The sequence below is a fragment of the Haemaphysalis longicornis genome, unplaced genomic scaffold (genome assembly GCF_048455015.1).
Source record: "Haemaphysalis longicornis isolate Haplotype H1 unplaced genomic scaffold, Haemaphysalis longicornis Haplotype H1 scaffold_1, whole genome shotgun sequence".
Lineage (NCBI taxonomy): Eukaryota > Metazoa > Arthropoda > Arachnida > Ixodida > Ixodidae > Haemaphysalis > Haemaphysalis longicornis.
The window spans coordinates 297,938,845-298,002,933 of NW_027526203.1; the positions used below are offsets into that span (position 1 = coordinate 297,938,845).

Sequence of the window (64,089 nt, forward strand, 5' to 3'; positions counted from 1 at the left end):
AGCTGGCCCCGTTTGTCGATTACCAGCGCAAGGTCATACGGAATTTCTACAGATTTTGTGAACCGATAACCGGAACCGCACCGAACCGATAACAGGAACCGAACCCGAGCCCGAACCGTTATTTTTTGAGTCCGCTCAACCCAAAGCGGTACTGACCCGAAAAAATAAATTACAGTTACCGGTTCACGACGGAACGGTTCGACCACTTATTGTTGGTAATACGAGGTCAATGTCATTCGGGGATTTTCTCTTTCTCACGAGATCACCTTCGTAACCTTCAACGCACCGTTCCCCTTTAGAGCAATCGCAACATAATCCACTCTATACGAGGTCGGAACATGCGGAATCATAAGACCGCCAGCGTTGCAATGGTATACGTTGCTGTTATTCGCGCGTACACAGTGGAAGGCTGAGAAAAAGAAATGAACCACTTTCGCCATCCTGCTGGCGATATGGAACATCGCATTTGCCCTTCCGTCGTTGCAACTGTAGAGGAGCAATCAGGCCACAAGATTGTTGCACTGCGCAAAGACGAAGGGCCGCACCCTTAACCGCGCATCCTTATTGTATTTCATAATTGCCTTGAAAAGTTCGCACACCTGCAAAGTGTTAATACTTGACTATGTTATCCGCAGGAGTGATTCAATGGCTGAGTCGCTGGCGAGGATGCACGTTCAATCACCGCCCCCGGAGGCCATTTTTATGATGCAGAGGAAAACAAAAAAATGTGTGTTAATAAAAGTGTATTACGTGTGTTAATTTTAGAACGCTGGTCATAGATTACCAGGTGGCCAAAATGTTTCTGTCGCCCTGCAATATACGCTGAGCCTTATTGACCCGACATAGCTTCGGAGCATCAAACACAGCAATATTTTTTACAGGCGTGTGTGCGCGGGAAAACAAAAATTTCACCATCTTCCCGTAGGGGAACCCTCAGTAGTATGCGAAGCAGCCATGGGGTCGACTCAAGTTCCCATTAGTTCAGCTGCGCGAGCCCTCGCTGCATCAATAGCAGCTTCTTGGCGGCGTTGACGTTTCCTTTGGGCTTCGCGAGCTCGAAGTTCGGGATCGGCCTGCCGCCGCTGCCGTTTCGTGGCAGCGGCTCGAGCCCTCTTCTCCGCTGCGCTGTCCGCGGCGCTGACACTGGAGTTGACGCTGACTCACTGCGGCGTTGCGGGAGAAGAATGAGGGGAGCGGAATGAGTCATTCATACCGCGGAGCTACAGTGGCGCCCCCAGTGGAGTATGCAGCGGCTACCGCAGGTGTCGCCATTCGTTGCGCAATCCCAGAGTGGAGAGGAGCTTCGGAGAGGAGAGGAGGAATGCCGGAGAGGAGAGGAGCGTCGGAGAGGAGAGGAGGAATGCCTCGCATACTACTCAGGGTTCCCCTACGGGAAGATGACGATGGTGGTTGAACGCGAAGCTATCTCGGGATGGGTTCTTTGGTTGGCCAACCCCTAGGGGCATCCTGGCACAGTCATCATCAACGAGAATTACTCAGGGTTCCCCTACGGAAGATGACGACGGTGGTTGAACGCGAAGCTATCTCGTGATGGATTCTTTGGTTGGCCAATCCCTAGGGGCATCCTGCCACAATCATCATCATCAGTGCCTGGCCAGGCATTCCCAGTGGGGGTGTGGTACTCAGGGTTCCCCTACGGGAAGATGACGACGGTGGTTGAACGCGAAGCTATCTCGTGATGGATTCTTTGGTTGGCCAATCCCTAGGGGCATCCTGCCACAATCATCATCAGCGGGGCCTGGCCAGGCATGCGCAGTGGGGGTGTGGACGCCGCGTGGTGGAGGGAGGGACATAGCCCCGACCATAAGATGCTCCGCATCTAAAAGAAAACGTCAATCACTTAGTTTTTAAATTATTCCGCGCAGATTTTAGACACGCATAATTTCTGCTCTTTTCTTGCTGTGTCCAGGCATCAAATAAGCCCCAAAAGCAAGTGATAGATTTCTCCCTATGCGTCCCTTCCTTTGTCAGATCGTTGAGATAACTAAACTTGTCATCACTGCGAGGGCGCCGTGTGCCGTGGTGCCTGGTATAATCGTTAGTTTCTTAGGACGCATATAGCGGACAAGTTTGTACCGGCCATTTGTCCTCTTATGATGACGTCAGAAGATTGTTACAAGACACTCCAGTATGTCATAGTCATACAGCTAATAAGATCATATTTCGTGCTTTGCAGCTGCAAAAGTGCATAGATAATGCAACATATTTTTGAGTTATGTGATAAAAACAACCTTCGCGATTTGTGAAAGTGAAAAATCCAAGATGGCCTTTTTCATCTTGGTTTTAAAATGAAAGCGAAATTTTCCACTTACATATAATGCAGTGAATATTTCAATTTAGCCCATTTATATTACATCCACAAAAATAAAATATGCTGGTGAATAAAACCAAAAAAATTGAACAGCCTGCTTTAAGGTGCAGAAAAATCGGAACGGACATTTTGGCAATTTCTGAAAATGAACCATGTTTGTAATTTTAATTGTGAAGAATTCTTTTTTAATTAGAAACAAATACGTTAACTCATTTAAAAGAAGGCGTAGCCTCGACACAAGAAAAAACTTGCGGTGATAGCTGCAACAAACTTTGTGTTTTACACAGGTAGAAGTTTCAAATCTTGAGCGAATCGGCGAACTCTCTGTGAACCTAAGCCGTCTTTTGGTTTTTCTTTGAAAGGGAAAGCTCTTTTTCCGGCAGACTAACTTGAAATATCTTATACCCTGTGCCAAGGAATTATATATAAATTTTTCATCCGAATCAACAATGTTGAGCGGACACAACCGTCGAATCTCTCCAGAAAACACTCCATAGTCCCTAGGACGACATAAGGGCTGGTCGGGAAAAGAGCTGGTGAATTGTCACTGCTTCATTTCTTTTCCCTAATATCTGGCGCAATATTTTTTTTGCACCATGATTATTGGAAAAAATCAGTAATTTGAATTTCTGTTTGTATTTTGTGTTTATGGTCACTTTAAAGTAACGAACATTATTTCTTCACTGATAATTCAATGCATCTACTCGGTTCGGGAACCTGTCGGGTCCGTGATTTAGTCGATCCGGAACTGAGCCGGAACGAAACCAATTCACCCTAGCGCGATCCTTATGCTTAACCGAACCACTATTTGTTTCCGCTCGACACCCTGGTTTACAAAATATAAAAAAGGTTTAGCTTCATATGTTCGAGAATTTATATGCGGTACAAGAGAGTGTGTGTTGGCGGTAATTAGCCGGATTTATAGATATCAGGCTTTTGAAATCGGATAAAATTTTCCTAATTTCCACACTTCAGGCCCATCTCCCGTTTCTGGAGGTGGAGTAGGAATATACGTCTGTAAAGGGCGGTCGATCAGCTCTGGGTAAGAGTCCTTACTCTAGGTCCTGTCGAGGCTGTCCGGCTTCCTGAGCTCTCTTCAGCAGCCGAAGCGGGTCGTTATGGTTCGAGCTGGACAGTGCCCTCTCTCCTAGTGCTCAGATGAGGAGAAGGGCAGAAGAAGGGGTGGGGTTCCTTATCACAGCTCCACATGACGTGTTAGAGGGTGTCTTGAGCCTCGCAGTAGCGGCATTGCAAAGAGTAGAGGGCGGGGGTCAGAATGTGGGCACTAGTGGGATGGGAAAGGTATTTGTTTGAATGGCTCGAGGTGACGTTCTGTTTTCACGACATTTTTTGTGTGGAGGTGGATATATTGTTCCCTCCAGGCTATATTACCTGCGCGATTTATTTGAAGCTCAAGAGGGCACATATCTGCCACTGCTAGCCGAACGCCCGGCTTGCGCAATGTGTCAGCTGGTGGGCAGCTTCTGTGCTGATACTCCGCAATCTGACTGAGCCCACATAACCCTTACGGGATGTCGTGGGGGATTTTGTAGAAGAATTTGTTTGACGGTTCGTGATATGAAACCGCTGGAAAAGGTTCTAGAGATTGCTGACTGTCCGTGATGATTATTTCCGCAGGGGTTCGTGCAATGGCTAGGGAGATGGCCGCTTATTCCGCCTGTCGGGCGTGCGTTGTATAGAATTGATGCAGATATGTGGAGGGTTGAGCGGTCGTAGCTATTCCAGGATACGAGGCGGCGTCTGTACAGATCCGGGCGGACTTTTGAAAAACCAGTATGTTTGTGCATCGCTTTCGCTCGGAACTATTTCTCTACGAGGTTTGTGGTGTATCGGATGCATTTGTGCTATGCAGTGATGCCAAGTCAATGAACTGGCGAACATTATTCTGACAAAGAGTTACATCGGTCTCGGGATGTAGAAGCGGAGAGCACAGGCACAGTTGGCAGGAAACGGCTCTACCAGTGGAGGTGGGCCCTTGTCGCGGAGGGAAACTGGATCTGATTTCAGGTCGTCCACTTTGGTAATAGCTTTTCGGCCGCTGGTAATTGTGGTAAATCATCAGCAAATACTTCGAAACCATTCTAGGCATGTTCCTAAGGGTATATCGCGAAGTTCGCCTGATTTCAAAGACAATAGTCTTTCTTAGGCTACTTAAACGCAGAAATTTTGGTCTGTCAGTACGTGTGTCTGTCTGTCTGTGACTCGATTCAGCCACACGGATAAAGTGAAACTGAAGCTTCACAATAGTCTTCTATACCCACAGCCAAATCTAAACGTCTAAGTCCGGTATGAATGTTCATACTTGTCAACATTGTTGAACAAAAACAGGGAATTACGCAAATGCGAGGCAGAAAATCAATACATAAGTGATATTTGCAGTGCTGATTTGTAAAAAATCATTGATTTCATTTGGGATAGCAAATGAAATACTACATCCACTGCAGAAAAAACATTCACTCCATCACCTGCTGTCGCCCGCGCCACTATAGCGTCTGGCGGAAGGAAGGAAGGAAGGAAGGATGTAGAAGGAAGGCAGGAAAGTTAACCTGGCTAAAGTCTAGTTTGCTATCCTGCACGTGGGAAAGGGAAAATAGGCAAAAAAGAGAAAAGAAAGGATGAAGAAAAGTTGGAGCAGACACGTATGCCCAGCGCTGAAGCACAAAACGTTCAGGTTCCGTGATTGCCACTGGAGGCTTTCAGTCTATAGTCTGCAGCTTAAGTTCGTCACCTGTAGAAAGAGTAAGACTTCCTTAATCGCCTTCTGAGCGGAGGACAGAGGAGGCCAGTGACACAGAATCTTCTCCTCCGAAAATGGCTGCCGAGAGTCCAGGTTCCTCAGTGCTGACGACACTTTTTTTTTTCTTTCAGGCGAGTAGCGTGGGAACTCGCAAAAAACGTGGCGTATCATCTCCGGCGTTCCGGACGTTTCGCACTCCTCACTTGCTGCCATCCCCATCAAGTATGAGTAAGCATTTGTGAATGACACCCCCAGCCAGAGATGGCAAAGAATAAGTTCGTCAAACCATGGAAGGCTTAGTTGAAGGGGACGCTGCAGGTGCGGGTCAAGGGCACCAATACGTGCACATGTGAACTCATCTATTGACCATTGAGAGATTGCTTTTTTCCGGCCAAGTATGCGGAGGGTCCTAGCTGTGTCCGTCCTAGACAATAGAATGAGTACAGTCGTCGCTGTTTGATGAGCCCACTGGGCGGCAACGTTTGCACTTTCGCTGTTGACAATGCCGCAGTGACTGGGAAGCCACAGCAGGGTCACATCATGGCCCGCCTGGGCAGCACGGTCGTACAACATTCCTATTTCTGTCACTAGCTGTTCGTGAGGTCCCAGGCACAGGGCTGACTGGAGGGACTGAAGTGCCGGCTTCGAATCACAGAAGACAGCCCATCTCCGGCATGAATTTGGCTCGATGGTGCGAATAGCGCTACGGATGGCCGTAAATTCTGTAGCCGTGGAGGTTGTAGGATTGGCTATCTTGAATGTGCTGTACAGTGACATTCGTGGTATAATAACAGCACCGACAGAACCCGACGATGTTACCGAGCAATCGGTGTAATTATGGGTTCGGTCACTGTATGTCTCATGCAGGTACGTCAAAGTTAGCTGCTACAGGGCCGGTATTGGAACATCACGTTTTTTCTTTGCTCCAAGAATATTTAGGCACACTCGTGGCTGCATCACAGAGCACAGCGGAAGGAGCGGTCGCATCGCCGGTGTATAGTTCGATGTCATGATGGTGTTGCGGGCAGCTACTACCCTTGCGAACGACGCCCGGGGACGGGTCGCTGGTATACCCGCAAGGTGATGATCAGGCAGGCGGGTGAGGTGCCTGATATGTGTCCTCAGTATTTCAACTTCTACGAAGGGGCGCAAAGGGTGATTCCGAGCCAAGGCAATGGTCGCTGCTGTGGACGTACACCATGGTAGGGCAAGACAGGTTTGCAGGGCGTGATCCTGTATACCCTGAAGTGACCGAGTAGTTGTGCGGCACGCTCGACATGAGCACTGTACTGCAGACAGCCCAAGAGCAGTGCGTTGTAGACCTGTAACATCGACTTTATTGGCATTCCCCCGGTCTTGCCACCGATGAGTTTAAGTACATGTACCACTGCAGAGGGCCTCTTCTTTATAAAATTTACGCGGGCGCTCCAAGAAAGGCCTCTGTCGACAACTATGCCGAGAAACTTATAATTTCTCGCATAAGACACCCTTTCGCCATTGATATACAAAGGCTATGCATACATAGGCTTTTGTGTAAATTCAAGCACTGCGCATCTGCTGCTGGATATTCAAACCCTTGTCCGTGTAGGTAGGAGGTCGTCAAGTCCGGCATTTTGCGGTCGGGCGCGCACATGCCGACGAGTAACGCCATCTTCCCAAACACATATATCGTCGGCGTATATCGACACGTGAACCGTCCTTGGAAGGCACAAGGGCAGGCCAATTAGTGTAAGGTTGAACAGTGGTGGGCTCAAGACGCTTCCTTGGGGAACACCACGGTGAGTATAGTGAGCTGATGTCGGCCCATCTGCAGTCATTACAAAGAATGACCTCCCCGTGAGCTAGTTCCGTATCCACTGGTAGACCCGGCCACCGAGCCCAACAGCCTGTAGTACTTTAAGAATCACATCATGCTCCACGTTATCATAGGCCCCTTTAACGTCGCGGAACAACGCAGCACATATGCGCTTCACGCTTTTCCGCTGATGCACAAAAGTCACCAAATCAATAACACAGTCAATGGATGAGCGCCCACGACGGAATCTAGCCATGACATCATGGTAGATGTAATGCTCCAGGAACAACGGCAGACGTGCGAGAATGATTCGCTCCATCAGCTTACCAACGTAACTCGCAAGCGCAATTGGTAGGTATGCCATTGGATCCAGCATAGATTTTCCGGGGTTCAAAACGGGAACGAGGTGGCTGGACTTCCACTTTTTAGGGACGGAACCATCACAGCATAGTTTGTTGATTTATTCCAACAGGCTTGTCAGGCATCCTTGCCAAGGTGACAGAGAGCAGCATATGTGACTCCATCAGGCCTAGGAGACGAAGATCGCTTGCATGCATCCAATGCCGCCTCCAGTTCTTCCATGCAAAATGGGACGTACATCCTTGAATACCGCGATGCACGGATGTCACTGGCGAGCAATAGTCCAGAAGGGCCTGCGTGACTGGCTATCCTCACGCAGAAGTCCGCGGCCTTTTCGAGCTCTCGGCGGTTCTGGTGAATAGCCAGAGCTTTGAATTGGGAGCGCTGTTGTACGGGAGTAGTTAGCCCTTTCACAGTATTCCATATCTTCGACAAAGGCTTGCGAGGGTCGAGCGATTCGCAAAAAGATTTCCAACGTTGTGCTTGCACTTGGGCAATGATTCGTCGGATTTTCTTTTGCGTTGGTCTGGAAATTCTCAAATCTTCAAGACATTTCTTTCACCGGTATCTGCGTTCGGCGCGGCGACAAACAGCACGAAGGCGCTCCGGCTCCACGTCAAACTTGGTAACTTTTGGAGACAGCCGAACGGAACGCTGGCAGGCTTGGAGTGTGCTTCCAATGGCAGACTCTAGATTTTCAAGCTCATCGCTCCCGCAAATGTCTTCCATTCTTGATTTGAATTTAGACCAATTAGTTACCCGAATAATACTAGCATCGAAGGAACTTCGTAATCCATTTAGCTTTAAATAGGTCGGAATATGGCCGCTTCCATGAGTTCCTATGTCACGGAACCATTGTGTTCGACACAATAGGCATCGTGGCACAAACGTTAAGTCTAAACAACTGCCGTAGGCCGTTCCATGTAAATAAGTGGGGCTTCCGTCGTTTAGTAAGCACAGCACATGGTCTGAGGCAATAGCTACTTGGCTCCGACCTCGCCTGTTGGTGTTTAAGCTTCCCCAAAGCATGTGGTGCGCATTAAAATCACCGGTTATTGCACATGGACCCGTGGTTGTGTTTAATATGTATTCCAGCCTCTTGCGTTGAAAGCGAGATGTCGGGTGGATGGAGGCACCCACAAGAGTGAAAGTGAGCTGGCGTTTTCTGATGGGGAGACAGACGTATTCATTACCCCTGTAAGGTTGCACAAAATAGTGAACGTAGGAGAGTTCACGTCTGATGAAGACAGCGACTTTGCTGGGCTCCCCGAGTGTGGCTGGTAAAAGAAGTTCATAGCCAGATATCCGAATAGGTTTGGATACTTTCGGTTCGCAGGTGACTAGTATAGGGATACATTTCATAAAGACAAACTGGCGAAGATTAGAAATACGTAACATTAGTCCTGTGGCGTTCCACTGAAAAATTGAGGCATCTTTGATATCTGCACTCAATGAAGAACGTACGTCCGCCATGGCTCTTGCTTATCCGAGGCTTGCAAGTACTGGCTCCAGGGCCACCAGTATCTGAAGTGCGCTCAACGCAGATGGTGCATTCAGACTGGTGAGCAATGTGCGAATGGCATTCAGAGGTACCTCAGGACCGCGATGACTTGCTGATCTGGAGACGCAACCGGGGCGGGAGATCTTGTGACTGTCTTTAGCCCTGAGCGTTGGTGCTCAGACGGAGGTACAATAGGGGACAGTGGAGGCCACGCGTCAACCGGCGAGGTTTTTTGTACCTCGTTGTGACACCTCGGCGAATTCTGCTGGGCCAGAGGCGGCGGGGGTGGCGGAGGTGGTGGCGACCGCGGGGGTAGCGGTGGTGGAAGTAGTAGTTGCACTAGTGGCGGAGCCGCTTGCGTAGAGGCGCTCGTTAGAGAATGGCCAGCCTTCTTTGAAGACCTCCGGCGTCGAGACCGGTGATGCCGCCGCTGTCGTACCATCGCGGCAGCCTCCTTGTGCGTGGAGGGGTCCCTCACCATCTGCTTCAAGACAGCGACCTCCCTCTTCATACGGGGACACTTCTTCGATGAGACATCGTGAGGTCCCTCACAGTTTGCGCACTTCAAGGTATCTTCACTGCAGTCGCTAGCCTTGTGGGGCCCAGTGCATTTGGGACATACAGTGACGCTGCCGCAGACTGCAGCGACATGGGCATCTTCATGCACTTGTAGCACTGGAGGGGTTTCGGCACATAAGGTCGGACAGGCTGACGGTAATGACCCACCTTAACATGGGCAGGAAGGCTCTCGCCCTTGAAAACAATCTTCGGGCACCTTGACGTAGCGATGCGGCTTACTTGTGTAATGACAATACCTTCATCCGCAGGTTCGATCAGTATTGGCAGGTCCTTCTCAGGGATAGACGTATCGACGCCATAAATGACGCCTACCGTCGTGTCTCTATACGTAGTGGCATGGGCTCGAACTTTTATGTCGTGCCGTAACGTAATCTTCCGCAAAACCCCCAGTGCCCTCCGATGCTCCACGTCGATTGCCAAGATGTTCCACCGGGAATTTATCCTCACGTCCTTGACCTCACCTGGCACAGCAGCTTCGAGGAACGCGGAGACTGCTTGCTTGTTGAACAGTCTCAAGTTGTCTGTCTTGGCGTCTGGCAAGAACAGTATCGTGTGGACAGGCTGTTTAGGCACGGGCTTCACAGTCGAGGTGCTCGATCGCGAAGAAGCAGTGCGGAGCCTTCTTTTCGCCTTTTTTTTAGGTACAGTTGAAACCCATCGTCGGAGTCCTCTTAACTGGGCGCAAAGTAGAGCTCGGTGTTGTCGCTGTCCGCGTCAGCTGGAGGAGGTTCCCGCCGGTGGATCGACGTCGCATGGTTCATCCTGGGGGTCCCCGTGCATCACCCCTCGAACAAAAGCGGTGTCCGGTAGGTTGAGCGTGAAAAAAAAAACGCAGAATATCGCAGACAAAACAAGCAGAGTCCCAGAAGAGGCACTTCGTCGTCGTCATCCTAGCTTCTGGCGGCATTTCAAGACATCAAATGGCAACAGTTACGAAAGGTTCTACTAGATATGTTCCACGTTCCGCTTGAAACGCACGTGGAGAAGAGCAACATGGTTCTTCTATAAACGTTGAAGTGCGGCGCCTCGATTCACGCGCGTCTCCGCCGTATGGCAGCGCTGGCATCGATGCACCAGGCCTGGAGCAGTGGAACGCGGTAAATTAAAATTGACTTGAGCAAACATCTAGTGTGTTATCCTGTGAGGAACGAGACGGGAGAGGAACAGCATGAAAGGTGAGCGTGAAAGAGAAGGGAGGCATTTATTGGCAGGGGAGCTAGTCGGCTATCGTCTTTGCAATGAAAGGAGCAGACACGCAGCCAAATTTTAAATGCGAATGCATTTATTAGTCGGGGGTTGTCTTGCGTCCATCGAGCGGCGTGCGCCTGCATTCCTCCAGCGCGAGCGCACGTGAGCGCGCGCCTCGTAGTTCTGCCTTCGTCGTCGTCGTCGTCGTAAATGCGAATGCATTTCTTAGTCGGGGGTTGTCGTGCTCCGTCGGCGTGCGCCCGCAGGTGTTATCTCTCCGCGCTCAATGCCGAACGCATGCGCTTGAAGCGAGCTGTACTAGTTTGCTCGAAGCGGCAAGGACGGCGAGTACTGCGGTGTTAGTCTCGTGTCTAACCTGTATGGGAACTTGATATCGCACGCCGTTGCCACGTCTCCCGTTCGAGACACGTCTCCGTACAAGGACTTGTACACCCTTGCCTACACCGGAGACGGAGTCTTTGTGGTGACCGTGTACCTCGCGCCCAACCTCGCTCGAGACGCCGTTGCCGCGCAGCTGGACGCGGCTATTGAAAGTGTGCGCGTGCGCTCCAAACACTCTGACCCCATAGTCTTGGTTGGCGACTTCAACGTTGACGTACGCAAGAAGAGTGGCGAGTGGCTGGTGGAGTACATGCAGACCAGGCACTCTATGCATTGTCTCTCTGCCGGCTTCGACACGTGCCCCACTACCATTCACGGGAGTTGCATTGATCTGGTCTTTACGCGAAACTGTGACGCGCGTATGCTTCTCAAAGACCCTATGAACGTGCACTTTAGCGATCACAAGGCAGTGATTGTAGCCGTCAGGTACAACGATAACACAAACAGGTGCTGATGAATAAATGATTACGTTCACACTCTCGTCATTAATTACGCCATTACTCGCAACACACTCATCGGTGCACCCAATGCGTTCGCATTTCTGCACGATTCCCTTCGGGGAGGTGCGGGGGAATTTTTTTTGTTATGTATCATAAGCAATGGGGCCAATATTCCCAATTCAATTACGCTGAGATTCTTCAGAAGTTCATTTGCAGGTGCTGGAGGCGCTGGGTTAGCCATGAGTCAATGATCAAGGCCGAATACATACTGGAAATAATTATTGAGGTGCGTAGCTTGGATCAAAACATCATACGGAAGGAAGCTACCGCGCGTAGACGTTCTAGAATTAGCATATCCCCACATTTTCTCGAGTGGTGCTTTAATTCCAAAGCATCAAAAGCACCATTGCAAGAAAATCGGGCTTGTGATATCGGCGGCGTTATTCAGCAATGACCCCGAATGTGTGTGTGTGTGTGTGTATGTATGTATGTATGTATGTATGTATGTATGTATGTATGTATGTATGTATGTATGTATGCATGCATGCATGCATGTATGTATGTATGTATGTATGTATGTATGTATGTATGTATGTATGTATGTATGTATGTATGTATGTATGTGTGTATGTATGTGTGAATGTATGTAGGTATTTATGTACGCATGTCTGTATGTGTGCGTATGTATGAATGTATGTGTACCAGGTGATCAAAGCTAAGTCAACAGGCGTTTTAAAAATTAGGCGCTTAGATGTACGTGAAGGCCACCTCTAAGGGGAGGTAATGCGCCTAGGGGGACACCGAACGAGGTGGTAATTACTGATGTCGGTGGCTTAATTAACTAAATTTGAATAATTAACTTTTTAGTGGTGGCAGTAACCAGCCATGTTTGTACCCAAAAGTTCGACGCAATGGTGTTTCTACTCAGTTTCATTTGGCATAATTCTTCTGCCCGAAGTTTTTGTTTCAATGCTTTGTTATTCTTGAAAAAAAAATTACATTTTGGTGTTGTACGCACCGTATCTACACTGAGATATGAGGCGTGCCGCAGTGGAGGCTGCGGATCAACCTCAGCCACTTGGTGATCTTTAACACGCGTCGAAATCTCGCCACACGGGTGTTCTAGTTTCTCGCTTCCATCACAAGAACGGCGGTCGCGGGCGACATCAAACTCGCATCGTAGGGCTGTGCAGCACAACGCCTTAGCCACCCAGCCACTATACCACCGTGGCAGTCACTTTTTTTTCCTCCGGTGAGAGGCTTGTTTCCATTCGCACTTTTAACCCGCCATGCCATGTATTACGATACCTATAATATATGTCCGTGAGCATGTGTTTTTTGCGCACATCATTACCCCCTTCAACAGACTCACTAGACGCTAGCAGAATTCTTGAAATTAAAATAAATAAATAAATAAATAAATAAATAAATAAATAAATAAATAAATAAATAAATAAATAAATAAATAAATAAATAAATAGTGATATGCAAGTGGCTGAACAACTCAGAATGGTTGCCTACAAATATAAATATTTACCCTTAAGCCTCAACATATCAGCCAGGTTTTCGTATTGATACTGGATTATCTTTTTAAACGCAAATAGAAGAATCGATTGGTGGAAGACCATTCATCACTGGAAACATAGTGATTGCAGTTTTGAGAAGTGTGGAAGATTTCAAGCCGGCATGGCTTACTTTCTACTACCGTTCCACGTTTCCCCAGGCGCCACCACCTGCCTTCCGCAGTTCAACTGCTATTTCAGGTGCCCTTGGCGTAATTTTGCGGCTGTATCAAAGTTAAGTGTTTTTTTTTTCTGGAAAGTGTTGAGACTGGACGAACGAAAAACCGACAAACGCAAGCGTTTGCGCATTCCTCGTATTTTTGCTTCCCATTCCAACTTCCCCGCAGTACTTTTTTTTTTTTTTTTTGAGAATGTGCCCCAGTGAAAGGGTGGAAATGTCGCCAGTAATTACTTTGTGTAAACAGATGTCTGCGTGCGGGATTCTTACGCCACTAGCGTTTATTTTGGGCGGTTGAATGCCAGAGTGAAGTCGGAGGAAAGGAGAGCAGGAAAACAGTTGGGAAATAGCAGCCAGAAAGAGGCAATGCGGCCGCGCACATGTGCTTGCATAACATCCTTGCACCTACCGTCACATCCTTCCGAAACCGCGTGGGAACGGTTATCCACGTCACATCCTAGAGGTGTGCCGTAGGCAAGAACTAATCTTTATTTTTTTCTTTATCGAAGCCGGCGCATACGTAAGGAGGAATGAAGGAGTGGTATTTTCGGGGAGAGCGGCGTGCGTGTAAGTCCCCCTCAATTCGGAAACGCTGGTCCGACCCTTGTGTAGAGGTAGAAATGTGGCTCCGATCGTCATGGTGCCGTTTCCTGCTTGCACGTTTCGCACGCCCCGCGCCTAGCTTGCTGCACGAGGCCCTATTTTCGTTGACGGGAAACAATAATCGAAAGAGCTTCGCCTCAACACGGCTACCGGCTGGCCTTGCCTTTTGGCGATCGAAGTCCGCCTGCGACGGAAGCTGGGAAACCCGGCGTCTGAGAAATCGGTCGGCGTGGCTGTTGAACCACTCGACTCGCGCCGGGCCACGAAAAAAAAGCTCGCACAGCCTTCTCTCCCCCTCCTCCACCTTGGCCACCGGCTTTCTGTGGCGTGGAAGGTAGTTTCTGGTGAGGCGAACCCCATTCATCACGTGGGCGCGTGGTACTGCGCCTCGCGCTGCAACGGCAACAGCGACCGGACTTTCCCGGGTGTTGATCCCCGGGCCCGAGGCGCCAGAAGGGTCTTAAGGCCGACCGCGCACCCACGTCGCTCCACATTCATCCATAGTCAACCGATCGGCGAAGTAGGCAGGCGAGGGAAGGAATTGCTGCTTTGTCCCCGGCCATCATCTGACACAAGTGAGTGCGACGTCTTGCATGCGCAAAGCACCGGGCCATCGGCATCAGTTTGCGAACACGCGTGTGGAATATGGGTCACCCCCCCAAAAATTAGTTTTAGCTCGAAGGTTGCTTTGAGCCGACATTGTGGCTTCGTTAAATATGGCGTTAGAATATTTAGTCCTTATACAATGTTCATAAAATGAACTGCTCATGTGGTAATAAGTGTACTAATGAACACTTCTCGCCTTTATTGTATGCTAAAGAAAAAAAGACGCCATCCATTCTTTTTTTTTTCGCTGCTGAGGAATCGGAATTGCCTTTCTTCATTCTATTGTAAGCTTGTTTTTTTTACTGTAAAGCTCGTCTTCTTTCTTGGGAGTGTTTGCTAAGAAAAAAAATTTACCAGCATTCTTTTCCCGAGCACTGCAATGCATTTTCATATCATGGTTTGTCAATGCAATGCAACGCCTTTCGGCAATTTTGACTGTAATGTTGACGTCTCCGAGAAGAGAAACATATACAACATTGGAGCATGTTTTCTACGTGCCTATAAGGTCTTACAGCTTTTTTTAACAGTCTTTATGATTGGATAGGAAAGACTAGATAAAGAGTAGTTACGCTTAGTGCTCTACAGATGCTTCTGAACTAGTCTGCAAATGTTCCAACACTCGAAAAATAAAGATAGGAAAGTAAAGGCATGCCGGTAAATTATTTTGTTCAATATTTTAATACGAAGCACGTATATCAAGTATGAAGGATGGTTTCCTGAAAAATTATAAGTCAATGTGTACAGTGGCATCAGAAAGATTTTTCTTGTACTTAATCACTTTTATTCGAGCAGGGGTTTTTCGAGCAGTAGCATTTTACCGCTGATCATACGTTTGGAAGTCATTAAACAATTCTTTGACAACACTCATTTATAGAGATATTTTATTGTTGATGTTTCTGAGGTTGATGTTTCTACAACAGCACTGTATGGTTTGAAGTACACCACAGAGAAAAAGTTTACGGACCACGAAAGCAGCAATTTTGGGTTATTTCTCGTCCGCGCGCAGCGCGGGGTACGATGTGCCGTATTTTTCATTACTTCAGTAACTATACGACATCCCACATGGACGCGGCAGTTTGCCGGGCTGCTACTGGGAGAGAAATACCGTAAAATTGCCATTTTACTGGTCCGTAAACTTTTGATCGTGGCTGTACATGTTTCAATTGCAGAATAATATTTGTCCTGAGTACTACAGGTCACAATGGTGGGAAAACTGGCTCGTTATTGGCAGGTTTAACATTTACCCCGCGGAAAAATAGTCTGTATAGGATCGTGTGGCATTTAACCCTAACTTTTTAATCAGTTCGTAAGGTCAATGGCACAAAATAGCCAGCATCACAATCACGCCGGTAATTGCGGTGATGGCTGTTGGCAAAACCTCCATACCGTGCGGCAGGCTAAGAAAAAAGAAAACATTGGCATGCTTCTTATTCACCTAGTTTGAACCATCTTCATTCAGTCTTTAGACTACGAAATATATACTAATGAAGCAGCTTCTCCGTCTGCATGAAAGGGGTAATCAGTGTTTTAAATGACGGGCGACTAAAATTGTAGGAACTTCTAAATTATAATTAAATTTTGATGTACTTGTTCCAGTTTTTATTACGTGGACAGACATTTAAGTGTTCCTTTTACCGACTATGCCCTTCGTTCCCGCAATATGTTGATAAACGCTGAAAACATGAATCTCCGATTGTTCTCGTGGTCGAATAAAGTGCACTATGTAGGACTCATATTTGACACGTTTGAATATTTCAGTATTTTGGAAAACACATGAGATCTGTGTCCATATAATAAAAAAGAGTTTACTTGAGAAGCGGTCTAAAAACTTCTTGTGTGCCCTTTTCTTTTTTTTTACCCATACAGAATGAAAATGAAGCTTCTTGCGTTCGTTCTTCTGCTTCTTGCCGCTGCTGTGTTATTAGATACGGCAGCAGCTTATGAAGTCACTTTCTTCGATATCGGTGAGTAGTGTACAATAGTTACACAGGTGGTTTCCAGTGATGGATTGAATCAGTGGTGTCTAAATTACTGATGACCTTTTGTTGTAATGTGTACTGATTTTTTTGTCATGTTATGTCAGTCGTCCTAAAAAATCATGGGTCAGCTATGCCACAATGTATAGAGGCCAATACACTTGTGTATAACGTAGCTTTTGCACCGCCAGCCTTTTCTTGCCTCGCCCATAAAGGATTTGATGAAAACTACTGCGGTGTTGTGGGGTCTAAGCCTACCACGTTTGTCCTCAACGTATTTGTAAAGATTTAGTCAGCGCAGTTCCCAGCGATAACTAGTTGAGGTCGAACTCGCTGTTAGAGGCAAGTGTGTAGCGCATTGTATATGAATTACCAATCGCTGCGGCCAAGGCAGCAAATCTGACCGATACATTGGCGCTGCATATGACTTTACTAAAAATGTGATCTGCGTTATGACATCCCGCAATACAGAACGCCGTTCTTGCGTCGTGAACGCAACAGTGGAGACTAGACCGCATTTTCCAGAATGAATAGTATGCTGGGCCTTCTCATTGGCCTAATTTGCATCTTTGATTGCCATGACTAAAAATTCAGGTGCATTGCAGCGAAGCAAACCGACGGGTGTGAATTAGGAACATTTTTATGTTCTGACTTCGTGCGCGCGGTGAGCCCCAATATAATCCTAAATAAGTTTAGTTAGCTTAGAAAGTCAGCTACTTATGAAACAAAAACTGTCAAGCTCTCAACGAAATACTGGACCTACATCAAATGTATTTGTCGTAATATGTAATAACAACGCCCGACGTAGGGGGCAATAATTTCACTTCACCGTTCTCGATGTTTAGCGGTGAAGCATAGAGCCTTGCTGCACCAGTTTGTCGTGAAATATATCAGACTTGAGGACCGCTCCCCTTCGTGTCTCACTGTGGTATAGTGAAGGGCCGCATATTAATTTGGACTTCCTCTGGAGCGGAAACATGTACCGAAATATTGACACACGGGTGTTACTAGTTTTCGTCTTCATCAGAAAAGAACCACCAAGGCCAATAGCCTAACCACTGCACCTAACTAAGGCTTCCTTACGCAACTTGAGCAGTGTTCATTAACGGGGTTACGCGTACATGTTCCAAACAGCTGATGCGCCACTTCAACATGTTTAGAGGAAAGTTATATCAGCACACAATAGCTCAACCTTACTCCTCAGCTAATAATTGTTCACATTTACATAATTACCCTGTCACTGTTTGTTTTCTTGTTTCAGGATTCGGATGTCCCAAATCGGCACTATCCTGCTTACAAGAATGCCGAGATAAGCATGGCCACCGAGGAGGTTACTGTAATGGACCATTCAACATTGTTTGTACCTGCTACTGACTTCTGAAAAAAAAACTAACCTCTGCACCAGTGCCAATTGTTGTGGCGTGCCCCTTTAAGCCGCCGACTGCCCGTGTCGCCCACCTAGAAATGTTTTCATTAGAGTTTATAGATTGTGAGTGACGTGTGATGAGTTTCTGTACTAAAGTGTAAAATAATATAGATTTCCTGTAATATTTTTTTCATTTTGTGATCTTCCTTTTTTACATCTGTCACACGTTTCTGTTCGATTACTTCCTGTGACCTGACGATGCTAGATGGGACGTAGTTTTAGAGGTGCGCCCTTAAGTAAAGAACGAATGCCTGCATATGTCCCACCTTTTTATATATAAACGCCACGCGTAGACTTGCAATCCTTTTAGAAACAAGAGGAAAAAATGGCCAAAGGAAATATTGTTGAACATTGAAAGGTCAGCTTGGATACAAGGAACAAGAACCGAATAAAGTTTTATTGCAGCGGATTGTTTTGTCCAGCGGCGAAATCGACTCAATGACTCTTCATTTATTGTCTAAACAAGTTCCGCTCTCCCTGGTCTTTTTTCTTTAATTCTTTGACTGTAAAATCGCCTGTAGGGTGGATTGAAGCTATATTTGCTTAGGTGCGGCTTGAGGAAAGTGTGTATATTTATTGCTGCTTTTTGCGGAACCTTCAGCATTCTTGCAACGAAAACAAAACAAAACAAATGACTCTCTCCTTCACTTATTCGAGTGTACGAACCTTGGGTTTCCCATGAAATTGCAAGCTATTGCCACTGATTTAGTAGTCGGAAGTTATTTTCAAGTGAAGAGCTATAATGAGGACGTCAATGCGGCACGAATTCTTCCCTACTTGAGGTCACTCATCTGCCCAGGACTAAGTAGAGCCGTGCCCTTTCATTTTATCTATTGCGGACATGACCTGACCCATTTAGAACCGCCAACACAACATAAAATCGTTATCTGTGCCCTGTGGAAGACGTCCCATTATTATTTAGATACCAGCGCATTTTATAGTCTGTCCTTTCCCACTGGATCCCTTCTCCGATTCGAAGATGAGAATGCTGGCGACCGGTACTTGAGGGGCAAATCATATTGGTCCCAATCCCACGGAGTGCTTCTCGCTTGTTGCAAAAAATGTGTCGTCCCGCAGGAAGCTTAGGAAACAAAATAATTGAACTCTTCCTCTCATGCATTTACTAGCTGCAGCCAAGGTTGACCACTACTCTGGGGCGGCCGCGGTTGAAAAAACAGGGAAGAAGCGGAGGGGGGGGGGGGGGGGCGACTGGTTGAAGAACCATGCAGCCGCTAGGCGTGTCTGATGCCGGCGTTTTACCGTAACTGCGCGATAAAGAGGGGTGTGCCATATAACGCACGTTGAAACTTTGCCGAGAATAGTTACACATCGCCTTTCGTGTAAATGTCGCTCAGGACATTAGAAAAACTAGAGGGTGTTTAGGTAATTTTACAGGAGACACCAGGTGAGCAATGTGCGTAAGAGGTAGTGGAATAATGAATGCGAAGGAGAAAGAGGTTTAGGGCGTTTTGTGTGCTGTACTTACAACTTTGATTAAGTCGTAAGAGCAAATAATGTTCAGGAACTCTTCTGCTCGCCGGTCGTACGGAAGTAAAAATGGTTCGTTTAGTTTTCAGAGAAATTACTGTAAAAATGGTGAAATTTATTAAATGACGATGTTTTTAACACTTCAACATGGTACCACTGATGAGGGTCGTGGGGATTCGTCATAGCCGACAGCCCTTTTCCATGTGCGCGGGGTCTGCTGGCACAGGGTAGGTGTCCTTAGTGAACGGAGGCGCCCTGCCGTCTTCATTGTGGCCGCTTGCCAGTTCAGAGATCTTGCGCACAGGTGGCCCGCGCTTACGGCGTGCAAATATCAACATTTCCAACTTGGATATTGGGCCTTCACAGGCAACAAACATCATGTAGGCGAGGATGTAGCACCAGACGATGACGGAAAAACATGCTGACACCTGAAGGGGGAAAAGAAATCAGAATAAAATGTTAGAGACTATGGTGAGCCCATTCTTCCCATTTCCCCGCATTAATTCACTTATAATTATACTCTTAAATCTCAGCGACTCGGAGTGGAACAAACTGAACTGCAGTTATAAAAAATAAGCCAGTACGAATTCAATGAAGTGTCGTAGCCAGTCTCTGTACGCGCGAATGCCAGATATGCTGTAACCGAGAAGCTGTATGAATTCAGAGGACTCCCACAAAGGAGGTGTGTGTGTACACCGCTACCACCCATAAATTTGTTACGATTTGTACCTGTAGGTCTGCGAAGCGCACTGAAAGGGAATAGGCACACAATAAGCAATTCCCACGCAGCGTACTGACATTTTTCTGTGAGGAGTGAGCCTTATTATCGGTTGAATATAAATGGTGTTTGAAACAAATGTTTCCTGTAAAAAAAGATTTCTCGGGCTTTAATGAACATGATGTATCCCGTATATTTCTTGCGTATTTTGTGGCTCTTCTAATATACTATCATGAATGTCGGAATAATCTCTCTCTGTATAGATATTGTATTCTTATGATATGAAATGTAGCACGCGTCTTACTTTTTCGAGTTCGGTGTACTTAATTCGGCGCCCACAGCTCGGAAAGCTGCAACATGTTGCATTGGCTCTCGCTATTGTAGGAAACCAAAGTAAACTTTGTTCATCAAAGGCAATTTGACCTTACAGCATAAAAAAGCTGTTTTATGAAACAACAACACTCATAATCGCGCACGTAATGCAAGCACAAATTCAATAATTCAACTGCAGAAATCTCGACACGCAAACTTTGTGTGGCAAATCATACACTGGTTACTCGGCTCTTCCAATTAGCAAGAAATTATATTTTCTCGCTCATATATACACTTCATGAGTTTAGTTTCTTCTTTTTGTAAATTCTTCGTTCCTGGAACCCCTTTCTGGAGCGTGTTGCACCACTACGCGGTCAGTTCAGGGTATACAAGCTCAGGCCCTGCGAACGTGTCTTGGCTTCCATGGTGTACGACCACAGTAGCGACCATTGCCTTGGCTCCGAATCACCCTTTGTCAACATTAGTGGCATTTAAAACACTGCCCCAACTGTCTGCTTCAACAGACAGGGGCTCCAACACGTGTCTGCTCCAACGTTTCTCCGTTCTCTGATTTTTCTTTTTTTGCTCATTTTCATTTTCCCGCGTGCAGGTTAGCAAACTAGGCTGTAGCCAAATTAACTTCCCTGCCTTCTTTTTAATTCGCTATAGAAGTGCGATACACGAGGTCGCGGGTTCGATTCCCGGCCATGGCTTCCGCTCTTCCACTATGCTATATCCCAGATGTCATCATCCCCTCTCGTAGGATGTTAACGATAGTTACAACCAAATACTTTATTTACAGATAGATCTTACTGCTCGTCACTGCGAAGTCATGCACCCTTTCGTCTAACGACAACGATGGTTGAACGCCAAGTTTTCCCGTGACGGATTCCTCGATTGTCGTCTGAGTTTGGACTTTCACTCCCAGAAGGTTTGGACTTTCACTCATTGAGCTTTGACTTTGACTTGAGCGTAGTTTCGACTTTTGATCGCTACGGCTTTGACTTATACCCTTCGCCATTTGAATTCGCACGAAGAAAGCTTCGCTTTACACCATTGTCGTCGTTAGACGGAGGAAGGCATGATTTTTCTGTCTAATTTTGCATGTCCATGCAATGGCGCAATCGGTTAGACGTCGGCTTTATAACCCGAAGGATCCAGGATTGATTCTAAACACGGAAAGCGTTTTTTCCTTTCACTTCACCCACGGCCATCATCGTCGTCAGAGGGAGTTGGCTTTTCTGTAGTGCGTTTTCGACGCGGTATATACCATGAGTGAAACATAGAAAGCTTCGCTTTATTAACAAAACGGAAGAGACAGCTACTTCTGCCAAGATACCACGCAATATTTTAAAGGGACCCTGCTACACTTTCGATGGACGCTTTCACTCTTTCCATCGCGTCTGGAAGCACTGCGAAAGCAATAGTTATCGCCAGCACGGAGTGGCACTGCGTAATTTGCTCGTCGCACCAGATACGCCTTCCGTTTCTGCTTTGGTTTTGTGGCTTTATTTGTAAAGTTGCTATCGAAAAGCCCATTCATTGCTGCAACTGAAGGAAAATCGGCCAACCGCCGCTACATAGCCGTAATGACGTAATTCGAGCGGTCGAAGAACGTCAGGACCAGGAAAGAGAGAAAAATCTTTTGAGCGAGTTTGCAAGTTATCTGATGGGCATAGAGCAGAATTTTTGGCCGAGGTACTTTGCGACCCCATAATCTAAGTACTGCGTGTGTTGGATGACTACGTTCTGCAAGCATTTAAAATTTCAAAACAAGTTGGAAAAAAAGTGTCGCAGGATCCCTTTAAGTGGGCAGCTAGGCTGAGATAGCCCTTGCTGGATAGGCGTGACACACTGGCACTGACGTCTGTGAATATTATATAAACGCGAGTGAAATGAAGGAGTGTATTTCTCACTTTTTCTTCCCTGCTCACGGAAATAATGATTGTTAAAGCATAGAACAGCAAAAGCAACACCGGGGAACGGCGACTGTAATACTGGCGTCAAGTGCTAGGCTTGACTCGCCGTCTACTAACAGATGCGTATGGGGGATGATGGTACGAGAATCGGGGAGGTCTCGCAAGAGTGCCCTTTTAGAACACTACCGAGCTGGTGGCTTCAGCAGATAATGCGTGCTCGTCGGATTGGGTGCTTGGGCCGGGTATTTGAAGGCCGCTCAAATGCGCGCAGACTACTGAGCGCACATGCCGTTTCACTCACCAGGGTGTAGTGCGAGTAGAATATTCGCTCGCGGGCGATGTGGGATGACAGCAAGAAAAAGGGCGAGTGTATCAGGTACACGCCGAAGGAGAGTCGGCTCAGGGGCAGGAAACCCTCCCACGACAGGAACCGGCTCACGGGACCTGCAGGTTACGGCATGAGAGGCCCAAGGGTCCCGTTTTATTTAATGGCCGTATAGCAAAGCGCTGCATTATAGGACCTGAAAGTAAAAATTATTATTGCACCATAATAAAATCATGGACACGAATAGCAATATGAAGGTGACAACGCGTAATTGGTTGGGGCACGATATTCAGGGGGGAAATGGTGCGCCCTCCTTAGGTACAGTCGTCGGTTTTTTAGGAGCGCTAGCAGGGCCCTTATCCCTTGCGCGTGATGCTTAAGTGCTTCCCAGTCTCAACTCTCCCGACAAGACGGCTCAGACTTCTTAAAGGGTCAGGAGCCCTCGTCAGGCACTCAATGCCTTTAGCTCCTGCCCCTTCAGCAGGAATTGTAACAACGTCTGCTGAAAAATAAAGTCTTCTTCTTCTTCTTCTTCTAAATACGAAAACAGTACTGCCTTGTACGAGGGGGGGGGGGGAGAATATAAAGGGGAAAGGATTCGGAGAGGGGCTTCCCAGGGTTTTAAAAAAAGGAGGGAAATTATTATCGAGCCAAGGCTTACTTTCATCTTGAAACGCTCGCCTTAATTTCAAGTAAAGGGCATGAACAGAGCAGCTGCCGTCTCGTTGACAAGTGATTAGAAGTTCCACTTCTTCTCAATCAAGCCCAGGCAGAACGCCCCACTCAGAAAAGCCAACTGCGACAATGTGCGTATTTCGTGGAATGTAGTTTGAGAGTAAGTCAACCGCTGTTGCTAACCGGAAAGCATCATATTTATTTTGCTGCCTGCGTGCAGTTGGCAAATTACTGCGGGAGTTTTAAAATGTAAACGAGGCGCGAAAAGACGATAGCATTGCCATTCGGGCCAGCTAAATTGAGATGGTGTTTGCGAACAGGAAACTCAGGCTAGTTTAGTAATTATTTATACAGAATCTTTCTAGCAGAGATTTGTAAAAGTTATTCAAAAAACTCTTTCGCGATGCTGTTTTTCTATACATTTAGATAATATACGCAGCGAGTAAGTAACTACCAGCAAACACAGCAATTTTTTTAATTACCGATTTTGCAAGCACGCTTCCGTGCCGTAGTTTGAGGCCAGTAATGCTCGAACCTACTCCAAGTCATAAAAATATCTGGTGTCTATGTGCTATTAGCGTATCGGCTGTTCGTTAGTGTGGTTTTTTACATTAGTCTTTTATTCACGTTCGTATACAATCATCGCTCACAAAAAAAGACACGCTTGTAACTCACCTGCTCTGTTAGAGGCGCACGCGAACACGAACCAGGACAGGCATATGGACCAAAGAATTCGATCGGTGAATGCGTAAAGCATCCTCCTTGCCTCGGTGGCGCGACCGTCGCTTCGGTACCAGTCGTGCTTCATGAAGAGGCAGTAGAGGCCGCACGAGAGCCCCAGGCACCAGCAGGCCCCCTGGAGTACCTACAGTGCGTCAGCGTGGAACGGAACAAGGTAACATTAGCTTCTTGACTGAAAATAAAGTGCGCAGAATCACTGTACGCGGCGTCTTTGCCCTGCGAGATCATGAGTATGTCGAGAACCACTGGGCGGTTTTACCGCTATAACCGACCACATAGGGAAGCGGCATGGCGCCCTCACTTCTACAGCATCTCCTTTTCTGAGGATGGCGGCTGGTTGCGAGGCCCCATCTCGGCTGGGGCCGACCAATTTTTTCTGAGGCCAGGAAGGCCAAAAGAAACCGTGGGAAGTACAGAAAGAACGCTCTGATATTAAACGTAGCAACCCCATGGTTCTGACTTGTTTGTTTCACTCTAGGGTGAAACCTTGCTTCTCAGAGCCAATAAATGCGCACCGAGCGAAAAATAACGATAGAAATAATAAATGCGGTAGCTGAAAGTACAAAGTACAAACAAAATTATCGACGAAGTCTAACATTACACAAAAATGGGCGAAGGCAAATATAAACAGCTTCTAAACAATGTCAACACTATTTTACTTACAGTTTAACCTGGATGTAACGAACCTCTATGTAACGAATTCCTGGATTTAACGACGTTTTCCAGTTCCCCATTTCCACCTTCATTGAAGCCCATGTGTTTGCGATATCTATGTAACGAAGGGGTTGCGACGGTTAACCTGGATGTAACAAATTCGCTACGCTGATGATTCAAGGTTTCTTGCCATTTTTCTGAAAAAATCGGCGGGCGAAATGCACCAATTTCGCCCGCACTGCAATCTCTCGTGCATTTCCACGTGTGAGTGCGGTGTCGGTTAGGTGCTAGGCCTGCCTGTCGGCGTGTAGTCGCGTCACGGTTGTCCTCTGATACCTGTGGTGTGGGTTCATGAATGATTTCTGCCGCTTGAATACGAAAAGATTTGTCTTTTCAAGACAAGCTCGAAATTTTAAATGCCGTCTCTGCCGGCGAAAAAGAAGAACGTCACCGCCCGATACAGTGTCCCAGCTAGCATCCCCTCAACAATTTTGACTGCAGAAAAGAGCATGAAGTTCGCAAAAAGGCACCCTTTCAGCGTAAGTTAGGTTCTTGAAACGCGTTAAGGCACCGAAAAGTGCCAGAAAGCAAAAGTGGTACTTATCTATGTTTCGTGAATTAGGGGGCCGTGTAGCAGCAAGCAAAAATCACGCAGTTTTTTCAGTGTGAAATATATCCTTGAACAAGGGTGAGTTCAGCATTACTGATGCCTAGGATATTGGTTTCATTTCCGCTTCATTCGCGCGAGCTTTAACTCGAAACCTACATGTAACGAAAACCTGGATATAAAGAAAAAAATGCGAATTTTTGTCAACTTAGTTATATCCAGGTTTAACTCTATTTACGTTTATGCAGACCAGTGCAGACCATAGTCGCAGAAGAGTTCCGTTGGGTGTGTAACGAACAGCTCCCGCCCTGGTTACACAGAGACGAAGAATGCAACAACACGGGAGAAACGTCTTCATCCGTATCATGATGGACATTGGCCGAACTGCGGGCACACTTAATCTCCAACAAAATAGCAAACGTATGTGGAATATGCCCGACGACTAGCCTGCGGTCCAACAAACGCCAAGCCCCTTCAGTTTATTCACTTGGAATGCGGCACTTACCTTAGAGATTTTTCTTGTCCCATACTTTTGCGTCATTAGGAATGTCACGCAGCCCGAGAAGAAGCACACGCCGTGGTAGAAGGGACGAGAGTAATACCTGTTCAGTGTGTTGATGAATGTGCTGGAAGAGAAAAATATGATTGTGTAAGCTACCTTTGTGAAATAAGAACAAAGGGGACCCTAACTATGACACAATTTTGCTCCCTTCTTGATTGAATGAATGGGTTAAAAGCAGAATTTAAATTTGCTTTTTACGTGCTGAAGCTACCCCACGAGTTTCTGGAAACGAGCGAAAAACTTGGCCCATTCTAAAGACGATAGACTTTCTTGGGGAATTGAAATGCGAAAATTTTGGTCTGTCTTTTGTGTCACTTGATTCAGACGACCAGACAATATGAAAGAACGATTGAAGAGGAAGCATATGTAAACAGGACGAGTCCGTACTACAAAAACTGCTGGCATGGCGCATACACATCTACATTGCTCAGCACGAGCGAAACCTCAGCATATTTGAGGTGGAATGTAAGCGCGTAACCGGAAGTACCAGCCGTCTGTTGGCTTTTACGAATGCAGATGAAAATACCACACGTTGAAGGGCACAAAAAGCATAAAGAAATAAATGCGCGCTGCTCCAACAGATTTCGCGCTAGCAGTACGAACGCGGCAAAAGCCATAATCGAATTGAACCATCCTCCATTCCATTCCTCATGGCAGGAGCGAGAACGGACAGGAAGAGGTTTGGGGAGTGGCGTGCGAGGGCGCATTTGCGAGCAAAAAGCGTACAGAGGGCCTCCGTAACTATCCTGTTGTCTACGTGGCGATCAGGCATGTGCGAGCAGCCAAAGCGATCGGAGCAAGTTACCACAAGCCGCTGTAAGCATACCGAGACATTATCTTGAACCCGGTGCCTATCGCCCCGTGGCGCTTGTGGCAGTTATAGCGGCGGTTTCCGCCAATCGTGTTAATGTGGGCCGCTGTATGCCGAACAGCCGGGCCGACCAAACTGTGCTGGTATGCTGCAGACAAGAACGCATACACTGACCTCCACACATCCTATATCTATATCAACTGACTGGAACTGCGCACAAGAAAAATGGGACCAGGACCCTGGTATTGTTTTTTTTTTTGTGTGTGTGTGGGCAGTTCCAGTCATGAACTATTTTCAACTAGGCCGGCTTTCCACTCTCCATATCAACTATACGTGAAAGACACGTTCCCGAGGGTTCCAAACGCACTTTAGTTTCCGTTATGATCACGCTACAATCTCAGCGAGGCCGTGAATTCGAAGTGCGGAATCAGAATTGTTGTTTCCGTCTGCGTAGCTCGTTCGCAGGAGCTTGCAAGGCGCTATTCCCCTACGCATGTGCAGTGCATAATAATACTGCCAGTTGAACATGGTTTAAAAATTTATTTGCGCAGTAATACGTCACGCACCTGAAGGACGGCGTCACGGCCACTAAAAAGGGCGTCATGATTGTGCCGTATATCTGCCACGCTGCAATCGCGCAAAATAGCAGAGACAACACTGCGAACGTCGACGTGACCAGCCACTTCTTCCTGGAAGGAAAGCACGCGTGGAGATGCATGAAAATGTTTATGAAACAAATAAATAGCCCCAATATTTAGTCACCCTGCATAGGTACCTCAGAAGGCAGCGGTGTACTTGGCGGACTACCTGAGGCCCAAAAACAGTGACTAGCCATTTGCTGCGTTTTGCTGTTCAGCACCTGATTAGTACAATGCACCAATTTCAGTCTAAAAGTCTTCGAATTAATAATTGTGCACAAATGATATGCGGCAGAAAGAGAGCATGACGTGAACATGGGTGCGTCGGTTGTTTAATCTGTTTTAGCTTTAATTCTATCTCACTTTAAAAATATGTCTTCTTTTTACATACATTGAAACTGAATACACTTTCTCTCTAACATGTATAATGAAAATATGCGACAAGTATGTAGTTTCTAAACCACTCAAGAGCGGTACACAGCGAGCGCACAAATTGTGTGTGCACTCAGCACATGAATTTGATATATATTGCTAGTAATCACCAGCTAGAACATTGCCTCTGACCACTTGCTGAGCAGCTACAAAGAATACTGTGGTGGGTATTTGCCAGTAACTAACGTGCTATTGAAGTATGGTCACATCATTGTCCTTGAGAAATTGGAAATTCAATAATTTTGTTTAAATAAAGCATAGTAGTTAAATACATTTTGTATATTCTCGTTTAAACCTAATGGTTGTTCAGAAACGATAACTCCTAAATAGATTCAGGTTTCATGTTTAATGCACCAAATTAGCAGCGGGAGCTACAATGAGCCATCATGCGCAGCCTCGAGGTTAACCTAGACCAGTTGGCATAAAGTGGTGCCAAGCGGCGCGTAGACGCCGGTTTTGTCACAGGATATATTCAAAGAAAATTTGCTGGTTCATTCATACGCAAGAGCATGCGTCGCAGCCTATCGTCACCGTTTTTACGGCATCCTTACTATATTAGGACACCGTTGAGGAGTACTGTTACAGTCAAGCAAGTCACAGTACTGTGTAGCGGAAGCAGGAGCGGGATTACGATCCGCTGATTATGTGTAATGGTTGGCCCAAGCAGCCCAAGCAGCAACCGCTGTCACTAGTACGATTCGGTACATGGTACTTTTAAAATAGGCGCTTCTTCTCGGCCTTTGTCTGTAGCCGTGCGAACGCCCCCTTCCGTCGTCTGCATCACGCCAAGTGCGCTGCCGAGCTCAGATAGGAAGAAAAAAATACTTTTACCGTTTCGGAAGATCGGGGGATAGAAACACGCAACCACGAGACGTTGCATATAACATGCTGCAACTTCGGGTTTTGTATTCAAAGTGTGTTGTGCAGTTTAATGTCTAGGAGGTAGGAGCATACTTTAGAGTGGGTAGCAAATTTCGCCAGATTTACAGAGTTTTGGTGTTCCTGCTTTAAATGGACCACGCGGACAAAATTCAAGTTTGCTTCATTCGAAAGATTGCCTCGTTAGAATACACTGACGCCACTTTTAACGCGAACTTCACTTACATAAGCTATATAATTAGGAAAAAAAAATCACGCCATATCCACGGAATGAATGATGATAAGTGGTGCGAAGTTCGAGAGGGGGAGATCATCGGTAACCGTAACTCTCCCGTGAAAGTTCGCCCATTACATCATTAAGAAAGACGTAAGACTGTGTGCGTACATTGTAGAAATCAACTTTTATTTTCGGAGTCAATGCTCCCAGGCCCAGACCTGGTGAAAGACCCCGCGCCATCGAGGACTACCCCGCACCTCCACCACAATTTGTCACGTAGGATGGGACACAACGGTAAAGAAAGAACTTTTATGTAGGGCGAACTTGTGCCTGAGAGAGAGAGAGAGAGAGAGAGAGAGAGAGAGAGAGAGAGAGAGAGAGAGAGAGAGAGAGAGAGAGAGAGAGAGAGAGAGAGAGAGAGAAAACGTTTATTTGAGCTTTCTAAAGTGGGAGTGGTTCCCTAGTCCGGGAATCCATCAAGTGAGCAGAGAGCCTTCGCTCTGGATGCCAGGAGCTGCTGGACGTCCAGACGGTCGCTGGTCACCAGGTTCTCCCACAGCTCAGGGGTGGGAAGAGGGGATCGGAGAGGTGGAAGTTTGGGAGGAACGAGAGGAAACGAGCAAAGGTCCTTGCGTCTCGTTCGATCTCCGAGAACGACTGCCTGCGTTCGTGGCGTGATCTCTTGCGTGATCTCCCCCTCGCAGTGCACGTGCGCTCGCGCCTCCGTTGGCGAACACAGACAAGCTCGCGCTCCCGGTGCCGAGTTTGCGCTGCCGGTTGCAGCCGGTTCTTGCGCGTGCAACGCGGCCCACTTTGCGACATCTCCGAAAGCATGCGGCGGTCACGTACCACGAGACACAAGGGATGGACAGACCCATGGCTTTAGGAGCTTCGCCCCTAAAAAGAGACTTGCCATGCGACCCACTAGCTCCCTCCCCGCACTATCATACCCAATGTTTCAGTGGCTAAGTGGCTAAGGCGTTTCGCTGCTGAGCACGAGGTCGCGGGTTCGATTCCCGGCCGCAGCGGCCGCTTTTCTGACGGAGGCGAAAAGCAAAAACGCCCGTGTGTACCAGACTTCGGCGCACGTTAAAGATCCCCAGGTGGTCAAAATTAATCCGGTGCCCTCCACTACGGCGCGCCTCATCGCCTGCGTTGCGTCGGCGCGTTAAACCCCAGAATCAATCAATCAATCACAAAAGGAGTACTATCAATCGTAAATTATCCCGGCACAAATCCGGTACAAAACAAAGCGAGGGTGGTTAGCGGTCCCGAGCGGTGTGGTGGCGCCATTTGGGAAGACCGACAGCCAACTAGGCGTTCCGCCGTTCGCTGCAGCCTGAGTCCGCACACTTACGTTTGTTTCAGTGCCTGCACGTCATTGAAAACCTCACGAAACACGATTCAGCGGGAAAATCAAATTTATACCCTAAATTGTTTAATTTCCGAGTGCATAAGGCATCGTTCGGTGCCGGACAAGTGCGGGGTACTATAAAACGCCCAATTTCTCGGATAAAACAAACTTGTATTTACTTGTATTTTGTCTGCAAGACCCCTTAAAGCAGGAAAACCTGCAATACATGGAGTTGCAGCTTCAGACCATCTGCCACGCACAAATGAAACACATCTTGAGTACGCTAAAGAAGTCACGGGGGATCCTTAGCACTTAATGCGAAGGCGAAAGCCTTGTTGAACATACTGCTGATTTGCTGTTTAGCTTGCTCTTGATCTTTCATGTTGCTCTCGTCGGGCTGCTGCCACAGCTTCATCCACACCCATTTCCTCCCGATGCCGGTTACGACGAGCGTAATTTCCTGCTGGTCTAACCTGTTCTGCCGTGGCACCTTTCTCAGTCTCCCCCGCCCGCGGCTGTAGGGACTGTAGTGTTGTCGCCCACAGTGATGTCGAATCGGAAGCTATGAGTCCACCTGGCGACGTACACAAGCCGCGTCCTGAGCGTTCTATAGTCCGTCGCGCTTCCTAAGAATCATCCTCCGGCGCTGCAGTTTCCTTTTCCCGGTGCGCACTCTGATTTCCTGTACCCCACAGAACTTTTCTGTGTTTCACTCCTGTACCTCAAAAACGAAGACACTGAAAAATTAAGATGTGAGGCTTTCCTTCTAAAAGTAGTCCAAGAGTTTGGTTCACCTGTACCACAGTCGGGGGCAATACCGCTTCTCAAGACGAAGAGGGGAATTGTTGCCTTCCTAGCTTGAGGTGCGGGACGGGGTCGTGCTCTTGGTCCTCCAAACAAACAATGGCCTCAATGCATGTGCATGCGCAAGTAGACTGACGCCTAGCGTATTTCTGCGAGTGGTTTGTTATAATGTATTCAGTTCTAAAACACCCAAGCTTCAAACCCTGTTCATTACTCCACTCCTACCAAGCGCAGGCACTGTGATTTTGTAGCATCAGCATATATGTCACATATATGGCAGGCGCGGCTTTGGAAATAAACAACTACGTCGCGTTCGTGCAAGGAGGTAAACCGAGCAAATTTTGGAGCTATGCCCATGCAATCTTTATATAAATAAGTGATGAGATCATGGAGGCTCTAGCCCCGACGGAGCTCATTAAAATAAATAGCGGTCTTTGAGTGTAAAATAAGTAAGAAAAACAAGACCACCAGAAGTAAAAAAATTACAGGGGGTCACTTCAAGCTGACAGAAAGCACAGCTACAGCTGTAGACGTATCGCTGTGATGTAGTGGTAATTCTCCAAGGACATTATTTTAAGGACAAGGACACTCCAAGGACACTCTTTAAAGCGAGTAAAACAAACCCACAAAATTACGCGTGGGTATGGGCCTGAGAAACGGACCAACAGCGTGTACTTTGCTTGTTTCTGCTTTCAGGTGCAGCAAACTCTACCATCCGCAGTGTTTTTTTTTTTTTCCGTCCTGGACATTGAAAGACACTAAAGATCGTGAATACAAAACTTGTTATCAGCGAAGACTCGTGGTCGAGTGTTCATATTCCGCCTCAGAAGCAAAGGGACCTAAAAAAATACGCAGCAACTTCCGAAATGGGAAAAGCATCTAGTTTTTTATATTTGTGCTCGGCCCCGCATTAGCAGCGATGAAACGCGGTGACGCACAGAAGGCGACAGGTACACGTCGAGAAACAGTACCCCACATAATAAACGATTCAAAGCTGCCACTGCGAAAAGCAGCACAGTTTTTCCGTTTTTTGTCATAGAAGTCATAATTTGCGAGTGAGTGCGTGCTCAATTGACAAGGAAACCTTGCAAGACCTAAGCGACAGAACTTAGGGTGTAACAAAAGTTTTTTTCAGAATTATTCCTGTTTTATTTTGTACCATATTAAAATTTTCACGCACGGAAACAAATTTGCCTGAAACAGTACATTTTTATGAAGTCTTATGCCGAAAATAAACTTCTGTACCATTGTAATTTTACATTTTATTACAACAACCTAAATAACAGTACATTTTTGTTCTACCGAACATAATCGATAGCTGGCTGACAGACATTGCCCTTCTAAGAAAAGTTTTTGGAGGACTACTTACGTTTTGAAGGTTTGTATAACTATGAGGGAAACGAGGAACAACTGAAAATCCGACGAGAGATACCAAAGATGAGGCAAAGTGGCCTGCAAAGTACATGTAGCACAATTGAGCAAATACTAATGGGAACATGAAAAGCGTGGGTTTAAATTCAGAAAGGATACACCAAGGTGAATGAAAAATGAAACATGCTGAGATTTTTAAGCAGCGCAACCGTGACTGTCGATGCGTGAAAATTCGTAGCAACAATGAAAACAACTGGAAGATTCGAAGGGGAACTTTACCGCGCAGCAGTACTTCCAATTACTTTCTATCCTAATGTTATGAATAGCCAGGTTACGGCACTAGAAGTGGTCCTTAAAAGTACAGACGCGTCCAGTTTAAACCCTTTGCTGCCCAATTTTTGAACCGTACGTCCGTACAAGAGCATAAGGCGCCGGTTAAAGGCTATCACTGTGAGAGAGATGGGCCACGACGGAGAAGGCCGCTTTCTGTGAAGAGGGCTCGAAATAGCTAGAGGCATCAAGTCGGAAGAAAAGTCGGGCATATGCTTTCGATACATGAAAAAAAAAAAATTGCTTTAAGAAAATAAGAATTGGAAGTTATAGTAACATGGGTGTCGTTTAAGTATCCAGAGTACTGCAGGTCCTTTAGAAAAAGTCTGATTCAAGAGACGATCGACCCCCAGTGACTTCACAAAGGGGGGAAGAAAACAGTTCGTCGCAAAAGTATCGCCGTTTACAAATGAAAAAAAAAAATGTTCTGTAGTACATTTTTTACTTTTCGCAAATACTCTCACCTTCGTCTCTTGTTATAAAAAACAAATGTGGCTATTCAATTCCGGTCTACCGCGTCACTTCATGTCGCGCTTTTAGTAGAAGCGTCTTTTTGCTTGCAATATTGTACTCATTTGGGTAGTAGCAAACTCATTTACTTCACGCGTGATTAACGAACGCATGAGTCACACTACATGCTTGTACCCACGGAAACGTACAGGTGTGTAGTGCTCCATATACGTTGGCCCCGAAGGATTATACATTTTACATTATACATTTTGAAGACAAAAATAGTATGTGTACAACGAGCTCAACATGAGGGAACATTTTTTTGTTGCAGACTCATTCAGGTTGAGCCCACGTTCACCACACTGTCCTAACAAAAGTAAACACCTGATAACTAGAAGACAACTATGAAGAGTGTCATTAGAAAGCAAAGAGCAGGAAACACTTGTCCGGTCGGAGGTAACTTACGATGAAAGCATCTTCTCTCCAATTGCGAATAAGCAAAAGCAGATCCCACCAGTGATCTTGGATTTCTTTGTAAAATCGGCTGTAGTAGTCCTTTGAATTAGGACCAGACGCTACAAGCGGTAATAAGTACATGCACATAATCATAAAAAACGTCGGAACCGTGACCCTGAAAAAAAAAAAAAAGACAAGTCGCTGATGACTACCAATAGTGCTTTACAGTGGGCAAACACAAATGATCAAAAACCCTCCTACATCGACAAGCACTGCAAAAAAGTGCATGCATTGAACAACCGCTTTCGCGACCTTATTTTCAGTCACATAAGCGTAGGTGTTCTCTGCCACTCTAAAGCTATTAGTAGGCTAACAAATAGAGTTTAGACTTGGGGGGGGGGGGGGTGGAAGCAGAGTAACTATTTTAGCCTTTTAAAATGTATTGGCATGAGAGTCAAATTTATGCTTCCGCGGATTGCGCCTACATGTTTGGTTCGCCTGGCGGAAGGAGATAAGAGAAGGTTGTGAAGATCACCTTGACAGAGCGCTGTGAAGGCAGTGGAATAGGGAGAGGTTGCGCACTCGCAGTGAGATAATTTACTACCGCTGTCCCTCCATTTGTGGGAGAGGCGGGAGGGTGGGTTGTTATCGGTGACTGCGCTCTGCGCGAAAAGCATCGGTTGCGTGGGCACGTTCCCTCAAATAAAGTGGCAGAGTTCACCCAGCTGGCGCTCTGTTTCTTCCAACATTTTATAGCGCACCGTCTAAAGCATGCTGTGCATGCATGGGTGTATTAACGTTGCTAGGGTAAACGTGGAGGTATAGAGACGTTTTTTTAACGAATTCCGCCGATGAAACCGAAAGGACGTCCGGATTAATATTTCCGGCTCTTTCCTGAAAGCCAGAGTGGGTATGCCATTCCTCAAGGCACCCCAATGACCAATACCAATACAATGAGCCAAGTAGACAAATGACGGGCCCAGCATGCCACTTTTATAGAAGAAAAATTCCCCCGCATTTCCCCGAGGGGGAGAATGTGAAAGTGCGAATGCACGGTTGTCGGCCCGCTTGCGGCGCTTGCGCTCGGCCCCCGCAGCCCAACGCCTCGCCGCCTTCTCTTCCATCTCTTCCATCGGGTTTGTAGTATCACGTGTACACCACGCAGTTATCAAGCCGCTATAACGCCGCTGAGTCGCCAACGCACGCCGCTGACGACGTAGTTTGAATGCGTTAAAGATATAAGGCGCGTCTAACACTGATATCACCGTCGCGTCCGTGGCTTGGTCGGTAGCGCGTCGCGCTGCGGCCCGCAAAGTCCTCGGATCGAAACCTGGCGCCGGATGCTGTTTTTTCTTTAAAGAGCACTGCGGACGCCGCCGCCGCCGCCGCCGACGCCGGCGGTGGATGGTTTGGGGTCGCTTATAAAGAGCATTCGCTCTTAAAAACTGCGGTAAGCGCCTTGACACAACCCTATGCAATCGAGACGTTACTCATTTCGGGATTTCACCGTGCTAATGAAGGTTTCATTCAAATCCTGTGTACGGCCATGTCGTTCGTTGGGTTTGGTGCCCTGTACGCAGGATTTGTCATCAAATGCAAATGGGCAAAACAGACCCGGGAGATTTACAGCGCTGGGTATTTTATATAATTATTGGTCTAAAAATGTACGCCAGTACGTCTTACCTTATAAATCGTCTTATGATTGCCATAACCCCTACAAATAGTCGGTTGCCATTCTCCTTGTATAATTTGAAGTAAATGAAGAAACCGCTGGAAATAAAAAAGACAACTCATTCAGCACGTCTTTAACTAAGTCAGTAAATAAGCAAATATTTTCTGAAAGACTAATGTTGCATTTCGCGTATGAAATGTATTTAATTAGAACTAAGCAACACCTTTACGGCTGCCTCCTTGTTTACATCATAAATCTGTACCACGAACAACTTCATTTCAAAAGGTAGTTTGAAAGATACAATCACAGTTCTCAAAATTCTGACGTTATAAACTTTTGAATTAACTTCCTAAAAACACGCTCTCGCAAGTAAACGAAGATTTATGCGCAGGTGCAGAACGCAGGTGCTCCCTAAATCTGAATGCGAGGACATTCGGACAGGAACAACTGACTATCCATTTGAGAACAATTGAAATTTCTTTGAATTATCGTTTTTTCGTTTTCTTTCCTCACCTGTACATAAATATATCCAAATTACACTGAAAACGCGACTTTTTTAACTGACCGTTAACACTGTACGCCCGGGCTGTATTGTTTAGCTGTATTGTACAGCTGTACAGTGTGCTTCACGTAACGTGGCGGGAAGTTTAAAATTATGGATGTCTAAATTTCCAGCGGCAAAGTAACAATCGTACATGGTAGCGTACTCTCACGTTATATTACATTAGGATTAATTAATCAATTAATTGAAAAAAAATTCTTAAACTGTAAACTGATGAACCCAGCCGTAGACGACAATTTTAAATTTCGAAGTTGCAAAGCTCCAAAAGGAACATGTAGTGAGGCAGTTAACGTTAACATTTTATCAGTGCAGTACAGTTGTAAACCTTGTCAAGAAAACGGTTCAAATTTCTACGGCTGGCTAGTAGCGCACATCATTCAACCCTCGCGCAGCTCGCTGCGATCTCGCAGTGGACATCACTGGGTAAGTCGTACTCGCGCAGAGGAGCGGGGGCATGCGGCCGCAGATTGGTCCTGCGGTGTAACCTTAACGTGTAAGCATGCCAAGTTTACTTCCTCCGGAAGTCTGTCCGCTATGTGAAATGATGCGCTCTATAGCTATGCAAGGGTCCATATGGGACAGTAAATGAAAGACTTAGAGCAGTCATATTTTGATCTAAGACTGCTTTTATTCTCCACAAAAATTATCTTCCGAGCAATGTCATTGGGTATAGTTGTGAAGCCGACTTTAAGGGTTCGCATTATTGATATATGGGGTCTGGTGGAGGTACCTAACCAAGGACCCTAGGGCTTCTATATTTTGATCAGACTACTTGTAATGCCCATATAAAATGCCTTCGCAGCGACACAGCCCTGTATAACAGTGAATACGACTTCGTTTTTGTAATCGTTGCTTTCTCACATAATGTTTTTCTTTGTATTGCAGTGCAGTCTCGCGACCGCCGCCAGATCAACAACAACAACAAATCAGGACACGCGGAATACGTCGAGACGTGTGTGCCGAGGTGAGCGGTTCGAAAGAATGCTTACTCACTATCTGACAACTCTCACTTGGTAGTTTCTGCACTGTTAGTTAATGTTTAATTCGATTGCCATAGCTCCTCTCCTGTTCATGAATTCCCGCAGAAGCTTTATTGTTCGGCATATTTTTGGGTGTTCTACAATTCGAAAATAGAACATTTCAGCCAGGCCCACAGGCTAAGAAGTCAATTGCTGTATTTGAACTGATTCGTTAACTCATCAGATAGTGAAAACAGCAGAGATAGTGACCCTACCCGGAATGATGGTTCGTTACTTTGTTGCTGGAAAATTCAGTATTTCTATATTGCCGTTTTTTTTTTCAAGTTACGTGGAACTCCTTCTATAAAGACAGGAAGGACCTGCTATTTTACTTTGCTCAGTGCATATTCCGGTTTATTTCGTAGTGGTTCCAAACACCGACAACATTTTTGCGGCTCCTTGCCATCAAACAAAATGAACAGCAACAGTGACATACTTAAACGTCACTAAGTTCACCTGGATCTACTGCAACAAATTCTACTTTTCTTTCTTTCTTTTTATGTAGTAATAGCGTCTATGTAGTAAATATGTTGGTTATTTATTGCATGCTGTGCAAAATCGGTGTTTTCTTGTTTGATGGCCATTGCCGCGATAAATCCGAGGAGCCCCTATTCTAAGCGCCATAACAAGAAAGTTGCCCAGAAACTCGAATTTTTTTGATTCTCAAGATACTCTAGCCGGAAGGAAACAAAAGCTAATCTAAGCTCAATGATTGCCAACACGACTCTCCCTGTGGGCTTATTAAGAGTGGTGATACATAAGATTGGATCGCAAAAGCAGTTCGCGTGTTGCGTGGGTGCTCTGACGGGGGCATATATATGTAGAAATAACCAACTACTTTTCTTAGGTGTTTAAGCATTTAATAATGGTTATCAGAGTGCCGTGTCTACGACATGCTACAGCTGGATTAGGTTAGTCCTGATGGGGTTCGAACTTATAATTTTATGAAGTGTATCGACATAGCAAGAACAATTGTTATGCTGCATCTAGCTCATTCCAGTTCCAAAAAAAATGGTCAGTCAGTTAATCAGTTGTTTTGAGAGAAGAAATGGCATTGTACCACCGCCTTTTGTTAAAACAAAATGTTGGTAAACGTAGCCACAAGCTAAAAGGGCAAGTAGCTGTATTCCACGCTTACCTGAGGAAGAAGAATGTGTCCACGGCCTGGTATCCAAATGTGACTATCAAAGTGTGCCAATGCTCGAAATAATGGAGAGCATTAACTAGTCTCGCTGAAATCAAACAAAAAAGTTTGTTGCAGCGAGAACATTGCTTTCAGTTTTCAATACGCTGGCCGTCTGGAAACTCAATGAGGGCGCGAACTATGTATGGATATGCTTCTTAGCCTAGTTTCGGTGCCGATTCTGTGTTGGACCTTTCAGCCGGGCTGCACATATTTGCCTTTGGATTAGGCTGCAGGTTCGGCGTGAAATTTATTATGGTCTACGCACTAACAAAGTTCAACCTAGTTCAGCATATCAAGGGTTGAGGAGGTTATCATCGGAATTCTTTAATGATAACTAAAAGTAAATGTTCAAACCTTGTGAGCAAGTTGAACCCTGATGAATGAGTTGTATGTTTCAGTAGACACCCCAAGAATGGCTGCGGCTTAGCTCAAGTAACTCTGGATATGCAAAGCCAAAGCTTGGCTTAGGCTGGTTAAGTCTTGGTTTTACGTGGTTAACCTTTGATTCCTCAATAAGTATTATACTATTCCTCCGAAGCCTGCCTTTGTCTAAGGCTGTGATCCCGCTTGCGGGGTTTTTCCGAAGCGAATGGCTCGCCGGGCGATATCCGCGGGGTGGTCACACGCCGCTACGGCTCAAAGCCTCCAGTTACCGCGCAACGCTCGGAGAAGACGGCCCGGCCTCGCTCTCATTTATGGTAAAGCTCGCATGCACGCTGCGAGTCACGTGGTCACGCGCGAACCAGCTGCGGAGAGCGCCTACGCCAAGCCAGCAGCGGCGGAGGCAGCGGCGAACGAGGCCCTCTGCGGAGCTCCGCCCGGCGAGTCATGTGATGCGCAGCTGCGGTTAAATGAAGGTCAAATCCATCACGACGGTGAAACTGCTCGACGACATTAGTAAAGCTTAGCTTTAAAACAAGCTGTGACTGAAAGCAACGGTTATTCCGACACTGAACTCGATAATCCCCGCATGCCATCTTGCTTGCTACGTCTTCGCCTGGCCTGTCAGCGCCGCATGTATCCCTGTAGTGCTCGCGCTAGCTTAGTAAGAATCCCCATAAAAGCAAAGGAAGATTGCAGCACGAGAGATCCCTGAGGGGCCTTCAGGAGCTGTTGACTGAATATAAATTCAAATTCAGCCGCAAGTTTTATTAACGCAACATGCCCCGAATGGCGCGGATCTGTGCGCCTACTTTGGTAGCTCTGATGACAATTACACAGGCCACACCGACTGAAGGACGTGCTGCTGGCTAAGAAAAGTGGCACGAAAAAGCAATAAATCGAAACTGAATCCATTATTACCCCAGCCTAAAGACCATGGACACTTGTCCTTATGTGATTTTGTGATCTAAGCACGCACAGTGTTTTTGCCTAACAACTCTAACGTTACGAAATGACACTGTATACAATGCCACTTTAAAGTAGAAGGGTAATTCAGACATTATGTCTGAAACCATGTCTGAAATATCAGACGTTATTTAACCATCACTATTTTGAACAGTGAAATGGGGACAATAACGTGCAATGTGACCGGGTGAAGACCAAGTGTTCGTGTTCGCTGAACCAGCAGTTGGAGCCCTCGGCGCAACCGTTATCAAACAACCTTAGTACACCTCATGACGTAAAAATTGCGAAAGACGAAAAAAAGGATGAAACAGAGGTACGGGTTTCATTTCTTACACATATTGTCGCCAATGGTTCCGTACGAATGTCCAAGGGCGATCCAAAATATGCTTAGGAAGCGAAGCCCATGTATGAACCGGTAATTGTAAGTGCTTCCGCATTTGTTCCTGTTAGCTTTAAAAAGGAACTTTGTGTTTTCGATTGCTGAGAAGGCAGTCAAATACTTGAACAAGCTTCCTGCAAAAAAAAAAAAAAAAACACAGGATGGAATTATGGTCACGTATATAATCGCGTGAAGAAAAAATCTCGCACTGAGCTTTGCTTCGTGCCAGTACTGGTTGCACTGTTATCAAGTGTAGCCGAGAAAATTTTCTCTGCATTGCTTACCGTCGGTTCTTTCCTTGGGCCACTTAGTCGAGAAAGCATCAACCGCTGAGCTCAGAATAATAGCGGCTGAAATGACTCCCAACACAGCTCTGATAAAGATAAACAAAGCACCTTGGTTACAAAACTCTTGATATTTGGCTTGCGGGTTAAGAATGCAGTGTAGAACGTGAAATAAAGTATAAGTTGGTTATTAATTATTCACAACATTAGTTATATAATTGTGTACTATTGTTTGATTGATTGATTGATTGATTGATTGATTGATTGATTGATTGATTGATTGATTGATTGATTGATTGATTGATTGATTGATTGATTGATTGATTGATTGATACTTTGTTCGTCCTTTCGGTTTTTCACAGTTCAGCGATGGACATGTACTCAAAGACATTGCGTCTGGCAACTGGAACTACCACTATTATACAACGACAAAAATGTGACGCTGTCACGGCTAATCGTAAATCCTGCAGTGGGAATCAACAGAAAGCTGTCGCACATGTTATGAAGTTCTAATTGCAACGACATAAAGTAGCAAACCATTCAATATTCTTCTCGGTAATATTAAATTCAGAGTTAATTTGTGGTGCATTTCAGTTAAGATTCCTAAGCACCATGTTTCTAATTTGGCTCACTAAGTGTTTTCTATGAACTTATATGGTGGTGTGACGAGGGGAAACCGGTCAATTTGTAGCCTGTTACTAGTTTTCATACTACTAGGAAAGGAGGTGCATTTTATGCGCACCTAATACTTTTGCGTGCGCAAGCTTTATTTTAGTTATCAGCCATAGACAACCACAATAAAAACAACTGATGGAAGCGAAAAGCGAAAGCGCCCGTATGTTCGAGATTTCGGCGCCCGTTAACGAACCCCAGATGGCCAAAATTATTTCGGAGCCCCCCCTACGGCGCACCTCATCGGCTCTGTAGCGTCACATGTTAAACCTCAAAATCAAATCAAATCAAACCAACAATAACAAAATTGGGGAAATTTCCCCATTTTTATTGTGAGTGCGAGACGTGTCAGGAGCTGTTCCCTTGTTTACCCATCTTGTTAGGGAGAGGGGCTTCAAACTGCAGATGATTCAACAAATTCAGCATGATAGATGGAGTTTCTCGACCCTCAGAAGATTTCAAAAATATTATGCTGGCTTTCGAGTTCTTTTTTTCGTAGGCAATAGTTCCTCTCTTCCGAAAGTTCGTGTTGTCCAGTCGATATTCGTTATATCTCCCTCATGACACTAATGACTCATTTGATTATTTACCCCGATCAGATCCTGCGATAGAAAGTATTCGTGTAGAAATTGCCGGCACGACAAGACTCCCGCAGAAATATGTTTCTTATACGTGCTCAATAGTTCATTTCCCTGTTGTTCAAACTAGTTCATTCATGCTATCATCCCATCACCTCCGCATAACGTAGCACTCTTTTTTTATCTGCAGTAACGTTTACATTCTCCCACCGTAGCTGCGAAGAATTACAGGTGAAACACTACAAAAGTCGGTTTTTTACGCGCCGAAGCTATATGTGGGCGTCGAGGCACGCTATAGCAGGGACTCTGTATTGATTTTGACCACCCGGAGGTTTTTAACGTGCGACGAAATCTCGGAACACTGGCGTTTTCGTTTTTCGCCTCCATCAGAAAGGCGACCGCCGCGAACGGGATGAAACCGGCGTTTTTGGACGCGTTGGGCGCTTTCTTGGGCGTTGTGCTGCTGCGCCCAAAAACGCGGGTTTGATCCCGGGCGCATTTGAGGCGCATGTGAACGCTAAGGCGCGTTTGAACGCCTTAGCCACCGAGTCACGGTGGCTGGTTCAGTGAAACATTTTGCCAGGACACTATTCCCTGAATATTTGTCCCGTTACTTGTTTCTCAAGAACTGGCGAATTTAATTTTCCAGCAACAATTTCCAGGTAACTATTGTCATAAACCTATGGACTTTCACAACACGTTCCTTTTACACTAGTTATCTCAGCTTGCTTTCAGAAGTCATCGTAGCGGTGAATACTGATTTCGGGTCGATTCACGAACGAGTAACCAAAATAAAGATAACGCTATATAGGCGTCATCTTTATTCAGGGTGCCCCATGTGCCTTCAATAATAATAAAAAAAACTTCAATATTGTTAAAGTTAATTTCTCACTCCGACTGCATCTGTTGCCAGCTTTATTAAGATCTAATTGACTTTAGAGCCACATGAACAGATTACTTATATTGCAGTAGCTGGTCAGCATGGGATAGTAAAAAATCATTCAATCTGCTTACTTACACAATCCAGACTTGCGTGTTGCTCATGGGTACTTCCCGGCTGGTCACACAATTTTTGACAGTCACTTTGGCTACTCCTCCCACAACTGAAACAATGGGCGAAACATTGTTGCCTACTGCTACTCATACTAGTGATCTTATACCTGCTGAAAAAGAAACTTTAAATATCCCAGGCCTCGACCAAAAGCAGAGTTCTTGTCTTGGGAGCGCATTGTTTCAAGATGGCGCTGTAAGTTAGGATCTTTCACATCTGGATCCCGGAAGCGTGTTTCCAAACGCTTCGCTGTACAGAGCACCCACGTGACATGTGTGATGTCACTGCGCGCGCTATTCTTTTGAGCGCCTGCTAAACCAAACCCGCCGTTCTGGCTCTGTAGCCTTGATGTAGAGCACTGAGTATTGGCGCTGACGCCTTGGGTTCGAGCCCCAGCACAACTATCTCTTTTTTTTTTTTATTGCCTATTTTATTTCTACATTTCATTTTTTTTCTAAACTGCAATCTACGTGTCGTTTTTGTTAATAATGGTGATTTGGTATGTTTTAGGTCGCTTTAGGCTTGGGGCGCAGCCAATAACCACGTTGAATTACCGTTCTCCATCGCGCGAACAGACATGTCACGTGGGTGCTCTGTGCAGCGAAGCGTTTGGAAATACGCATCCCGGAAGCATTGCAGGGCTATTACAAAGGGTTCTGGTCAGTTTCTGCATCTGAGCATACGTCTGCGTCCCGGTGCACGTGATACGAGCTTTATCCCTGCAGAAATGCGTAGTCACATGTGATCTGCTCACTTCGTTGCAAATGTCGTCGAAAGGCCACAGTCTTCTGTCGCCCCTGCCACGTAAATTCCTCTCTTCTCTTTCCCGCCCATCTTTCACGCTCTTCTCCTCCCGTATCGCTCCTCCACGATAAACACCGTGGAAGTATGCTCAAGTTAATTAAATTTCGCCGAAAAGCGGGGGGGGGGGGGGGGGGGTTGGCCGAAAGCGCTTTTTATAATTTGAGGTCAAAACATTCTTTTCTCAAGGCGTATTTTTATTTGCTATCGCAAATATACACCACCCATGTATTTTCACAAAAATAACAATGCGAATGTTTCTTCTGTAGTGATGTCTTGCCTCAAATATGCCTGTTTTCTTTTAGGGGCGAAGCCCCTTAGGGGCTCGGGCTTTCGGCGTCTCATGCCGTTGTCATTTCATGTCGTCGTACTATCATGTCGTGACGGTACTGTAACACCGGGACACTCGTTTTCTCACGCATTGCTCTAAAACGTAACGCGCACTAAAAAAACACACCGTCACACTCGTTTCCCAACGCCACGCGCTAGAACCATTCGTGGTTCAAAGACACGTGACTTATTGCAAAGCTGTATACCTCTACCCACAAAACGGTATCATCTCCGTGGGCAAAAACGCCAAGGTGTCAAGAATACACTTATACACTGCATGATTCGCCTCTATCCAGGTTTCCCAGTATGGTTTCATCTCCGTGGGCAAAAACGCCAAGGCGCCAAGAATACACTTACACACTACATGCTTCGCCCCTCCCCAGGTTCCACTTTAGTGAAGACGGCCTAGGATTGTTTTCCTAAAAATTTGACAAGTATGAACAATGTCACAAGATTTAGTTGGTTAGGAATGCTTTGCATATACAAAGGTCTCATTCAAGGATTGTTTTAACTTTTGGCCGGGTGGCTGAATCGGGGGACGGACGCACAGACAGACAGACCGACAGACAGACAGACAGACAGACAGACAGACAGACAGACAGACAGACAGACAGACAGACACCGCAATATTTTGTGTTTAGGTAGCCCAAGAAAGATCTCAAAAAAGCTGAAGAAGGCATCCAAATGTTCATAATAAAATCAATACGTGGTAGGTTTTTATGAAAGCTTCAAGCTTTAAATTTAGTAGGAAGACCACAGCCAATTAGTGCTCGAAAAGAGTACCCCCTAATTTTCACTTTAAGCATAAAATAAAAACTATTTCAGGGAATCGCCGCTGAACACGTGAGGTGCTATTCCACACATTCGCCCTTCAAGACGGGAGATGAACTCTACCGAAAGCGTGAATTTACACACAATAGATCCTGACGCGTACAAAGAAGCCATGACTCCTCGTGGTCAATTTTTTGGACTTCTCGAGCTAATAAAAGCTCGACCTGCTGTAATAAAATTTGTTTTTGCTTAATTCACTTTCCTAGATAATCACACGGGGGACGACGTGCCATAAGACTGTTCCCTTTACGGATTATAACACCGACATATTTTTGCGTAAAAACAGTGTCAAAACTTTCGTTTGGTCTGTATTCAGGCCAGCCATGTTCTCGTTCGTCAATGTTGGCTTTCCATGGACCTGCAGATAGTTGCAGTGTAGTAGTGTGCGGGTAATTTAACAAAACTTGTTGGGGGGCTTGTTGGTTCATTATTCTTAAAAAATGTTTAGCGAAAAAAACCAAAGACGATACACAAGAAACGCGACAGGACAAGCGCTAACTTTCAACTAAATTTTATTCACCGCCGGAGCTGGTAAATATAGAAACAACTGGAGCAAGCACAGCATGCGCCACAGTAGGGTATCACAAGTACGCAAATGTGTCAATCACCGACGAAAAAAGATTTCTCTAATTTAAAAAGGACCACCGACGTATCACTGATACAATTATCGCCTTTTTTTCTTGATATAAAAAGGTGCCCTGAGTTTGCGTGCTGTCGCATCTCTGCTCCTACCCAGAATCATAATTTCCCCCAGAAGTGGCTCACACTTGCAGCAACGCCGCCTGTATAAACATTGCCTAGCGCGTCGCCCGCTTTCCAATGGGAACGGTAGGGACGCTTAGCTCAGGCACTCATCCGCAATGTGGCGCGCGCCGGCGGACGTCCCGCCGTACGTCACTGCTTGCGAGTCGCGAACGCTGGACCCACTGCTACGACGTGTGTCTGTCAGCTCGCTTGTTGGGTTTCAAGAGTCGTTTCGCTCACATCTCAGCCGCGACGGTGCACTAGTTCTGGGGCGCACTGCGGATCTCGTTCAATGTGTCGCTCGCTTCATACTTGCTGCATTTTTCCAAAGATGAGTGACGGAGGACGAATTGGACTAGTGTAAGAACATATTAATTGTCGGGTGACAAATAATAAGCAGAAAATCGTTATTTTCGGATGGTACAGCCATTATTGCACTCATATTTTTCTCTCTGGTGCACTTACTGAAGAAAAAAAATGCCTGCATTTTTTGTTGAAGCGCTAACTTCTACCATTACTTTCCAAATAATATTCCGTGCTTGTAAGTTTCAGGACATTATAGAAAACAAAAGGATAAGCAGTTGAAGGTCCAGCCACGCTGTCCGGACGCTTCTACAGTACAGTCCTCAATTTTAAAACGGCGTACCGATGCGGAGTGGAACAGCGTGGACAAAACAGTTGCGGAGGGGACCCCACTCAGAAAATTTCGAGGCCAGTGATCCAAGTAGGTAAGCGCGCAAAGCCGGCATCAGCCAGCGGCAGCACAAGAGGTTTTGCGTCTGCCTTCGCAAAGGCTGTTTTATCAGCGATAGACCAAGATAAACAGGCATGGTGAAAAGCATAAAGGCGTGGGAGCACCACCTGGGTAACGCTAGACAAAATGTCAACTATTTTGCAGTTTCTGAGAAGCGGCGCTGGTTGGCGGACATGAAAGCACGCAGAAGGCTACGGAGCGGGAAAGGGTAGGAGAGAGCAGCAGGAGAGTGGCTGTTCGGCCATTTATTGCTCACGCGTTAGGCAATGTTTATACAGGTGGGGTTGCTTGCAGGAATGGCAATGCGCGGGCAAATGCGCACTTCCTTTGTTTTTTACCGACAATTCATGTTCCCGTGCTCGGTCGTTGATATATCGACCGGTCTGGTAAACATAGACTTTTCCGCATTTAAGTAGAATCTGATACACGGTGCCTATAGCGCAGTCCACAAAGTGTCTAGCATGCTTCTTGTCACATCCTTGCTTTTTGCACCCATTGGAAGAGGTGCGCGCGCAAGGTCGGGGCAGCTTACGCGGCGCCAAGAACAGTATCGAAATCCCATGCCTGTTGACCACCTTTTTGAGGGGATGGGAGACTTTATGGATATACGGCACCCCTTCGGGTTTTGCCGTACATTGCGCTGGTTGTGTGCGCTTGGAAGTTTTCAGATCCGCCGGCGGACGCTGGGAAATCATAGTATACTTTTTACCTTTCAGGTTTTGGCGCTCAATTCGGGAGACAACACTGAAAGAACTGACATCCGGCTTTGTAAACATAATCTCCCGCAGGAACTAAGTGCATAAACCCACAATATTCGCCCAAGTATACCAACCTTGATCCCAATATACGCTAGCATGGGCATAAGTATAGAGGGGGTAAGGCAGGTGCCCCGCCGGTGGATCTAACATGGATGCTGTGAAGAATCTCAGTTGCATAGTAAAGATTGAGGGAAAGGTTAACTGTTTGACTTTTTTTCTCTTTTTTGCTTTCCTGTATTAATTGCCAGAGGGTGCTAGATTAGATACACCTTCGTGATTTTGTGAGTTCATTTCAGAATTAAAAAATTCTGATATTTTTTCAGTGTTTTGTAACGTGCGATGGTTGACACATTTGGCGATAAGCAGCCAGATTGGGCGACTTTTGTATCGTTTAGTTACAATTCAGTTTTTTTTCTTCTTATATATATATATTTTTTTGCAATGATACTATCAAGATTAAATCTCTTCGCCAATTAAGCATTTTTGCGCGGATACAAAGCACTGCGCTGTTCGCGTTGCAGTACTTTACAAAGGATGTTTACGCATTAAAAGGTACTGCAGGGGTGTTGTTTTCTTTTTCCGGTGCTTATGCTTATTATTTCTTGAGCTTAAAAAGGCAGATACTTACAGATGTCCACGATGCTCTGGAGGTCACGCTCCGTACATTCGCTTATAAAACACACCCCGAGACGAATCCCCGTCAGCCTTTTGTCGTTCAAGTACCCTGCGAAGCTCTTGAGCTGCGCCGAGAAAACAAGCAGGGGGAAAGGCATCACGCCTGAAATCAGACCTCGGCTTGGGTATGCTGAATATCAGCGGTTAGAAATGATTTTTTTTATTCCGGCTTGATTCCTGACAAAGCAAAGCAGTATATTATGCCTTTAGATGCCTTTATGCGGAGTAAGTTAATTCATTCTGACTTTAAAATACTGTCCGTAGTAAATACTTCTCTTGAGTGGCATTTCCTTGCGGGGTAATCTGTCATCGTATAATGTATTACAAGCAGAATGTCTAAAATGTATAATGGATAATGTGTTACAAGCAAAACCGAAGAAACTACCATTCGGCAGCCTTCGTTGCGTTCCATGGCAACGAAATCAATTTGCACAACGGTTCTCGAGCTTTCAAACGGCTCAGAAACCGGTTCAGTAAGTGCTAGCTGATAACAAAGAGTAAAAAAAAAAATGACACTGTGGTGTTTAACGTCCCAAGTGCAAGGATACCCCGCATGGATTGCGCCGATCTCGGGCTTTGGTGCCTTTGAAATAGAGCTGCCGTTCACGTCCCCCACAAGGCAATGCTACATGCATCCTTGTAACAATAACAATAAAACTTGTGCACAAAAAACACGCTTACATAACAGGGCTCCCCCTGCACTACTGATGGGAAGCTTTATCCGGTGAGCGCATATTCTGAGAGCAGCGACCGATGAACGACTCGCATTGCACTGCGGTGTGGGTGCAAACAATTCACACCGCATTCCCACGACATGCACCCGCCAAGCGATACATGAAAGAAGGGGAACGTACACAAGGAAGCGCTTAAGCCCGACTACGTTAGGAAGATGGGTCCAAAACACGACCCATCACGTCTACGGTCAGGCAAGACCCGCGTGCTAGTTTGTGCAAGTATACAGGTAGAGAGACAAAGTCTGACTGCCAGCAAAAGATGCGAGTGAAAAGCATTGGCGAGAGGGTTGCGTCATTATCATGTGACCCGCCATTCTGCGATTGGTTGGGAGCAAGGCGCCTCAACTGCTGCTACTTTGAACGAGCATATGAAGGTGGAGGGGCACCTTCGTATGCTCGCTCTCGTGGGATTAGAACACCTGCGGCCATTTTGAACATATCCAGGTGTGTTGCATATCCACATTGCAACACTCCTGGGGCAGTGAAAAGTGCGAATTTCATTGAAAATTGAGGAACTGGAACTTGGTGGTCTTACGTCAAGTTTATTATTTCGTGAGCAATTGAGGAGACCTGTCGGCAAAATTTTGGCGTCGATCCGCGCAGGTGTGTCAACAGAGTGAGCGACAGAAAAGCACTAAACGATAGAGTGGAGAGAGCGCAGGGAGAGAGCTGCCTTCGATAAAGGAAAAGGCTGCCTTCGCAATGCTGGCGACGTTGCCAATGGTGATGTAAAATCGATACGCGGCTCGGCACCTGCCTCTTGAATGGGTGGCAAAACAGGAAGTAGAAGCAAGGTGCAAGCATCGGGGTGAGCCTCAAGTTCGCCAAGGAGAGGGACAAGACGCTCCAGCACTCTTAAAAGATCCACCAATGAATCTTAAATAACCAGTTACCTCACTTGAACCGATATTACGTGAAGGCAAATTTCCGTTAACAGTTTTAGAGTAGAAGAAAAAAAACTGCGCGTCAAAGAGAAGGTTAGTACAAAGAAGACAGGGCGGGCGCAGGACGGGCGCAGGGGACAGGACAGCGCCCGTCCTTTGTACTAGTCTTGTCCTTGACGCGTAGTTTTTTCTACTCTGAAAATGCAGTACCAACTAGCCCAACAACATGCTGTACTATTCAGTCTAACAACCTTCATTAACAGTGCTGCTCAACCGGCGATTCTATACTGGGCCAAATACTCTAGCAGCGACAGTGCTCTGAGAAATCCGCGTAGCTTGAACTCGCCACAAGGCTCCAGAACGACCACTGACTGCGACTAAGTTTGAAGATTCAGCAAATTCCTAGCGCCAGCGTACTATTTGACTAAAGGATGGGATCTGCGCACATAGCGCAGTGCAAAACGCCATGCACGCCTTGCAGGTTGTCACAGAGCAGATCCTGTACCTCGCTATTCTACGCAAGCATTGATTGGTCATTTTGTGGTGTTGGGGGAAGAAAAACTAGGGAGACTTCTAAGAGTGAGATTTAATATCATATTCACAAATTTGCTTAAAGGGATGATTTGTAAGGGTTGCGAATCCTAGCACGACGCACATTATAGTTGCACGAGCAATTTCGTGAGAACAAATCTGCTTCCCCAAAGTCATCATGCCCAACATAAATGCACGTGGCGGTATTTTAGTTCCGAATTTTAACTTTCAACAAATGGAATGCTATTGATCGGCTGTATAGTGGACCACGCCACTGAGATCCGCAATTGTTCTTTGTTTCAGGGTATCATCATTTTTTTTAATGATTGCTGTCATATTTGTAGCAGCAGTACAGCGGAGAGTCATATTATACGTCCATTTCGAACTGTTGATCAGGGCACGCATTCGTTTAATCTGAAATATATAGCACAAGCAGGCCCACATTTTACCGCTCAAGATACTATCTCTATTGAGTAATGTTTGCACTCGAGATTCCCTTAAGTGCGTTCCATTGATGGCTTGCCCTGTAAGGTTAAAAAGGCGAGATCGCTCCCCCCCCCCCCCCCCCCCCCTCCCGAACACGGAGAACATATGTTTCTACTCAATATGCGAAAACACTAAAATTTCTGCTTCTGAAATTTACCACCGCTATCCTGAAGAACAAATGCACTGAATACTTATCCAGGAATGTATTCTTCTACCACCCAGGACAATTTACTGGGGTTGACAATGGTGTTCAAGCTCACCCGCTTGTGGGAAATTTCAAGCGCTGGCAGCAGTTCTTCGAGGAAGAACCCGTCGCCGCCGGACTGTACGTGCAGGTTGCAGTATTGGGCGCGTACTTTCTCTAAGCCGTCTTCGTTTTGAATGACCGTCTCGATGCACTCGTCGTACGCGCCCATGTCGGCACCGGTAACTTGGAGAAGGCCATTCGGATACTTCGCTGTCGAGTCGATCACTGTGGGAAAGATGGGTTGAGGGAGAGGGAGAAAGAGAAATAATTATTTATTGGAGAGATTAGCTCCATCCTAATAAGGATATGGCCCCTCCAAACTATGGAGTAATTAACAGGCACAATGGCTGCCTGAATGAAACAACGAGGTTAAAAGAATGACATTATAATGAACAATGGCGGAAAGATCACATGCGCACTCAGTAAACCACTTGCTATGTATAGTACATATGTTTTCACGCATAATTGATATGCCAATAACATGTATGCCATATATACCGCATATATATATTTGCACGTTTCCTTACAACAGCGGAATATAGCGCAAAAAACCTATACACATCTATATATAAACAATAAAAAATGCCCATGATGCAATGCAGATACGTGCACCTATATACTGCACAACTAATAACCCCAATGTCTGTTTCCACACTCATCCAAGGGTATGTGCACGCATTTAGTAGTTGTCCTACATCCTAATCGCTTGAAAGAACTCTCTTAGGGCACGGATGGCTTTGTTCCGGCTTCGTGGATTGCCCCACGGACCCAACAATCGAAACAACTTGAAAGAACTGAAAATTTGAAACAACTGAGGACCCACATGACTTTAAAAACTAGGTTGACAGATAAATATCGTTCCTCGTTGCTGTACCAAGTGGACCCGTCCCTTGCATACCCATGTGCGTCTCATCTCGGTCGTCCGGAGGACACGTTATTACATCACCTTCGTCTTGACGTAACCTGCCCCCCCCCCTTCTTCCCCCCCCCCCCCCCCAAGTCCTTTACGTATTCAGATTGCTGATGACACATGCTGCACTTGTGGACGCCAAACTGAAGACGTGCGTCATGTTCTGCTTGAATTCCCTCTACATCCGGCCAACCCGAAAAAATTGAGTGACAAGCTTATTCCGCTATCTCGGACACCCCTTTGGGTGGAGGGAACATTGCTTCGCGGCGTCGAATGGAAAACCATTGTCGGGGACCACTTTTCATTCTTACCAACTGGTGGCTGTTATACTTGCAATAAATAACAATTCCCGAACGGAATTCCAGTTCATTAACCAGAATGGTTTACCCCGAATTGCCAGGTATGTTTCTAGCGTTCGTGTTTAGGGCCTGTCTGTCTTTCCTTTTTATTGCGTAGCATCATTCGCCTACTTATTTTACCCGGTTTCAATGGCCTGGCCGGCTTTATAATCTGCTGTGAAAAGTATGTATAGGTGAACGCGTTCCATAACAGATAGCACTGGTGGTACAATTCATACAGGTCAACATTATTTAGCGGATCAAAATAAAGCTTCGGTGACATAACAGGAAAACGACAAGTACGTAGCCGATAGTACAGGTCTTTGTTTTTAAAATATACATTTGGTAGGTTGGTACAGAAACAAATAAAAATCCCCGCACCTAGTTTACAAAAGTGCCCCTCTGAAGAAAGTGCAATGACTGTACAGAACGAAAAAAAAAAGGCTGTGACGCGCCGTAGGCGACAGCGGTGCTGCTGCGCTACTGACTTGGCCCGCGTGACGGAGAAAGGAGCCGCCGACGCGACCCCGAGGACCCGTTGAGCTGGCGTCCGGCCGACGTGACGCATGCACCAATGCGACTACCGGAGTACGTCGCATTGCGAAACACCGTTACGTGGTGGCGAAAACTTGCCAACACATTTTGTGCTTCCCTGTGTCTTCCACATAATCAAGCTTACGTAATTTTAATACAAAGCATTCGTTGGCGCCTCATTAAAGTTTCAAGGGACGACCTATCTGTTTGTGTGGCCTCCCGTCGCAAGTATGCTTGAGCGCGTAATGATACAGTCGTCTTATCAGCCAGTTGCAACAACTTTGTTGCGGGATAGTCTCGTTAAACTTAAAGTACAGCCGTTTTTTTTTTTTTGTGCTCCCGTAAGTGTCCATGCATTAACAACAGACGGGAATTCCACAACATTTACAACTTCACTGCGAATGAAGTAATTACGACAAGTAAAGGAAACTAAGCTTAGTTATAGGCTCAGCCCAGCTATCAGTTATCATTATAGTTTAGGGCAAAGCTTTTATAAAACGAGGGCTACACCCGTTTTCTGCTGAGCATTCAGGATAAAGTTAGCTTTGCCGCAAGGAGTCTACCGCGAAGAGTTTACCGCAAGGCGGAAATGCGAAGTGTGCAAAGTGGGCTTAGCTCTTTCTCGGAAGCCAGAACGAGTCATTGTTTTTTCGAGCATCAGGACATAGGCTGAAATATATCCAGACCAACTGAATGGAAAAGAGTTGTCAACTAAAACATTAAAAATAATAACTGTAGAACTATTGGTGGACCTCCAAGAAAGCGCGACCGCTTCCCCCCTCTCCCTCACGAACTTGAGGCTCGGCCCTATGCGCACACCTTTCACCGGCTGCAGAAGTCCCCAAAGTGGCGTTTTTCGCACGTACCTTGTATACCGTGGCAACCGTACTTCGCGCTCCACCCGTCATAGAGGTCGCGTTTGCTCATTTCAGCGGCGGCATTGCCTGTCTGTGGCCTCTTTGTTGTCTACTAGTATCGGTATTTTGTCGCCATTATTCCTCATTGTTTCCTCTTTTGCTGTTCTGCTCTGGCTTCAGACTTGATTTTAAAACGCGCCCAACTGTTGATGGAAGTCACGGGACCAGTCGAGTAACCGCGCGACCAAAGCGGCGCTTCGGCAGGGGCAGGTGCCGAGCGTTGCTGCGACTGAAGTCTCCTTGGTAACGTCGCTCTCTCCACTCTATCGTCGCCTGCTTTCTGTTGCTGGCAATGTTACAGACCGATGCGGATCAATGCGAAAATTTTGCCGACATGCCTCATCTTTCGCTCACGCAATACAATTACATTTGCGAATGCGAAATAAATCTTACTTAGGTGACAAACGCCGACTAGAGCCGCTGTTTATAAGCAAATGATTTTCAAATACAAATGTTTTATAGTTATTTTCAAGCGCTTGTATTGTGAAAGATAAACGTTTGGTTTTGTTTTCAGGCAACAACAGCTGGCATGCGAGGTTATCGTTGTTTGGGCATTCTCGATATCTCAGGAATCGGCATACTGCGCTTCTGCCATGTTGTCGGCTGTAGAATGGGTCACACAAGCCTGCCAGCACCGCTAGAATCGCACCGTTCACTAGCCGAAGCATACGCTGTGGCTGAACTTCCTCCGCGTCATTTGGCACGCTGAATTGCGAGGCGCGTCGTCCCCACCTTTGGAGCTTGCCTGGCTCGTACCTGCGTCGTAAGAGGCGTGTTCACACCAGGCCGACAGTCGGCTTATTCGGCGCTGTGCCCGCAATCTGTCGGTGCTTATGTCAACACCAGCCAACAAGAACTCACCAGCGTGGCATTGCGACTCTGCACGCGGTCTGTGAACTCACTCGTGGAGCAATAAAGGTTTCAACGCCAAATAGTGAATGTAGTATAGAAAAAATAGCCTAATAAAAAAAATTAACTCCGAACCTGCTCTCTGCGACGCACTACATCCAGTGCTTTAGACCATTCGGTCCTAACCCCCTCTTTCATTTTAGGTCCACTCATTTTTTTGTAACAGTAACTGTATTTAGAAATATAGATACGGGGCCGCATGGAGTGATTGCAGAGGTTTCAGAGAACAAACATAGCTTTGCGCACATAGAACATACACCCGTTCTGGGACTATGGAAGCCAAGAGTCAGTATGTTTCGCCATGCAGGGAAGTGAAAACCAGGAAAAGCAAAAACGCAGGAACTTTTTTTTTTTTCGCCATGCAGGGAAGTGAAAACCAGTCGAGGGTAATGCCAGCAAAGCAGCCGAGTGCTGGCTAAATTTATGCTAGAAAGATTTCCAAATGGGCGGTGTGTCATTTGTGTACAATTTAAAGAACGGAATAGGAGCAAAAGGATGGGGATAGAGGTTGTGGAGGTCGTTGATGGACAGAAATGGCCTATTGTGCTTTCCCGATTCCAGCCCTCGGGTCAAGTCCCATTTCCTCTGCTGCTTTACCATGAACTCCATGAGAGCTGGCGGGCACCACGGCCAGTGTTACTAAGCTCCAGTTCTGCATCAGCAGTTTCGGCATGAATCAGCACTGGCATGTTTTGCTGCCCACTGCGCCTTCTGCGCAAAATGCCTCCACACCGGCTCGGTGCCTTCAGCACATTCGACAACATCGGCTCTCGCCCTCCATAGCGAGTGGAGACCTATGGCATGGACGCAGTGACAGAGTTGTGGGAATTCCGAGGCCGCATCCAAGAACCTCAAGCTCTGTTGTCGGGACGGATATATGAAGTATATATATCGTAAGGGCTGCTTTTGTTAGTTTCAGCATTCCTAGCATTTTAGTTGAGTGCTACCTGAATATCGCTTGTGCAGTAAGCGTCCCCCTAATCACCACAAATATCTTTCCTTTAGCGACTGCGTTCTTTGGGCAAAACAAGCGATCGCAAATGTGTGGTCGTGCTGCTGACCGCTGTGCTAGTTCAGCCTGCGCAAGAAGTTCCTATATCCTACCTTGGTTTTACGCTGCACAATAAAAGTTTCGGTTGATTTCAATTCCGTATCCCCTATTTTATCTTTGCTGGCTGTTCTGTCGCCTCTAATTAACCTTAGATTTCCTACTAGCATACCAGTCGCACAGGCATATGCAGCATACAGCTCCAGTGAAGCGAAGTCAGCGAAGTGTCGTGTGCGCGCTTGTGCTGAGCTACTTTGACTTCATCGACTTTACGAGCTTCATACAGACTACAAACTAACAAACTAAATTCACATTCTTCAGGGAACAAACCTTGTCTTGGATTAGTTTTAATTGAGCGAACGAATTGCGACGACCCGCCGGCGGCCGGCTGACTGCACTGCGTCGGAGGGTTGGCGAGCCACGCAGTCAATCCAAGCCTGCCTCTCGTAAGCGTCCCACGAAACGTCATAGGAAATCGGCAAGGAGAATGCAGAAAGAAGGACAGCCCTTTCTATTTTTCTACTAAATAGAGTCACGTAAACGCACCCAGATTAGTGGAAACATGGTCTAGAGGCTCCAGACTTTAATTTCCGCATGTAATCGTACAATGTTTACAGATAAAGCACCGACATTGCACCCGTCATGTGTGGGGCAGTAGTAAAAGGCTTCCGATTATATTAGACACGTGCCCATGCTACAATTCTGGCCCAGGCTTGTTTGTAGTGCCTCATCTATTCACACTGAAGTTAAAGACTTCTTTGCTGCACCGCTAGAAAGCACTTGATCTCGTTTTCAAAAAAAAAAAAAAAAAAAACACTTGTGAAGTCTGGCTTGCATGACTTTCAGATCTTACATTTTTCTTTTTCGGACACTGTTCCAACCTGTGACATGAGCGTTTGGAGCATGTACTGAGATACACTTTGTACAATTATTTACTTTTAGAGGTTAACCACTTTCTTGATTTTTAAAAACTTCAATTTTGCGTATTTGCAGGAAAGACTCACTATTCGACAGTTCGAATGCAAGAGATTAAAAATGGTCACTGCAACTTTAACATCTCTTACCAGAAGCGCAAATTTTGTGATGTAAGCCATGTTATGATGTAAAATAAGGCAGATCGGAACTTCTTAAGCCTTAACTTAAATTCTCTAGCCCCCCGCCTCTTTCCGTCGCTTTATCACTATACAATACTCAAACAGTTCTGCTTCGTCCCACTGACTTCTATCCCTAATACTTGCGTGTAATGGAACACACTCTAAAAACAAAGCTTCACTCTAAATAGGACCTACATTGCGACATTGTACAGCGAAAAGTGTCTTGCTTGCACCGGGCAGATCTCCTTTTTGTCTTGAACGCAGGACCTACACATTGACATACTTTGCTCCTATAAATGGCAAGGATTGGGCATTCTGGGGTGCTGTAGTGAAGAAGACCTAAACTCTTTTTGAAAGGTGTGCCATGCGAAGAAATGTTGAAAAGAAATTCGGTGCAAAATGGCGCCCATGCCTAGTCTAACTCCCTTTTTTTATAGGCAGATTACCTATGCTGGAAACTCAACGTTCAGATCAGCGGCTGTAAAATAAACAAAAAGTAGGTTTTCGAGTGATATGGGCGCCCCGATGGAGCTGGCGGGCCGTCACTCTGTCTGAACGTCAAAGCACGGGTTAGTGTTAATGGGGCCTGAGGACAACTTCGTTTAATTCGAAATAACTACCCTTTGTTAAATCTCTGAACTGAATGCGCATCAAGTTTTTTAAATGTGAAAATGATCGACAAAACGTAGTCAGAGTAAAAACGTATATGAAAACAAATAAAATAAGATACTCCGACCAAATGCTTTGCTTGGCGCATTTTGTTTTATTTCTTTTCATATAATATCTTTCTGTACGTCATCCGGCAATTTAGGAAGCCAGTATTTGAAAATGGGCTTTAAAGCGCGAATCTCTTTATAATAGAAACGTCGTTTTGCGCCGGATAGAACGGCAGTAAGCTGAGAACAGCTCAATCTTTCGAATAAGCCAGCGTGATTTGTTGTTTTAATGGATCCGTTTAAAAAGAGAAGAAAATCAGCAATAATATTTTTATAGAGTACGATGTTCTCCAAAACAACACGCAGAACATCTTAAACCGTCAACAAACTATTGCGCTCCAAGCCAGTGATGATGTATTATTTTACGTTCATCAGTACTACAGCCTGTACATAAACTCCGTCAGTAAGGTTGCGCACATTAAAATAGTGCGAATTTCTTCGACACTTCAAAAACGAAATGTACTGTTCTCCGTTTTTCAAACATGAAGCTTCACGTAAAAGCTTCAAGTTTAAATGCGGGAGTCCACTGCATTTCATCCACGCGGATCCCCAGTAGACAAAATCACACCAAAACAAAATTTTTCCTCAGAAAGCTTACGCTGAGTACGTTTTCTGTCGTGGTTTACTTAGGGGCAATTAAAACACAAAAAATCAATGCTCATTTAAGCGAAGAACCGACAGTTTTTATGGGCGAAGCCCCTTAGGGGCTGGGGCTGTTGGCGTCTCCTGTCGTCGTCGTAATCGTCGTCTCATGTAGTCATGGCACTAAAACACCGAGGAAACTCGTTTACTCCTCCCGCTAGAACGTAACGCATACTAAAAAAACACCGGGACACTCGTTTACGCTTCGCGCTAGAGAGCTTCGTGCTTCGAAGACGCGAGAGGTTTACAGCAATGCTGTATACGTCTACCCCCCAACGGTTTCATCGCCGTTGACAAAAACGCCAAGGCGCCAATAATACACTTACACACTGCATGCTTCACCCTTTTCAAGGTTTCACGTTAGTGGAAATGACCCGGGATTTTTGAGTTCACAATCTGCTGTAATGAATGAATTTTACTCACGTCTGACGGCCCAGGGCTCCATGTCTCGCAGAGCTCTCATGAACTGCAGAATTCCGACACTACATTCACCCGATATGTCCGCCTGCAGAATCTTCCGGGCAACGCCACTGGCAGCACTGCCGCCCATGTTGTTGGCGATGAAAGCACGCGCCGTGTCCAAAAACCTGCGCTGCGGTGCTCTTGTAGTCGTCGCATCGATGCTCGGATCGGTCGGCCACGTAGGAGTTGTCGGATGGGGGGCTGATTTCGAGGGTGCTTCCGTGGAGTTAACAGAGAAGGTTTCAGACCCGCACAGGGTTGCTTGGGTAACAAACAAGTAGAGCTCAATATAAACTATAAGCCCAAGCCAGCTACCTCTAATCCCCATTTTGTGGCGTTTATATGCGCTGTGCCTTTCGAAATAAGGGGCGGTAGCCGACAGCGAGCCGGCAGTTATAAGGCTGCTTTTAACGACTTCCTTTACCTGAGCTTTACATTAACCCGTTGTGCGATACTCGAGCAGAGTGTACACCTCCAAGAATCAGCTGCCTATCTTGTACTGCTAAAAGACACGCTGAACACAATTTGCAACTGCGGGGATGCTGTGGACATTCATTAGATCATCGTGACCGAATACAAGCCCGTTGGAAAGTCGTCTACTCCCTCAAAACGGCTCGTAGCCTGAAATTCTTTGAGTCGGAGATTTTAACGCACTTATTTGCACGCGTTCCGCCCTATGCGGGTTCAAGAACACCGCACGAGGTCACCTATCGATAGTTTTTCGCCAGGTGGCACACGACGCGCACCACGAAATTCACAGCATGCCCTATCAAGAGCCTGGCATTCTGGGACTTGCTTGTCGGCGTGTTGGACGTGTTTACGCCACCCGCCACTGATGGGATGAATGATAGCCAGAAAATACCCGGGGAAAATTGCGAACTTTCCACCGCTGCGACTAGTGTGACCTTGACTCACCTTCAAGTGGAGGGATAAGCAAAAGCAGAAAAGGCTCACCCCTGGCCGTTTTGAGATGTACATTTATTGAACACCTAAGGCTGGCTTCAAGCACCACAAAGAGAGGGAAAACGGGCTATCGATCGATGAGGTCATTGTATTGCTGCCAACGGATTACCTGAGAAAACACGAGGGTTTTTCCCCTCTCGGCGCTCGTCTTTTTCGCCTGCTTTGGTTAACCGGTTTTTATTGTCACTTTCGGCGGACAATTAGGCGGCACAACAACTTGCTATCTAAATTAAAGACGCCGGTGTTTCCTGCGGGAATTTTGCGGTGGTTTTGATCCGGCGACCTGCACACGTGCGTGCCCCCGCCTACATGTGTCTAACGGCTATTATGGCATTCGACAAATTAAGAAGATGCGCTAGGGCGAGTGTTTCTGTCTTTTTATTTCATCGAGTTCTGTTGCAGTTAAGCCTGTCTATGTGAGAATGATGATTTTTTTGTGTGTAACTCCAGCGTAACCTTGCGCGTCATTACGACCCCATGTTTCTTTTTACCATAACAAGACGATAATTTCGGCCATAGTTGGCAGATGTTCGTTTACAGCGCCAAGAGGCAAGAACACGAAAACGACATGAAGGTCAAGCCTGCTCATTATACCACATGCCGCTTTACTACCGTTATTGTTTGTAGAAAACTTGCTGATTTCTCGTGTGACCGGTGAACATGACTACAAAGCAAGCAGAAGCAAAAGCCTTTAGCAGCCTCACGAGGCCTCCATAATGCATTTTTACCCTGACAGCAGGTTATTAGGAGTAGTTATCTTCGTCTGTGTCCGTCGTGGTGTGTCCATCGCCTTGTGGGCGTAACCACGTGGCAGTGCCGCGTGGGCGTCCACAATATCACGGAGCATGGGTTGCCAAGCGCAGATTCGAGAACCAAAATTATTTTGCCATTTCGGAAGTAGTATACGGGATCGGACCATGCCCTTCCGCTTCTGAATCAGGATCACTCGGTTGCGAGTCTTCGCTGATAACAAGCCATAATTGCGGGCTTCATATTCAAGTTTTGTGGCCTGTATTTTTGTAAGTTTTGTGGCATGTTCCGCTGTGAGGAATTACCGTAACGTGGAATGCAGCCATCGAGAAAATGCCGTATTAGGCCCACCGGAAGAAATTCTCCACTTTGGCTTCGCGTTGAACAGAGCGCACGTTATATGGACAACACAACTGCGTTGATGCCTCTGTACTTGATTTCTGTCATACAAATGTCACCCACACCCGGTCGTGTTTCGGCATTGCTCGTTACTTGGACGGTTTGGCGCAGCTAGTTAAAGGCGTCACGTCATTCTCCCTGTAAATTTCGAACCCACTGCGCCTGAAGTGTTTGGCCTTCTCGCAGGAAACACATTGAAATCCATTTATTTTAACGGACTATTCTACCTACGTTTCAGAGATGACAAGCACGTTCTTTCGCTAAAATCCCGTGTCCGTTTCGATGTCGAGAGCACGATACCTGGGGCCCTTGTATTCTAACACGAGAACGATTTGTGCGTTATGCAGAATTTGGTGGGATTGTTATACAAAGCTGCCTCTCTCACCTTCTGTTTTTCACGCCTTTACACGCCTGCCCCCGTAGCTCATGGGTAAAGCACTCCAAGCCCACGAACTGGTATTAATTATGATAATCATCGCCCCAATACGCGACGTTGCGTTTTGCGTCCGCATGAGCCCGTTTATTTCAGCTGTCCGACGTTACAGGGTGCACACTAATGTAAGCCCCTTACATATGAATAGAATGCTCAGCGCTATATGACAGTTCCCCGGTAGGTAGTTCAGGAACCTATTTATTTATACCTGTTACTGCAAGTACACGAGCTGTCCGTACCTAGGGAAACGTAGCTTGGTAGTTTCCGCATCGTGCGGGAGCTGCACGCAGGACTGTTAGTAAATGGATCCGAATTTTTAGAAGCCTAGCTTTTACTAGCAAATCCAGAGCAGTTTGGGCGCCTGGCTTATGCACGAGAAAACCAAGGAAGACAAAAAACGAAGTGCATGAAAGACGACCAAAACGTGAAACCAATAAAAAGGGAGAGAACGATGGGGCAATCCAGGCAGCGCGGTCGTAGGCGGGAAAGTGCGTCAGGAAGAAGAGCGCGTCACAAGCGCCGCTTCCATGACGCCAGAGTCGAAACAGACGATGAACTTCGAGCCGGGCGGTTGACGTCAGCCAAGCGGCACAACCAAGAGCCAATACAATCGCATGACCGCATAGCCTCTTGGATGCGTCATTACACGCCAAATGTTGCGGAAATCGGAGAACTGATTCTAGATCAGGTACGGTTGCCTTTAGGTCCACTACCGGGACGACGAGGCAACAATCGGCCTCACCACCAACGTTTCTGAGGGAACTCGCTTTCGCTCCCTTCCCACGGAGTAAGAACAAGACAGAAGGGGGGAAAAGCTAGCGGCATCCATGTTTAGAGCATTGCTCTGTGGCCGTTCCGGGCGTGGATAATCTGTAATCGTAAAGGATAACCTGTACGAAGTCACTATGATCGTGGCACGCACGCACCGAAGCACAAAAATATTGAAAGTGTACAAACGAGGTAGGAAGTTAGAGCTTTCAGAAAAGAGAACGTTACCGTTATATATGGCACGTTATATTACAGTTATGACTAGTTATAGCACTATTGAGGGACCAATGTGATGTCAGATATCTCGGCTCTGTAACAGAGCCAACCAATACATGTTATGCGTTCATTCGCGGTCATCGCAGCATATTTGGATGCATTTTTGTGCGCCATCTTGCGCCATCTTGCCTGTCAGTGATGATTTCAAATCGTGAAACTAAAAGAAGATGGTTATACTATTAGCCTTAAAAATATTTTTAGAGGCTTTGAGGTCGCTTAGTACGTTATCGTTGCCTTTGTAATGAAAGTATGGGAGAGAGAATGCATATTACGTACGGACCAAACCTTGGTGAACTACGGCATGTTTTTGACGTCAATTTTAAGTGAAGCTTACATGCCTTTGGTTCTATATATTCTTAATGTTTGGGAACCAAAGCTCCCGAGGTCACAACCAAAGTTGCACGCCGTTCAAACATGATTTGGATCACAAGTTTATGGGTTTATTCACTTGAATATGTACCTTGAGTAGATTAGGGAATTATTAGCACTATTTTCAATATAAAAACTTGACTTCGACTTTAGTCTTATACGTCTCATCTCTTGGATGTGCACTTTGAGTAGATTAGTCATTAATAGGCACCATTTTTAAGATCAGTAGAGAATAATAAATCTATGTGGGCATATGCATGTGTCTTTATTAATGATAACTGCCGTCAACGCCCAAGAGAGAAAAAAAATTGCTCCTGCCTTTCACATAAATTCTTTGTCACCTGTATGTGGTGTGCTAAAAAGCTTCGTCATCCACCTCCCGATCCAGAGTGTAATGGCACACGATATTTTATTTTCATTTCTGTGGTGCTTTTTACCTATAGCGTGTTTTTTTGGTACACCATGTAACCGGTTATATACAAGCTGTGTGTAGGGGGGGATACAACATAACACGTACACCGGAAAATGACCCGTGGACAGCAATGATTCCATCACATTCGAAGAGGCGTAACCAGTCAAGCGGCGCTTTTCAATATATTTTTGTTGATGCTTGGAACCGGAGGGCTTAGTGTCCCGGTCCTCCTCTCATGTATGCAAATCGCACCGACGAAGTGCAAAGGCACTCGCGATGTGGACTTCTGCTGTGAATAACATTCGATAACGTCCTAACGTCTGTCCTTGGCGTTTTTCGTCTGGAGAAAGGAGCAATGATCGAATGGCATGGACAGGGTGGCTGTTCTCGGCATTTAACCCTCACCCCTTACGCCCGCAAGCTCTTCAGAGTGCATGCACTCTTCTTATCTACCCTCCTCCTCGATCGACAGTGCTTGCATGTTATACATGCAAGAGCACAGATACAAATGGAGAAAGAGGCAAATACGATATATTGGTTCCCCGAATCTGTACGTGGATCGTGTGCACGGGATCATTGCTCGTCTGCTTCCGACGCGGTGTTTCATTCCACTCCGCAATGGGAGAGCGATTATTTATCTCGGCGGTTTCTGCAGGAATGGTTGTTGCAGGAGAATTTATAGAAACCGGAATGGAGAATTCAGTTTCCTTGACTGGGAAAGAATAAATAGCTCATGCCGCATAAAAGTGCAATCAAAGAGTGCCGACGAGTCGTGAGTTGAAAGGTGGACCGCGGCGCAGGCAATTGAAAGTTGCACAGGGAGCGACCGATCAAAATGACCACGTGCTCGCTCCGGTTCGTAATCGACTCGTAATCCAGAATGGCTGGTTAAACGGCCAGTGCTTATATTTGCGCTTGCATATCCACCAGTAATGTGGTGAGAAACTATAAGCTAATCCAGGCAAAATATTGGTAAAAAATTATTACGTTCCCACCTAAATGAAGTTGACGACAAATACAGCGATGCTCTCAATGTGTACAGCTATCTAATACATCTATTTTGCCGTAACTAACAAAAGTCCGCGCGGAGCCTGAAAAGACAAGTCGAAATGTTTTATCCAGCGTTAATACTTTTGTATTTTATCAACGTGAACCTGAATGCCCTCGAAACAAAAACTCGTACGTACATTCTTTGCTTAGCTCGCTATCGCGTGAACGTTCACCTTATGATCGGCATTTTACATCTCACGCAGAAACAAGTCGACCAGCGCAGTAGCGCTAGCAACCGAAGAAGAAATAGAAAACACCCAGGAGGGTACTAGGCCAGGAAGATTAACGATTCCCTAATTGCAATAACTCTATCAAAATGACTGAAGTAAAATAAGACAGAGATGGATCAGATATGCGTCTATAATACGTGCTATAATACGTGATTGTATGTGCACATCCCCAAGAATACTCGCGGGTTTGCTTGACCACAGTACGTACAAATGAAGCATAATTGCACGAAAGGGAGAAATACCGGTGAGTGACGAGTCTCGACGTATTATTTGACTCGAGAAATGAGGTCACTGCTGTGACTGAGCGCAATACTAGTACGACGTTTTGAATTTCGTGATGTCACAGCATAGTTCGCATGTGCATGTACAGAGCGGCAAAGCCCTAACGAGAAGATAAGCACACATTCTGACGAAAGGCATGAATCTCGCGAAGAAATAACAATGGGGTGTCCAGGAAAGTCTCCAAAGTTACGGCAATCTAAGGTGCCAACTATCATGCCTTTATCACATCGAGGGAGCAAGAAAATCGCACGTAACACCACCAACGAGTGTAGCTGATAAGACATCGCGCTTCATTAACCTACCAAACACCTTTTGTTTTTTTTAGCTCTCTGCGCTTGTATTATCGTCTGTATGTAATGCAATATTGGCAATTAATGCAGGCCGGGATCTAGCGTTTTCGGCCTCACCAAAGAGTTGTCACTTTCGTTCTCAGTGTGCATCCCCCTGGTATGGTAGTATTGGTCTCAGAAGTTTATAACATTTCCAATGCTTTCCACCAAACTTACCATCGCCCAACCTGCTTTTCTTTGAATGCGCTTGAATCAGGAAAAAAGAAGCACATTAGAGTTCGCACTTGATTGAATAAAACATATCATTGTCACAAAGTACACGT

The 64,089-nt window shown here is 46.1% G+C and overlaps 2 protein-coding genes across 2 annotated transcripts in view; both read right to left on the reverse strand.

The window, feature by feature from the left end:
* Positions 1-18,957: 18,957 nt before the first annotated feature.
* LOC144148808 (nose resistant to fluoxetine protein 6-like) lies at positions 18,958-58,450 on the reverse strand. Its single transcript, XM_077680328.1, has 15 exons — positions 57,506-58,450; positions 49,988-50,199; positions 47,046-47,157; positions 42,167-42,251; positions 39,899-39,987; positions 39,569-39,748; positions 37,841-37,934; positions 35,133-35,219; positions 33,459-33,624; positions 32,212-32,294; positions 27,085-27,207; positions 25,651-25,771; positions 23,819-24,008; positions 22,445-22,587; positions 18,958-19,622 (listed from the first exon to the last, which is right to left on the reverse strand). Exons 1-15 carry the CDS (start codon positions 57,870-57,872, stop codon positions 19,374-19,376), a joined length of 2,301 nt encoding a protein of 766 aa, XP_077536454.1. The 5' UTR covers positions 57,873-58,450; the 3' UTR covers positions 18,958-19,373.
* A 5,600-nt stretch (positions 58,451-64,050) lies between these two features.
* LOC144148817 (nose resistant to fluoxetine protein 6-like) overlaps positions 64,051-64,089 on the reverse strand; it is a 65,344-nt gene continuing 65,305 nt past the window's right edge. Inside the window, exon 15 of the mRNA XM_077680339.1 lies at positions 64,051-64,089. This exon is cut by the window's right edge and continues 284 nt beyond it. The gene's annotated coding sequence lies outside the window, so the exon portion shown is untranslated.

Excerpts from the sequence above, each read along its gene's own strand:
- LOC144148808 (XM_077680328.1), bottom strand. The coding sequence starts at position 57,872 with ATGGGGATTAGAGGTAGCTGGCTTGGGCTTATAGTTTATATTGAGCTC. Across the intron at positions 39,749-39,898 it reads GCCCAAGGAAAGAACCGACG|GAAGCTTGTTCAAGTATTTG; the intron begins GTAAGCAATGCA and ends TTTTTTTTGCAG. Across the intron at positions 22,588-23,818 it reads GTGCGCCTCTAACAGAGCAG|GTCCCGTGAGCCGGTTCCTG; the intron begins GTGAGTTACAAG and ends CGTAACCTGCAG.